The sequence below is a fragment of the Xenopus laevis genome, chromosome 9_10S, assembly GCF_017654675.1.
Source record: "Xenopus laevis strain J_2021 chromosome 9_10S, Xenopus_laevis_v10.1, whole genome shotgun sequence".
NCBI lineage: Eukaryota > Metazoa > Chordata > Amphibia > Anura > Pipidae > Xenopus > Xenopus laevis.
Window position 1 is genome coordinate 98,963,313 of NC_054388.1, and position 62,833 is coordinate 99,026,145.

Consider the following 62,833-nt stretch of genomic DNA (forward strand, 5'->3'; position numbering starts at 1 on the left):
TTATCATAGTACTCTGTAGCAAAGCAAAGTTAACAAGTGGTATTTCATCTGGTCATGCTTGACCCATCAGAACCTGGTTTGGGGGAGTTAGTTGTGCTGCCTCCACTGATATTCTCCTGTTTCTGCTTCTTATTACATTGCCCATCATCAATGAATCAATCTTATGTCCTCAAAGATGGGGTTCTACTTTTAGTGACATTGAATGTTTTTGGTATGTCTTGCAAGACTTGAATGTTTTTGGTATGTGGAAATAAACCCATACAGGCACAGGAAGAACATACCAACTCCTTCCACATTGTATCCAAGTAGAAGTGAAGGCATGATCTCTGCTCTGTAATGCAGCAATGCTACCAGGTCTGGACTGGGAGTCAAATAGGCCCTGGCATTCCAAGTACTCAAAGGCCCAAATAGTTCTCCAGCAGCCCACTAAATAGTGACTATCTATGGGACCTTACAGCAGCCCCTCTGGCATTTGCCAGAACCTACAGATTTTGCCACCTGTGCAGTTACATCCATCATGTTTTAGCTGTCAGCTTTACTATGTAACCTACAAAGACTGGCAAAACAAGTTTTTGAAGAGCTCAGTCACCAAACAACATTGCATTTGCTATACACTTTCCTACCTTGCTTTCTAATGCACAAGACACACACCCACACATACAACAACACAGACCCTTTTTTCTGGTCAATGAACAACCCAAGTACCGTATATACTCGAGTATTAGCCGTCCCGAGTATAAGCCGAGGTACCTAATTTTACCTCCAAAAACTGGTAAAGATTATTGACTCGAGTATAAGCCTAGGGTGAGAAATGCAGCAGCTTCTGGTAAGTTTCAATCAAAAAATTGAGGGTTTCTGCTCCCATTGGAGGTGCCGGCGTCTCGTTTTTGGATGCCGGCGAATATTCTTGGAGACTATTCTTGGACACCGGCGATTATTCTTAGAAGCCTGCGACTATTCTTGGAAGCCTGCGACTATTCTTGGAAGCCTGCGACTATTCTTAGGCGCCAGGCGACTATTCTTAGACGCCGGCAACCGTTTTTGTGCTTGACCCGAGTATAAGCCGAGTTTGAGTTTTTCAGCATATTTTGGGGGCTGAAAAACTCGGCTTATACTCGAGAATATACGGTAAACAATGCATCCATAAAAAAAAAACCCTGTGGTTCTCACCGGCTGAGAAGGAACTGATGAAAAAACATTATCTGCCCAATACCTGAGCATGGTCAAATGTTTGAAAAGCAGAGCATTGGAAGATTTTTGTTGCATAAAGCTGGCCATAGACACAGAGATCTGATTGTACGAATCAAGGATTCGTACGATTTTTCGGACTGTGTGTGGAGAGTCCCGACATTTTCCAAGGATCAATAACAAAAAAATCAGAGTTTTAGATAAATCTATAAGATGTTATTTTACTATTGATCAATATCTGTTGTTTCCTCTAAGTAGAAATACTGCAAGAATGCACAAAATTCTATCAGCAAACCAAACAGTTTTGTTCATTTTTCATTGTTTTCCTCGATGAGAGTTTATGCTTTGACTTTACATAAGAGTAAAATCACTTAACACACACACACACATAAAGGTATATTTATCAAGGAGTGAAGTTAGAGATCACCATAGTCCGCTAAAGTGAAATACCGCCTCTTTTCCATTCATTTGTATGGGCTTTTTAAAGGCGTATCTATCAAAGAGTGAAAGTGAAAGTTCGCCCATTGATAAATGCTCATTTCAAAATCCCATATAAATTAGTGGACAGAGGCGGTATTTCACTCTAGCGGACTATGGCAATCTCTAACTTCACTCTTTTATAAATATACCTCATTGTGTGCAAACAAAATGTCATCTTATTTACACTAGCCTTTCATTCCCTGTTATCTCTGCCAACAAGGTCCTCATCCCACGCTACCTTGCTAGAGAGGTGAGATGAGCAATATTTGCAGTAAGGGAGGCCATCTTTAGATTATGCTCTATACTTTGCCTTAATTTGCTTCATGCTATGTATAATTGCCTCTTGCTAATGCCATACATGGGCCATAAAATCTGCTCACTAGGTTGCTTCAGCAGCTAAAGGTAGCCATACACGCACAGATAATATTCGTTTCGTATATTCGGTGTGTGTATGGTGGGAAAAGAGCCGGCAGAAGACTTGGATATTGGTTTGCTCGTCGATCGGGCTTGACGGGAAATTTTGATTGGGTGCCTTTGAAGGCACCAAAACACCAGCCATTGTTAGTGCTGAATCGTCAGATACAGGCAGAACTCTATTGTTTCTATCTGTATATCTGACGATTCAGCTCTACACGTGTGTATTGAAAGGAACAAACTTTCTTGGAAAGATCTTTTGCAAGAAAGATTGTAATTGTTACATCAATGGCCCCCTTAACAGGTCCATGTATGGGGCCCACCACTGGGCCTACCCAACTATTGCCTGCCTGGGAATTGTCTAAATATCACTAGTTAGGTTTGAAAATGCCATTGTACGAGGAGCACATTGGTGCCTTGATGAGGTTCTCATCCTCCCTATACCCTAGTGTATGATCCGACCATAGGGTCCAGGGCCAACAGTTTAATCAATTTTTTTTGTCCCTATGCGTAGGTGGCCAAATTGGGCCCCAATCTGCTTATTTAGCAGTGGATCTGGCAGTGAGTGGCTACATTTAGTCTTTGTTTTCCTCAAGCCGTTACAGCTTGCCTACACCTCCCATTCTAGTGCCTAGGTACATACTTCTGCATCCTCTAACTCCGGCCTTGTACATCGAATAAGCAGCTATGTGGTGCCAGGGGGAAAAAAGAGACAGCTTGAGCAACACGTAGGAGAGAGAAGCAAGCAGAGAGAGGAGTCTGCAAATGTAGTTGGGGGCAGTTATTGTGAGTGAGGCAGGAGGTTGCCTTGAGTACCATATTGTGCTGGCTCAGCTCTGGTTTCATCATAATAAATGTCTCCTGTTTTCTGTCCTCTCTTAATGAGCTTGGAAAGTGAAGACTTTAGAAAGAGGCACAAACCCGCAGGACTGAATAACTTTTAATGTTCTTGGTGAGTGTATTTGTATATCCCTGGACGAAGGTCAAGTTGCACATTAGTTATTGCCATTCTCAAGGAGGTGCACTTTTAGGATTGTTAAGTGGTTCCTGACAGTATCCCTGCCTATAGTTACCACATAAACAGACCTGCCAGTAGGAAAATTGGCAGTCAACAGCTGCTCTTAACTTTGTGGTTTCATAGCAAACACTCTGTTATGTTATTGTATGCACTATTGTGTTGTTTCAGTTGAGAAGCAAGCTTCCTGGAAAATGATTTGGTTATAGGAATGTCTCATCAATACATATCAATTTTGTTTTGCCACCTTAAAAGATGCAGCTAGCAATGGCAAACCAAATTGGTGGCTTAAACAGCATGAAAGCCTCTATAGGGCTAGATAGTAGTACTCCATCTCTCCTGAGCTTTGCCAAGGACTAGCTATGAACCAGATCTTCCAAATACTCTCCATCCGTTACAGAGTTAAAGTTAACTGTCCATTACTTTTGGTACGTAGTTATGGTGCAACTGTAATCAATTAGCCCTGTATACTGTATATAATAGTTACTATACACTTGCATTTAGTAAGAATAAAGATTATAACTCATCTCACGATTTTCCAAAATGAAGCTTTGTGGCAGTGGTAAGGTTAGGCAGAAAACAACTATCTTTACTGTACAATATATCTGACATTCTCCACTGGGTATGTTGTATTTTCTTTGTATTTTCCCAAAACTGACCAATGTTTATAATAACTAATGAGCCATATCTGGAAGTGATGGATTTTACCCACTGATCTACAAATTTTGTTTGCTATTTGCCATATTGTCTAATTGTTCTACCAGAAACCATTTGTCCTTCTCGGGCATCCCTGCCAATGCCAAGCCAAGGGCAAGTCTATCCCACCACTCATTTCTATGCATTGACGCAAGCCAGAGTGGGCAAGTGGCACATATGAAGATCGCTGTACTAGATAAAAAAAATAGATCTGGCAATACCATTCTTTATCATTATAGTTTCTATCTTTTTAGCCTGGGTATGCCTTTTCTCCCCACAGCAACCAACAACCTGGCCTTCTACTGTGCAAAATAAATTCATAGGGATATTCAATGGGGTATGCCAATTGAATATTACCATCAAAGCAATGTGTCGCTTCGATCTTCCGAAGTCAACTGAATTTGCCTCAAGAGGAAGCTTTACAGGAGTCATCCTCAGAAGAGGAGGTTTGTAGCAGGTGATTAATCTCTTGGTGTGCCATTGCCCTCAAAAGGATACTTCAGGCAACTTCTTAAAGGTTGTGACACACGGGCAGATTCGGGGAGATTTAGTCACCTCTTCGTCTGGGCTACAATCTCCCCGAACTGCCTTTGCGTGTCTTCCCTTCCGCTATAATGAAAAGTCGCCTGCGCGAAAGCACATGCGGCGCTTCGTTTTCCTAAGTCGCCTGAAGTTTCCTTGTGACTAAATCCCCCCGAAACTGCCCGTGTGTCTCAACCCTAAGACTTAAACAACACATGGGTTTTACCAATTCACTCACAGGTGGGAAAGCATTTACAGGAGATTGGTCCCCTGCAGAAGAGGAGATTTGTAGCAGGCAATTAATCTACTTGTAAGGACAGAGACACATGCTCAGATTAGGGGAGATTAGTCGCCCAGCGACAAATCTCCTCTTCTTCGGGGCAACTAATCTCCCAAACTGCCTTCCCCTGAATTACCGGCTAGAATGTAAACTGCCGGCGTGATGGCACTCAGAGCTCGGCCTAAATTGCCTCACGAGGAAACTTTGGGCGGCTTTGGAAAACTAAGCACTCCTATTGGCATCCCACCGTCGATTTACATTCTAGCCGGCGAGAAGGCAGGGAAAGCCAGTTTGGGGAGATAAGTCGCCCCGAAGAAGAGGAGATTTTTTGATTTTTTTTCTGAGCGTCTGTCTCTGCCCTTAACCATTGAACTGCCATTGCTTTAAGACCCATCCTACCCACGTGGGGCTGCCACCAAACAATATCACCATATAACCACTGAAAGTTGTTTACCTGACGTTGGAGTTCCAAATGACCCACATGGGGTTGTATTATGAGAAATCATTAATAAGTCCTTCTAGATGTCTTGCATTTAACTATTTCACATATATAATATATATTGCTACCCATTTAAATACTTCTCAGTGTACAGGCTGTACATTGAAAAACAGGTTTCTAAGGGAAGGATCCCCAGGAATGTACTAATTATAGACCCATATCCTTGATCAATGTGGATCTAAAGATCTTTAGTAAGATATTGGCAAACAGACTGGTCCTTCTTATGCCCCGCCTCATAGATAGTGATCAGGTGGGATTTATAATGACCCGACAAGCAGGTGATAATACTAGAAGAACTATTGACTTAATTGATGTGATAAATGCCAACCCTCAACCTACGCTACTGTTAAGTCTAGACGCGGAGAAGGCTTTCGATCGCCTTGATTGGAATTATATGATGGCTCTGTTGGAATTAATGGGTTTTGGGGGGAATTTCGTTCGGGCAGTAGGAGCCTTATATAGTCGACCTACAGCGGCCGTCAAAATAAATAATAACCTCTTCACTGAGTTCCGAATCACCAACGGTACTAGACAGGGTTGCCCTTTATCGCCCCTTCTCTACGCCTTATGCATAGAACCACTGGCAGTAGCCATAAGACATAATCCAGATATCAAGGGGATCCAATTTCAGCACAAATCTTATAAACTGTCCCTGTTTGCGGACGACGTCCTTCTGACGCTTATCCAACCGTATACATCCCTTCCCAATTTACATAAAACTCTTCAGGAATATGGTTCCTTATCAGGTTATAAGATTAATGAACATAAGACTGAGGCCCTCCCGCTACATTTTCCACAACATATGCTGAAGACCTTGCAATTAAACTTCAATTATGCATGGAAATCTGACACGATCAAATATCTGGGAATCCATATATCTAAGAAATATGAAAATCTTTACGCTTGTAATTTTCCCCCTCTTTTGCATCAAATTAGAAAAGATCCGGAGAAGTGAAATAGGGGCACTTTGTCTTGGTTTGGGAGAATGGCTTCCATAAAAATGAACGTGTTACCACGCTTATTGTACCTTTTTGAAACGCTCCCCATTGAAGTACCCACTGGAACTTTGAAAAACATACAATCAGTGTTTACTAAATTTATATGGGCCTACCGTAAACCCAGAATTAATAAAGATGTGTTACTCAGGAGAATGTCGCATGGGGGTCTCTCTGTCCCAGACATTAAAAAATATTATTGGGCATGTCATCTCCGGCAACTGATTCACTGGACAGCATTGTGCCCTATCAATAAATGGTCAGAACTAGAAGGTGCAGCTGTTTATCCACTTCATCTGACCAACCTGGTATGGGGTTCGGGCGGGATACCGAAAGGGACAACCTACCCTCTGCATACTATTGACTTTACCAGAAAAATATGGAAGACAGCCCAATCCCAAAATACCTTACAATCCCAGTCCTCTCCCTTACATAGTATATTAGGGAACCCAGAGTTTTCTCCGGGTTGGGACCTAGATTTTGGACAGAACTGGGGCCATCCTAATGTATTTCATATCTGGGACCTGTGGGACTTTGCCAAGCAAACGCCCGTGGACTTAGCAACTTTGAAAACAAAATCAGGGGATGATAATATCCCCCTTTATCAGTACCAGCAAGACTCACATTATCTTAGAACTCAAATGAGAACGAGTACGAAGCAGGCACTTTCTTCCTTTGAACAACTATGTTACAAGGGCCCAGGTCAAAAACAGGTTATATCTAATATCTATGATGTACTGATACAGTTGCCCATTGATGACTTCCCGAAATATAAATATATGGTATATTGGGCAGAGATAAGTTATAAGAACTGGGAAGGTATATGGGATAACGCTAAGAAAAGTTCAATTTGTGTACAATATAAAGAAAATATTTATAAGATTCTGTTAAACTGGTACTATACCCCAGAGAAACTCCATAGAATTTACCCCCAGCCCCAGATAGATGTTGGCGGGATTGTGGGCACCGGGGGACTCTGTCACATATTTTATGGGACTGTCCCAAGATTGTACCCTACTGGGAAATGGTGAGAAAACTTTTGCAAACAGTATTACGAACCACCATACAAAGAGAGCCATGGACCCTTCTTTTGGGGAAACCTAAACTTAATCTCACTAAGGCAGCCAGGAAATTAATGAATCATATCCTATCGGCGGCCAGAAGGCTGATCTGTCAAAAATGGAAACAAAAGCTACCCCACAGGAAAGGGAGTTAAAGTATAAAATAGAGGAGGTGAAACGGATGGAATATCTTGCAGCCCTATGTAACTGATCGCTCCCTGAATTTGATGAGATATAGGGAAGCTGGAACTATTACTTCCCCTCCTGATCACTAAAATCAATGAATACCAAGAAACAATATATTTTTAGGTGACAACCTTGATAAAACTGAACCCTATTCTGAACACAATCTGCAATTCCTTGTTTTTCTGTCTTGTTTTTCTATTTTTTCCTTTCCCTTCCCTTTCTTTTTTATGATAATTACTATTATACGCGGAATTGATTTATGATGACTGTTTAAAATACGAACTGTATAACTGGAAGGTGATCATGTCGTCTATGTCAAATGTAATGATTGCATTTTGAAAATTCAAAAATAAAGTTTAAAAAAAAAAAAAAAACAGGTTTCTTGTCCTTATTTTTGGTTTTTCCTGAACAACCCCAACATTTTAGGGTTTTTCTTTGGTTACTATTAACAGTTTGTCATATTTCTTACTCACACATACACAGACTGACTTCCCAGTGTCCTCCAACTAATTCCCAAGGCAGCAAATATCTGAGCAGATCCTTCAATATAGCAATTACTGTAAACAACAAAACCTAACCCAACTTACTAAAGTCTATCAAAACCAGTAGGCTCTATAAGGTTTGCCTTTGAACTCTTAGTTGAAGACGGAGTCTCCCTGTGTATTGCTTCTCACTAGTATAGATGCACTTTAAATACCACCAAAGAGGATAATCAATTCCTTCCTGGAAAATAAATCAAATAGATGCAAGTGGCATAGAGTTTACTTGGACAAAGGAAATCAAAAGGCTTTGTAGGATCCACGAGTTGGGTGAATGTGTCAGATATTTCCATGAAACCAGAAACCCTGTGACTCTAATCCCTGAAATTCAAGGCTTACCTGCAGGGTTTCATTCATATCTACGATAACTGTAGTAAGTAACGCGAGTCTGCGTGCTATTCATTTATATAGCGCATGGTTTACAGACCATACAAATGCTTTTCATCTTCATTCCGTGCTGGCATTTGTGTTACTATGATGTAGTTTCTGTTTTAGCCAGTCTCTATGTCATATCATAATAATATAGTATTACAATACAAGATAAAGAAATACTATAAATAGAATAAAGGGTGGCAGGAATGACAACACTCAAGTTAGAGGACAATTATTATAGTATTTAGTTCTCTATTTTATTTTGTTTTAACAATCCGTTTTTCAAGACGTAATTTATCAGTTATTATTATGGGGCAAGGTGCAACAGGGCCTTGTTTTTTGAACTTTATACCAAGACCCTAAGCTGTTCGAATTTTGCACCAAAATGCACAACTTTGCTCTCACCCAACTGAGCACAAAAACTGCAATTTAGGAAGAGCCTAGACAGAAGTGCAGAGAGTGCAGAAGAAAAGGTGTTAATTACGCCAAACGGGCAGCTATGGATTACTGCCCAGTTACAAATTTGCCCAGTGTTAATACTCCAGCTTGTGAAGATGAGGGTCTTATTATGGGCAAGAGTTGCATTATCATCATCATTTATTTATATAGCACTGTCAAGATACGCAGTGCTTTACTGCAATTATAGCAAACAGAGAATAAATGGTGGATAACAAACAAGGATTACAGAGTACAATAGGGTTAGAAGGACCAAGAGATTAGAGTTTACAAACTAAAAGGTTAGGGTACAATTGAGACATTAGGATTATATAAACACTTTGTCATTTTTGATACAGCAATGATTAATTAAGGTACATTGAATAGGCCTCTTTAAACAGATGGGTCTTTAAGGAGCGCTTGAAAGTTTGGAAAGAAGGAGAAAGTCTGACAGCTTGTGGCAGAGAGTTCCAGAGAAAAGCAGAAGCCCGAGAGAAGTCTTGTAGACGAGAATGGGCAGAAGTGATGAGAGGAGAAGTGAGGCGAAGATCAGAAGCAGAGTGTAGGTTTCGTGAAGGAGAGTATTTGGAGATTAGAGATGAAATATAGGAAGGGGTTTCATTATTAAGGGCCTTGAATGTGTGTGTAAGTAATTTGAATTTGATTCTAGAAGAGATTGGGAGCCAGTGAAGGGACATACATATGGGAGCAGCTGATGTTGAGCGGTGAGATAGATGAATGAGTCTAGCGGCCGCGTTTAGAACAGATTGGAGTTGTGAAAGGTGACTTGTTGGAATACCTGTGAGGAGTAAGTTGCAGTAATCAAGGCGGGAGATGATGAGAGACTGAATCAGTGTTTTAGTTGATTCTGAACTGAGATAGGGTCGTATTCAAGCAATGCTGCGCAGTTGAATACGGCAAGATTTTGCAAGTGTTTGAATGTGTGGTGAAAAAGACAGATGAGAGTCTAAGATAACTCCTAGGCAGCGTGCCTGTGTGGTGGAAAGAAAGGTGGTGTTGTTTACGGTGAGTGATATCTGAGGGACTGGGGAAGATCTTGGAGGAAATATAATGAGTTCTGTTTTAGAAAGGTTCAGTTTCAGGTGGCGCTGTGACATCCAGGAGGAGACAGCAGAGAGACAGTCTGTGACTTGGGAAAGGACAGAATTAGAAAGATCACATAAAGGTGATACTGAAGTCCAAATGACTGAATAAGTTTTCCTAGTGAACTTGTATAGAGCGAGAACAGCAGGGGGCCAAGAACAGAGCCTTGAGGAACTCCAACAGAGAGAGGGAAAGTAGTAGAAGTAGAGTTAGAGAAGGAAACTTTAAAGGAACGGTCAGACAGATAAGATGTAAACCATGAAAGAGCAGTGTCCCGAATGCCAGCTGAGTGTAGAATGTCAAGGAGGAGTGTGTGGTCAACTGTGTCAAAGGCTGCAGAGAGATCTAGAAGGATTAGAATGGAATAATGACCTTTAGACTTTGCCAATAGAAGATCATTGGTTACTTTGGTGAGTGCAGTTTCAGTCGAGTGTGATGGGTGGAAGCCAGATTGCAAGGGGTCGAGGAGGGAGTTGTGAGTGAGATGCTGAATCAGGCGTTTGTATACAAGCCTTTCTAGTAATTTGTAATTTGTAACTTTCTAGTAATTCTAGTAATGATTTAATAACCTGATTCTAGCTCCCCTTAGCAACCCAGTGTTCTTCCTCTGGGAGGCCTTTGTTCAACATGAAAATGATAGTGTGGAAATAAAAAAAGAATTATAGAAATAACCCCCCTTGGGTTTAATAGCTTCCTAGATGGTTTCAGATGGTACTTTGTATCGTTCAATAACGTATGCATTGTGATAAGTAATAGTTAGCATTGGGTGTAATGTTTTCACTAAGGCCTGATATGTTTCTTATAGTCAACGCCCAGGCTCTTCAGCTCATGCCAACCAGATAGCTGCTATTTTTGTTGTTATATTATCGGTGTGAAATTCACACTTATCACAATGCATAAGTTGTTGAATAATACAAAGTACCATCTGAAACCATCTAGGAAGCTGTTAAACCCATGGGGGGGTATTTCTATACGGTGCATTTGTCAACAATCACTTTGGGAGGAGATCACAACAAGAGCATTATCTTCCAAAATAGCACGTAATAAGAACCTCTCTGTTTGTACTACGTCTCTAGAAACCAGAAGGCACGTATACTAGATTCCATTTCTTCCCTGATCTCATAGTTCAACTAAGCACTACAGGAAGGGAGAAACACAACTGTTTATACTGAACTGGGCCACTAAAAGCTTGTCCTGAAAGACAGTTGTACAACTGCAGAGATAAGGAGTGCCCAGAAGTGTAATATTTATAAGATGCCAGTTTCATTCCGAGTGGAGTGTGACAAGCTTGTGTAGTTAAGGGTTTCCATTGGAGAATGTGTTTTTATATAAAAAATATATAGTAGTTAGGCTCTTTGGGGAGACTAAGCCTCTGTAAATCTTCATTTTCCTTTACCCATGAGTTTCACACTGGTAATATAACAACACAAATAGCAGCTATCTGGTTGACATGAGCTGTTAACTATAAGAAACATATCAGGCCTAAGTGAAAACATTAAATCCAATGCTAGATATTATGTGATAAGCTACATTAAGGACAACATCTTGGACCAGCCAGGGCATTGAAGTCTCTGGTGAGGATTCAGGCAACTTCTCGGCAATGGTAATGCTGAAAACCTACTTGAAATTGCTTCTGTCTGACTGTTTGGCCACAGTGATCAATTGATTTGTTACAATTTCAGCATATGCAGGGGCATTTCCTCCAATAGGAAAGGTGAGTACTTATCCCTCAAGTGGCCCTAAAAAGAGCGGTGGCAAAAATCTGGGTACCTGGGCTCATTAATCAACTCCACAATGTGATTGACTTTATTTATTATGATTAAAATACTTATTTGACAGAGGCAATTGGTATCTGCTGTTACAAATATAGTTCCAACCACCAAGAGCCAGGCAGAAACCTACAGTCACTGATCATGTAAAAGGTCACCAACCAAAGAAAAGAGCTCACCAGGAAAACAAAGATGGAGACCTCTATAAACAATTATTAACAACATGCATTGTTAATGAGTGTTAAGCTACGGGAGCTACTTGATAAAGGGGTGTGGCCCGAAACGTTGCATCACTGCACTGAAATAAAGCAAGGTTTTCCTGCTAACTAAGTAACTAACTGGTAAATTTTCTCCTTGTACATTGAATAGGAAGCTGCCGAAACTTCCATTACCAAGCACCGGGCTGTGCTCCACTAACAGGTGGATTACAGTCCTGTCAATATGGTTGGAAGAGGAGCCAAACTGGCACTTATTTTTATGCCAGTGGAGACAACACATTATGTGTCAGTAGCCTTAGTACATTGTCTGATCATCGAAACCTTCCCTGAAGTTATCTTTCACCCATACTTTTTTTATCCCTTGTGGTGTATATTGCGATTTATACTCCAACAACATCAGGGTGGAGTGCACTGCAACTGAAGGTTTATGTCCCATTAACCTACCCCAATGCTCTATAGATGTCACATGTGTATTTACATAAAAAAGATTGTACAATAATAATCTTATAAACCTTAAAACTGAACAGTAATGGGCCATGGGACCAACAGTGAATTCCATGGGGAAAAAAACTGGAATAGGAAAAAGCTCTTCTCCTCAAACTGAATTATGTCCATAAGTTTTAGTGAAAGTTTATATCCAACAAACCTATATTTGCCCCTTTAAAATGTAAAAAAGAGTGCAATGATGGCATTATATTTGCAGTTCATTTCAGGACACATACTGGGGGCTGGGAGCCGGGTCTAAGGGGTTCAATGAGCAGAGTTATGTATCATCATTATCCAAACAAAGCCCAACGTTTCTATTTGCAACGTGTAGACCAATTCCCAGCTGTGTTTTAGCCTCCACACAGGTGTGTTATGGTGTATGGGAAGACATTATTGACTTCCTGACGAGAAATGAGAAATCCAGTTACCAGAAATAGATCCAAAACAACAAAAGCAGGAAACAATTAGAATAAAAGCTCACAACAAACTCTTAATGAAGGTGAGGCTTTGTATGTAGGAAAGCATGGCTTAGTTAAAGGATAAGTAAACCTTTAAAAAAAAGTGAATGTAGAATTGATGTGGGTGCTATTCTAAGCACTTTTGTAATTTACATTCATCATTTATTAGTTTTTCATTCCAAGATATTAAAGGGGAAGTAAAGTCTAAAATAGAATAAGGCTAAAAATGCTGTATTTTGTATACTAAACATAAACATGAATTTACTGCACCACAAGCCTTATCAAACAAATGATTTATGCTTTCAAAGTTGGCCACAGGGGGTCACCATCTTGTAATGTTGTTAAACATCTTTGCAAGACCAAGACTGTGCACATGCTCAGTGTGGTCTGGGCTGCTTAGGGATCGTCATAAATTATCAAAACAGCACAAGTCAAATAATATTTGCCAGAAGCCGATACAGCAAGACTGATTAATAATCAGAATATACAGACTGCACTGGGTCCTGTGTTGTCATGTAATCTAATGTGGATTTTATAGTTTTTGTATTGTTTAATACAAACTTTCTCCCACTCTGCAGAACCAGTGGCTGCAGCAAAATAATCCTCCAAATAGAATCCCAGTTTATCTGTTTAAATCTGGCTCCATGATCTTTGTCCCTGCAGCTGGAGTTGGAAACAGTTAAGGGGATGTAAAGGCAAAAATAAAATCCAATACAAATCTCTACACAGTCACCGACTGCTCTACATGGAAACAAACAAAGCTGTTTGAGTTCTGCATGGCTGGGAAGTAAGGCGGGGGCTCCCCCTGCTGTTCATAAGTGTGATTGTTTTCCCATCTGACAATTCCTACCCACAGCAGTAAATAAAGGGAGAATTTCACTGCATACAGTCAGGTTTCTTATAAAAACAGTACACATTTATTAATTAAAGTATATTGGAGATAGGTTTCTTTTTTATTAAAGAAAGTTAAAATGTGATTTTTTTTTTTTTTTTGCCTTTACATACCCTTTAAGGATATCACCAACTAGAGATTGTGTAAAACACCAGGAATGTCAGCACTACTACAAATTATACAACACTGGGATAGAAATAGTACACACAAACACCAGAGGGTGTAAATAAGAAGACCCTGTGTCTCTGAGTGTGTTTTTTTGTTTAGTGCATTTTTTGTAATCTGACAGCTAAACTGTTTACCTTTTTCCCTATAAAAAGATTGGCTATACAAAGCAGTCTTTCATGTCCATTCAATTATTTTGAAACTCGCTCTAGCAGGGCCACTGGGAAAGAAAGAAATATGGGCAGTTCATATGCCGGGAATGCAGTAATTGCATGCTTCTACTTCTGGACACAAGAAATGAGCATTTCCTTGCATTGCATTTCCTTCAAGCAGCAGAGTGGGCAAAACTATAAAATGAATCAAACATATCAGGCTGTGTCAAGTGGAATAAAGTGCAGCAGAACTAGAAACAAATAAGTGCTCATTTTTGACCCAGGAGCTTCAAGGTAGCTCTCGAGGTTCCCCTACTTCAACAGATGCACTTGTGCTCAGTTTGGAACCAACTGTACAGAAGTGCAAGGGCCACTTCTTTACTATGTAAATGATACAGTACAGGTATGGGACCTGTTATCCAGAATGCTCTGGATCTGGGTTTTCCGGATAATGGATCAATCCCTAATTTGGATCTTTATACCTTAAAGGAGAAGGAAAGCTACCAAAGCAGTTTATTCCCAATAGATTAGCCACAACAATGCAAGCTATAACACTATATTTTTTCTGCAGAATTCTTTACCATACCTGAGTAACAGCTATAGAAGCTTTTTTTGTCTGTTTAGGATAGCAGCTGCCATATTAGCTTGGTGTGACATCACTTCCTGCCTGAGTCTCTCCCTGCTCACTCATAGCTCTGGGCTCAGATTACAGCAAGGAGGAGAGGAGGGAGGGGGGAAAAGGGAGAGAGGAGCAAACTGAGCATGTTCAAGCCCTAGCCCTGGAGGTTTATGCTGAAAACAGGAAGTCTGATACAGAAGCCCATGAGTACACAATAGAAGGAAAGAAATGTGGTGTTTCTTTTGGCAGAGGACTCAGAGCAGCATTACTTTGAGGGTTTACTGGTGTATTTATATAGACCTTTCTGATAAAGCTTACTTAATTTTAGCCTTTCCTTCTCTTTTAAGCCTACTAGAAAATCATGTAAACATTACATAAACCCAATAGGCTGGTTTTGCTTCCAATAAGGATTAATTATATCTTAGTTGGGATCAAGTACAAGCTACTGTTTTATTATTACAGAGAAAAAAGAAATACATTTTTAAAAATCTGGAATTATTTGTCTTAAATGGAGTCGATTGGAGATGACCTATTCGTAATTCAGAGCTTTCTGGATAATAGGTTTCAGGATAACGGAAGGCGCTTGTGGTCTGTATTCTGCTTTACTTCTCCTTTAAAGGTTACCTGTATCTATCTACATGTATAAAAATATCCTGCTCATCAGTGATACATCTGACGTCTTTCTTACATAACGTAGGGAGATTGCTGTGCAGTTTTTACTAGTGCAAATTAAATTGTCTTTTATGACATTCTTTACATTTTCGGCTGAAAAGAGGTTGCTTGTCTAGTGATACCAATAGACGGCACTTACTGCCAATCACAACAGATAATAAAGTCAGCAGTTTAATGATATTTATTCACTTTATTTAGACCCAGACTTGCTCAACACATTAAGGCAAAACCCCATATTATACTGGACACGCCAATCTGTTAATTAAAACAAACACGGAGTGAAAATAGAAGCCTGTCCCTGAGACATACTGTTCTCCGTAGTCATATAGACTCATTTGATCCACATCAGGCTCCTTTGCCAAGATGATGACTATCATGGATCAACCGACCCAATCTGGTTTGGAGTGGTTCTCTATGCAAAGCTGTACTTTGTATTTTTAGCAAATGCCATTACTGCTGTCATTGGTTAGCCAATACTTCAAGTATTTATGGGACATTTGGGCTGCCTGCACCTCTCTAATTCCAGCCTAATACTTCTGTGTGTCATTATTATTATTATTATTATTATTATCATTATTATTACTATTATTAATAATAATAAAGACGTGTGCCATGGGGACATATATTCTGTTACAGAACTACCAATTTAATTTCATGAGTTGTATGCATTTCCCAACTTAAAATCTAAAGGAGAGTTTGAATTTACCTGTTGCCCAGTCCATCTATGGCTTAAAATATATCATATACATTTAAGAATGCAGTTTCCAAGCTTATTCAAATGTAACTCCAACAAACCACAATCTGCCTGATTGAGTTCCATGAATATTGTACACAGGTACGGGGTCTATTATTATTATCTATCTATATTATTGGGACCTGGGGTTTTCAGCATAAGGGCTTCCATAATTTGGATCATTACAATGGCCACAAAGACCAAGTGCATTGATGTCCCACATGAGGTGCCCTTTGTCAATGCCAACAAACGGGGGGTTCAAGGACATCTGGCCTGGCAGAGGGATAGCAATTTTATATCCATTTGTGGGTGGACCAGTGGGTGGGTACAATATAGAGGCAGTAGTAAGTGGGTACGATTCAGATGCAGGAATGAGTGGCTGGGTATAATACATATAAAAAATAATTTAAACATTACATAAACCTGGTCATCAGGTTAAGACCCCCTGCCACTACTATAAGCCTCATGCACAGTTTCCAAACCATTTCCATAGAGGGTTCTTTATGTTCTGTAGGTTTTTACAATATTTATACTTATTTGTTTATGCTGTGGCCTTAGTTTCAAAAACATGGATATTTTCCAAGGGGAATGGTGTTGGGAGTGCAAGATATGCAGGTGCACTAGACTGTATCCTTAAAGGGATACTGTCATGGGAAAATATTTTTTTTTCAAAATGAATCAGTTAATAGTGCTGCTCCAGCAGAATTCTGCACTGAAATCCGTTTCTCAAAAGAGCAAACAGATTTTTTTATATTCAATTTTGAAATCTGACATGGGGCTAGACATATTGTCAATTTCCCAGCTGCCCCAAGTCATGTGACTTGTGCTCTGATAAACTTCAGTCACTCTTTACTGCTGTACTGCAAGTTAGAGTATCACCCCCTCCCTTCCCCCCCCCCCAGCAGCCAAACAAAAGAACAATGGGAAGGTAACCAGATCCTCTACGATAGAAGCAGAGAACTATCAGACTTACTGTAGATAAAATCTTTAAAACTATGTGGTGGAACCAGGGCTTGGAGTGGATTGAGCTCATTAATGGGCATGACTGGGATCACATGACCATCAACTGGTGATGGCTGGTAAAGGTCAGTGGAAATGAATGAAAAGGACATGGTTCATTTATGTTCATTTCCAGGCTTCTATTTTTAGAAGAAAAAGTCGCCATTAGTGTAATAGTGAAATAATAAAGCCACTGTATGAGAAGATTAACGGATAAGAGGCTCAATATGTAATTACAGGGAAAATAATGGATTTCTGGTTCTCAGCTGGAGCCACCAATACCAAGATTTATGGGGGAACTACATTGACAATTAAGATGTCTGCTCTTATTTGTACTTTCAATCGGTAATTTAATACTCCCATAGACTTTGCTTTCAGGCACAATTAGACCCTCTAGAAAGAGCTGGCCCAAGGCCACATGGTACCACTATCAGAATCAAACCCAATAGTTCTACAGCTGGTTCTGAACACAAGTTCCCAGAACTTCTTGGCTGAGAGTGGAAGGTTTCTTTCTTTACATGATGCTTTCATACTTGGCTGATTTTTGCTTAATTCCCAATAATTAACCCTCCCACAGAGCTAAATTGCCTCAATTTATAATCCACTCTCATTGTTTATGCAATAAAATGAATGCTTTTACAGTGTCAGCGACTGGCTCTGAGACGGGGAGACGGGTAGGAGAGAATTCGATCAATTTTGCATCACATTAGAGTCTACGAGGCACCCGCAGGTCTGTCGGACCCCATGTAAATCCAGCCCTGCTAATGACCCTAGCAACCACGCATTGATTTGAATAAGAGACTGGAATAGGAATAGGATAGAGTCTAAATAGAAAGACCCTCATTTGAAAAGGAGGCGAAGTTGAAGTCCTGAAGACCAATTTGTGTTTTTTCATTTTTTTTAATCCCCTGGCCACCAAAGTATTATTTAATATTCTATAGGCCCCTCCCACCAATGTTTTTTTTTAAAAAAAATATTTTTTTGTAAGGGGGGCCCAGGCACCAATGTTTTTTTTTTTGTTAACTAATAGGGGGGCCTTAGTCACCAATTATTTTTTTTTAACTTGTAGGGGGGCCCTGACCACCAATTTTTTTAAAAAAAACTTTTAAGGGGGGTCCTGGCAGCACAGTTTTTTTTTAACTTATAAGGGGGCCTTGACCATCAATAGCTTTTTATAACGTGTGTAGGGGGGTTACCTTTTTTGCGCTGATGTCTGTGTGGTCTGTTAACTGTGATGTGGAGTGGGCAGGATCTGGGGTGGCCGGGATCTGGGGTGGGCGGGGCCCAGGGGGCCCCAATAATTTTGTTGTAGGGGCCCTGATTTCTGATGGCGGCCCTGGCTGCTGGGGGGAGGGGGGCTGATGGTATAAGGGTCCCAGTAGACTAATAAGCAGTTTCAGTATGTGTCTAGGAGAAATGCTTCCTTCCCAATGTTTAGAGGGGCCCCACAATTCTTTTGCACGGCCCATTGATTTCTAGGGCTGCCACTGAGGACTATGGGTAGTAGGGGTGGGAGAGCTACAAGGACTGAGAGCAGACAGAAAAGAAGGCAGGTGGGCGGGTCTGGGTACCTGGCACTGTACCTGGAATCTGTACTGTAGCAGCAGCAGCACAGGACAAGCGCAAAGCACCGGAGATCGCCGGCTCTCTCGTCTCAATAACCGCAGTGTACAGTGCGCAAAGCTGAGCCCAGCGCTTCTTGCGCGCGGCGGACTGGCGGCTGCGCTTCTGCTTCCGATTCGTGCGCTCGTATCTGTCTCCGGGATCCCGCGCCACCATGATACAGGTGAGTAGAACTCGGATCCACTTGTGTGTGTGACTGTATCTGCCATCGGCTTGTTCTGGCCACGGTTGTTACATTGTGACACTAAGGGAAGGATTCAGGGATCTGCCTTATAGAATCCTTCCTGCTAAATATATGTGATAGAAATCTGTTTATTTGCACCTATTTGTGGCCTCTCTCTCTCCATCCCTTGTGCTGCTGCTGACAGATTCTCACTCCATCAGTGCTCTACCCACAGTAAAGTCAAGACTTTTATATATATATATATATATATATATATATATATATATATATATATATATATATATATATATATATATATATATATAAAGCAACAAAAACCGCACACAAAGGACTTGTGAAGTGCAAAAAAATAACCAATTTATTGCAACGTTTCGGCTCCTGTACTCGAGCCTTCTTCAGGTGGTGTGAAGAAGGCTCGAGTACAGGAGCCGAAACGTTGCAATAAATTGGTTATTTTTTTGCACTTCACAAGTCCTTTGTGTGCGGTTTTTGTTGCTTTATGAATTTTTCATGATAACCTGCACCTGGGCAATTACCTAATTGATTTGAGTGCTCCAGCTACATACATGATTATATATATATTTATATATATATATATTCAAATTCTGCGAAGAACCAGCACTCCCATATGTAAAAAGTAGTTTTTTTATGTGCTGGTTCTTCGCAGAATTTGAATATATACATTTTAACCGTGCACCCCAGCAGAAGAAAACTCCATTGGAGTGCATTAGAGTGCGGATACTCATTGGAACTGATATATATATATATATATATATATATATATATATATATATATATATACACATACATACATACATACATACATACATACATACATATATATATATATATATATATATATATATATATATATATATATATACACATATATATATATATATATATATATATATACACATATATATATATATATATATATATATATATACACACATATATATATATATATATATATATATATATATATATATATATATATATATATATACACATATATATATATATATATATATATACATATATACATATATATATATATATATATATATATATATATATATATATATATATACACACATATATATATATATATATATATATATATATATATATATATACATTTTGCAATCATGTTATACAGATATGGGATCCGTTATCCAGAAACCCATTATCCAGAAAGCTCCAAATTATGGAAAGGCCGTCTCCCATAGACTACTGTTTTTCTCTAATAATAAAACAGCAGCTTGTACTTGATCCAAACCCCTACAGTACTTACAGTAAGGGGCAGATTTATCAAGGGTCGAATTTCAAAGTAGAAAAAACTTCGAAAATTCGACCATCAAATAGAATCCTCCGACATTCGAAGTCGGAGAATTTTATGCATCGTATGATCGTACTCCGATCGTACTTTGAATCGGCCGATTCCTACGATTTTCCCAAAAAATCCATTTTTAAAAAAACTTAGCAAAACACAAAGGAGGTCCCCCATAGGCTAAACAGCAATTCGGCATTTTGAAGTTGGCGAAGTATTGAAGTCAAAGTTTTTTTAAAGAGACAGTACTTCGATTATCGAATAGTCGAACGATTTTTACTTCGAATTTTTAATTCAAAGTCGTAGTATCCTATTCGATGGTCGAAGTATCCAAAAAATTACTTTGAATTTCAAATTTTTTTACTTAGAAAATTCCCTTGAATTCACTTCGAGTCTTCGACCCTTGATAAGTAGTGTTTCAGGCTGATCTGTTAAAGGAGAAGGAAAGTTAAAAAAAACAACCTCCCTCTTTCTCTTCAGCATTACCCCCCCTCCTGAAACGCTGCATTGAAAAGTGCAATGGTATTACTGTATTTGTGCACTTGCATTCCAAAGATTTTGCATAGTATAAGCTTTGGCGCCGCCATTTTCAAATCACCACATCACTTCCTCCCTGCGCTTCACCACTAGTGCGCATGCACCTCTTCTTGACCCTATGACATAACCAAATAAGCGCGTGTATGTATCTACAGAGTCAGCATAAACAGGGACCCATTTCCGTCACATTCATATTGCTTACAACAGTGCACATTTTTTGAATAAGCACAATATGTTCTACAACGATCGTTTCACTCCTCTGCTTCTCCGCTTGCTGCAAACTGTAAATCAAAACCAGCAAGCGCAGGAGCTTCAAAGCTTTCCCATTCTTACCCGACAGCAGGGAACATCAGTCATATTGACAGGTTTGTAAATGCAGGTGGCGGCAAAGACGTTAGGGATGACAAACGAACAAACTATTGGATCACGTGACCCGAACGTCGTCTGTTCAAAGGGAAGCCAGGAGGTCATAGTGCGCATGTGCAGGGCACTGCTGAGACTAATGGCGCATGCGTGTGCCCTGATTTGAGGGATTTATGGACTGCAGCAAAGATATCCGTTTCTGTGCAGCTTGCCATTTATATGAAAAAGGATTACAGCTCAAGAAATAATGAGAAACTGAATGAAGAAATGCCTGCTGGTAAAAGTATATACATCTTATGGCCAATAATTACAGCATTATTTTATTTTAGACTTTCCTTCTCCTTTAAATATTTCTGCAAAATACTTAATAGTCCCTCTCTTCTCTTCCACTTCCTGCTCCCTGAATTCTCTGGCTGTGCAGGGGAGCAGGTGGCACTCAGCACTGTAGGACAGGAACCAATCAGCAGCTAGGCTGACCTGATAGGGAACTGAAGCCTGTCTGCTTGTGTGACTGCAGCGCTGTGATTGGCTTTCCCCCTCCAATTGTGCTTCTGGCAGGGCCATTAGGTAGTGATGAGCCAGCCATGAATTTGCTGCAAAATTTAAAATTTTGCCATGTGCGAATTTTTTCATGAAAATTAGCCGCGGGAAAAATTCACAGAGAAAAAACGCCCATTAATTTTAATGCATTAGGACAAAAAAAGTCGCCATAAGAAAAAACGCAGATTGACATTAATGCATTAGGCCAAAAAAAGTCTCCATAAGAAAAAAACGCCCATTAACTTTAAGGGTCAGGGCGCACAGGCAGATGTGGGGAGATTAGTTTCCTGGTGACCAATCTCCTCTTCTTCGGGGCGACTAATCTCTCCGAAATGCCTCCCCTGCCTTCCCGCCGGCTAAATGCGATTCGTTTTCCGAAGTCAAAGTTTCCTTGTGAGGTGAGACTTTGGAAACTAATTGCTCCGAGTGCCAACCTGCCGGCGAGGTAGTTCAGGGAGATTAGCCGCCCGAAGAAGAGGAGAATCGTCGCCCGGCGTCAAATCTCCATGAATTTGTCCATTTTCTAATGGAGACAAAAAAGTCTCCATAGGAAAAAACTTTGACTTTAATCCATTTTGAGTAAGAAAAGTTGTGCATAAAAACGCCCGTTGACTTCAATGCGGTTCGCAAATTTTTCAAAATTTTCGACAAAGCGAAATGGGACAAATTTGCTCATCACTACCGTTAGGACAGTAAAACACAAATAGGGACCAGAGAACATCTACAGGGAGCTCCAATAAAATAAGGGCTGTTTCATTTATCCTAAATGTCTCCTTTAATTGATCGAGTTGTTATTTTGACCTGCTAGAGAGCAGCCTAATTACTGTAGAGCAGGCGGATATTCTGGTAATACCAGATGTTATAACCTGCTGGTGATTTATGTATTACTTTGGGCATGTGCGTGTCTTTAAATGACAAGACCTTCTACTGAAAATGAATCCACGGGGTGTAGAGTAGCGGAAAAACTTGTCCAACCTCTTACGTGAAGGCACATGTGGATCTTGGCTCCCACTTTTATCAGAATTGTTCCATTTACCCGATACATTTAGAGGAGCGAGCCAAGCTGTGAGAATAGTTTGGCTGTGGCAGTTCTCTCTGTTCTCTCCATTATCACACCCAGTGTTTATGAAAGCTGGTTTTTAAGTGTAATTATATATATATATTGTGATTATACACGTATGTTTCCTGATGGTCCAGGTTAAAAAAAAAACAATGAGAAAATACTAAGAATTATTATTATTATTGCTGTTCTCTAATTTTATTGTAGGATAGTAGTCTTAGATAGGGTCACATGGGCAACTCTGCCGCTCAACGAACAAATGGAAATTATAAGGCATATACCGAATCCACTACTTTGGATTCGGCTGAACCCCCAAATCCTTCGCGAAATATTCAGCCGAATACCGAACTGAATCCTAATTTGCATATGCAAATTAGTAGGGATGCACCGAATCCACTATTTGGTAATAATCCGAATCCCTGAATACTTTATGAAAGATTTCACTCCCATTTTGTGATGAAAAGTCATGTGAGTTTCCCTCCCCGCTCCTAATTTACATATGCAAATTAGGATTTGGATTTGGTTCGGCCAAACACAGGGATTCGACCTAATTACAAAATTACAAATTAGGAGTGGGAAGGGGAAAACATTTCTTACTTCCTTGTTTTGTGACTAAAAGTCACACAATGCCCCCCCCGACCCTAATTTGCATATGCAAATTAGGATTTGGATCGGCCGGGCAGAAGGATTCTGCCGAATTCTGCTGAAAATGGCAGAATTTTGGCCAAATCCTGGATTCGGTGCATCCCTAGAAAATATCCCAATCATAAATGAAAAACTGATAAAATCTTTGAGTGAACTTTTTATATGATGTAGATATTTCATTTCTAAAACAAATTGCAATTGGTCTTCATTTATTATTATTTGTGCTGTTTTTTTAAAATTATTTCATGTTTTGTTCAGCAGCTCTCCAGTCTGGAATTACCTTAGCAACCAGGGACTGGCTTGAATGAGAGGCTGGAATATTAAGGGCAGAGACACACGCTGCAATTCAGGGACATTAGTCATCCGGCGACAAATCTCCTCTTCTTCGAGGCGACTAATCCCCCCGAACTGCCTCCTCTGCCTTCCTGTCGGCTAGAATAAAAATTGCTGGCGGAATGGCACTCTGAGCGTTTCGATTGCCATCCCGACACCAATTTACATTCTTGCTGGCGGGAGGCAGTTTGGGGAGATTAGTCGCCCTGAAGAAAAGGAGATTTGTTGCCGGGCGACTAATCTCCCCGAATCACAGGGGCACATTTACTAAGCTCGAGTGAAGGATTAGAATGAAAAATACTTCGAATTTCGAAGTATTTTTTTTGGCTACTTCAACCATCGAATTGGCTACTTCGACCTTCGACTACGACTTTGACTTCGAATCGAACGATTCGAACTAAAAATCGTTCGACCATTCGATAGTCGAAGTACTGTCTCTTTAAAAAAACTTCGCCCCCCTACTTCGCCACCTAAAACCTACCGAGCACCAATGTTAGCCTATGGGGAAGGTCCCCATAGGCTTCCTAAGTAATTTCTGATCAAAGGAAAATCGTTCGATCGAAGGATTAAATTCCTTCGAATCGTTCGATTTGAAGGATTTAATTGTTCGATCGAACGATTTTTCCTTCGATCGAACGAAATGCGATATTCGAAGTCGAAGGATTTAACTTCGATGGTCGAATATCGAGGGTTAATTAACCCTCGATATTCGACCCATAGTAAATGTGCCCCTAAGTGTGTGCCCTGACCCTAATAGGAGAGAGTCTAATTAGAGAGATAAGTAATAATAACAATAAAATTGTGGCCTCAGAGAGCTTTAGGTTTTTGGCTGCAGGGGTCGGTGACCCCTTTTTGAAAGCTGGAAAGAGTAAGAACTCAGCAAATAAGTCAAAAACTATAATAAATAAAAAAACGAAGATCAATTAAAAAGTTGCTTAGAATGGACCAGTCCATAAAATACTAAAAGTTAACTTAAAGGCGCACAACCCCTTTTATATGCGCCATTAATATTTAACAAGTTATTCGTATGCGTTTGGGTATTACAGGGATAATAATATAAGCCACAAGGCAAGTTCTTTTGTACAAGCCATAGAAATCTAAGATGACTTCTAACATTCACTATATATAATACATTGGAAACTCTTCTTGTTTTTATGTAAATGTTTTGGAGTTCACGGCTTTGGTCTGTGGGAAGTGTTCAATAAATTGCCACTTGTCTTTATCTACAGCTTTTGTCAACAGAGCATAAAACATTCATTTTTACAGTTTATTGTTTAACAGAAAGCAAAATGTACATACCGGAAAGAACCTGCCGGCTTAATGTGTCCAAAGCAGAATTTACAAGATACATAATAAACTGTAGCTAAGAAAAGACACCAGAAAACTTTCTATAACAGAATTCCTATTCAAGTCAGTTCAACAAAATCATTTAAGGGGGAACGTCATTCCACTTCTGCTGGGAAATAAACATCGCTCTGTCTCTTTTATATTATTATATTATATTATTTATTAGTTTTTCATTCCAAGATATTAAGGGATACATGTACTGTTAATATGAATTAATTTTGTTACAACAGCGCCACCTGCTGGTCAGTTTCTGACCAGTCTGACCAACAAGTAGTCAAGGAAGTTGTCAGGAGGCTGCTCGGATGTTCTTCTGATTATGAAAAAAAATTAGAAACCTTTCTCAAATCTTTCCTAAGCAGAAGAACATCAGAGCAGCCTCTTTCTTTCTCCTGACAACTTCCTTGACTACTTGGTGGTCAGACTGGTCAGAAATTGACCAGCAGGTGGCACTGTTGTAACAAAATTCATTTAAATTAACAGTACATGTATCCTTTAATATCTTGGAATGAAAAAAGAATAAACAATGAATGTACATTGCAAAAGTGCTTAGAATAGTACTCTCATCAATTTTACATTCACTCATTTTAAAGGTTTACGTATCCTTTAAGAGACCTGGAAGAGACCTGACTTTTACTACATTGTACTGAGAGTCAGAACCAGGGATTTTAAAAAATCTATTACCTTTACAATTACAGTGACATTTTTTGATTCATGTACTTAAGGAAGTTGCTCGGAATTACATTTTCTTTGTTTATGCAAAAAAACCGAGACCCAATACATGAGGATTTTGAAGGGGATTTTTAAAAGGTCAAGGTTGAGTTTCTAAAGCAGAATCTCAGGCTAAAGCTTACGGTTTGATTCTAGTGTGAATCCTTTGCGACCCCAGAGAATAGTAATGAGCAGGGGCATACTTAACATATAGGCACTCCAGTGTCTGTGTCTAGCGTGGCAGTTTTAGCGGGCAGCCCTCGGGTGCTATATGGTAAATAAAACTTTTGCTAAATAAAAAAATATCTCCGTAGTCACCGCTGAATACTTTTCGACTAAATCCGGTGATTGGGTGGGGGGGTGAGGGGTACCTGTTGATAAGTGGCAGACAGTAGAGACCTTGCCCATGCTTGAATACCCGACCTGCCTCCCATGTATCTGCCACTTAACCTGGAAGTGACGTCAAGTAAACAGAAAGTGACTATCATTCGATAGGTGGTTTTTCTGGAGGAAGCATTATATTTACATTTTGTAACCTCCCAGATGGCCACCTGCTCATCCCAAGGTCCAGCTAAAGGGCCACACTCACAGTAGGGACATAAGAAATATTCACTCAAAGTCCCAGCCTATTTGCGGATATTCTGCGAGTACTCGACCTGCTGCAGGACGCTAGAGCAGGGATCCCCAACATTTTTTACCCATGAGCCACATTCAAATTTAAAAGGAGTTGGGGAGCAACATAAGCATGAAGAAAGTCAATTGGGGTACCAAATAAGGGCTTTGATTTGATATTTGGTAGCCCCTGTGTGGAATAGCAGCCTATAAGAGACTCTGCTTGGCACTATACTTAGTTTTTATGGAATGAAAACTTGCTTCCAAGCCTGGAATTCAAAAATAATCACTTGTTTTGAGCATCATCCAAGGGGTTGGAGAGCAACATGTTGCTCATGAGCTACTGGTTGGGGATCACTGCTCTAAAGGATGGAAGTGATGTAATATGGATGAGAATTGTGGTGTCATTTTCATACTTTGCAAGTGCCAATGGGCTATGCTAAGATTCAATGCCTGGCATGGCTTTGAACCAAATGACTCCACTGGTAATGAGCTGATTGACCAAAAACCACCGGTGGCAGGTCAAGCTTCAATAGTGACATAATTGTGCTGATACCACCCCTTTGATCTATGAGATCATCAGAAGGTGAAGAGCAGAGCATCAATTGCAGAGCACATTAGTAAACTGGAATATGTGTATAAAAAAAGCTGTATTGTGTATAAAAATACAGTGATTGGCTCCTATTTCTAAAGCATTAGGCACACGTACTTGTGCAAATCTCCATGAGTCAAATCATCATGGAACTTGCAATTACTTTGATCACTTCCAAGCAACACTTGGTAAATATGATTTCTGAACTATTTATATCTGTGTGGGCAAAGCTGGCATCTGGGAAATGTTGTCTTGCATTGTGGGCTGTGGATTCTGAAGGCCGAATACTGAATATTCTGGGAATACTGGAGTGGGAAGTGAAACGTGTGTGTGGGGGGAACCAGTTGACAACTGGTTGTGTCAACATTGTGCAAAGTAAGAATCTGCCCCCTTTTATAAAATATAGCAATGCGATAAGTCACTTTGTACTTGTATTAAAGCAGATGTCCTACGATCATAGTCCTTAGCGAGTCTGCAAACTGATCCAGTGTCCCAAAATAAAGCCCCTGCTTGAAACTAGGAACTAACCTGCAGAGCAGATGTTTCCCTTAGGTAGAAGTAGTGGGGGAGCTGAGGGTAGACAGATAGTGTTGCACATATTTACTGACTAATATCCCAGACATTATTCAATGAAGAGCAGTGGTCCAGATCATTGTCTTGCAACCCCAGCTTTCAAATGGAGGTCACTGACCCCATCAGCCAAAAAACAGTCTGAAATAATCAATCATCTATGAGCAAATAACTTAGTTACCCCGAGCTTTAAAGTCATGTGAATTTAAGGGCTGAGATTTGGTCGGCTGAATACAAAGTATATGCCAAGACAAAGATCCTGCACAAAGTGCTGGGATTTGGCAAAATCCTGAACCAATAATAGACACAGACACTTTCAATATATCAAGTAAATGTGGATACTGTTGGGGTTCCACACCCTATGCTTTTGTGTTGTGCCGATATGCAAGAATAATGGTGCACTAGGCACAAAGAGCTGAACCACTTTTTCCAATCTAATGAACATTGTACTATGTATGCTAGATGCATCACTGAAGGCCATAATATATGCATTAATGTAGATGAAATGTCTGTACCTTCTGTAGGGAAAGTTGAAGAGGCTGAAGCGATATTTCACAAGGGCTTTGCACCGTATCCAGAAGGGACCAGGATACACCTACAAGGAGCTGCTGGTCTGGTTTTGTGATAACACCAACACTCATGGCCCCAAACGGATCATTAAGGAAGGGCCTAAGAAGAGAGTCATGTGGTTTATTCTGACATTGGTCTTTGCAGGACTTGTGTTCTGGCAGTGGGGGCTTCTCATACTGACGTATCTCTCCTATGGAGTGAGTGTGTCTCTTTCGATTGGATTTAAGACCATGGAATTTCCTGCTGTGACAGTGTGTAACACCAACCCTTACAAGTGAGTACAGTCAGGGGTGTTGAAAATAATCAGAGGCCCTCTAAGTGTAATTGCACAAAGGGCGACTGCCGTCTATGCGATTTCCATTTCACAATTGCCCCTCTGTTCACCTGAACGGCAGTCACCTGGCACCTACTCATGGGTCAGTCAACTGATACTTGTAGAATGCAGTGTGCCTTTAATAATGGCATTAGTGTGTGGTTCACTAGAAAACCCTAGAAGTAAGCTCTCCAAAAGGGCTTGGGCTTTCTTTGGGCCCTGCAAATTGCATCTTGCACACTGTGTATCAAAGCAGACTGACCCGTGGTGTAAAATATAGTGGCCCAAGTATCTAAGTAAATGTGCACAAGCTTTTGTTTGTATTTAGCCCTTTCATTTAGTAAATAAGCCTCATTGGATACAAATAAGAGCCAAATGGATAGATTTTAGCATTTGTATTCAGCCATACAGGTATGGGATCTGTTATCTGGAAACCCATTATCCAGAAAGCTCCGAATTACGGAAAGGTCGCCTCCCATAGACTCCATTTTAACCAAATAATTCACATTTTTAAAAATGATTTCCTTTTTCTCTGTAATAATAAAACAGTCGCTTGTACTTGATCTGAACTAAGATAAAATGAATCCTCATTGGAAGCAAAACCAGCCTATTGGGTTTAGTTAATGTTTACACGATTTTCTAGTAGACATAAGGTATGAAGATCCAAATTAAGGAAAGATCCATTATCCGGAAAGCCCCAGGTCCCGAGCATTCTGGCTAACAAGTCCCATACCCGTAATTGGAAAATGACAGATGTTGTTGCTTTGTTTTTAGAGGGTGGCAGGATATATAGATGATAGGGCTGAAGCAGGGGTGCTTCGCCAATGAGGCAAAAATGCTGCTCCTGGTACTTTAAGAGCGAATTTCGGGGGGAGGGGGGCAGCAGCAACTGCAGCTGCCTCAGGCAGCGGAGGGGCCAGGATCACCCCTGGGCTGAAGAAAACACAATTCCCACCATTAGGATTATTATTATGCATATTCTTGTTGATGAAAGGTTCAGCTACTGTAATGGTTTAATTAACAGGCTTGTACCTTAAAGGACAAAGAAGGGGTAATACACAAGGTTCATACACAGAATAGGCAAATTTCCTTGTCCTTTAATAAATCCAATAAGAATAGTTTGCTGGAATAGATTTAACCTTATTCCTTATGTTACTTATGCTTTTTTTAGATACTCCCGGGTTAAGCCGCTCTTGAAGGATCTGGATGAGCTGGTGGCAACAGCTTTAGATCGCATTCAGTACTCTAGCCAAACCCAAGCCAACACATTCACTTACAACAATACGCGTCAGAATGTGACTCTTGACCCTGCTCTGTGGAACCACATTCCACTAGTGGTTATTGATGAAAATGACCCAAGTAACCCTGTGATTCATAACATCTTCGACAACAGTGTATTTTACTCAAAGAACAACTTGTTAAGGAATTCTTCAGAGGACCAGACATCCTATGCTCAGCGATACAAAGTGGCCATGAAACTGGTGAGCCCATCTGCTCATTTACAGCAGAAATTACTAGTCAGGGGTACCTCTGAGAGTTTAAAGGAGAATCAAACCCTAAACAAGAGTATGTGTTGTCTATGGCAGACACTTGAGGCTTAAACAACTCAGAAACCCCAAAGCGATCATTCTTGTGGGGCATTAGGGTGGTTAAGTTAGATCAGTGATCCCAACCAGTGGCTCATGAGCAACACGTTGTTTTCCAACCCCTTGGATGTTACTCCAAGTGGCCTCAAACCAGGTGCTTATTTTTGAATTCCAGACTTAGAGTTTTTTTGCATAAAAAACAGATGTATTGCCAAGTAGAGTCTACTGTAGGCTGCCAGTCCACATAGGGGCTACCAAAAAGCCAATCACAGCCCTTATTTGGGACTAACAGGAACTTTATCATGTTAGTGTTGCTCCCTAACTATTTTTACTTTTGAATGTGGCTCACAGGTAAAAAAAAGATTGGGGACCCCTGGGTTAGATGATTCACTATTGGTGGGCATGATGGTAATTTAGGGTGAAGCTAGGGGATAATGCTTATTACAGCAATGTTTTCCAATGGCTGTAAGCTTTTTTTATGAGCTAAAAGGAACCCAGAATAAAGGTCTTCTGCTATCATGCAATAGGGGCTTCTTCTTTAGAGGTTAATGCACTTTTAGTTTCTTGTACCCGACAAAGATTAAGTGAATAAATAAACAGTTTTTCCATGCGGGTTTCTACCTGACACAGGTGATTCGTTTGGCAGCCATCGATGCTTGGAATCTACCCAGAGGCATTTGTCAACATTCCTCCACATCTCTGAGGACATAGCGTTTTCTTTAGTAATTGCTAGTCTGTTAGTACTTGCCAAGTTTTCTTTCTACTAAAGTGGCTTTTTTTTTTGACTTGTGAAATCAGCTAACAGAGACATACAAATTGGCCACCAGGTGATGTAACACTGGGCTGAGCCCCACGAATACCAATTCTAGGCTGAAGGCCCCTTAGCACAGAGCAACCAAATTAGCTTGTATCTCAGGCAACAATAATGAAGTAGACCATACAGACAGCAATCCTCTTGGAAGGAGAGTCATATTTCATAGATTTACATTATCTTGGTGCTAATTTGGTACCTGAGGCACATTGAGATAAAGAGACATCTCAGGGGCCTCTAAACACGTTTTCTCCCCCATAGTCAGCATGCTCTTGTTCATAATGTCCTTTTTATGCCCCATATTATTATTCATGCCGCCGTTCAACTTATTGTAATGATAGTACAAGAAACCTTGCCCAAGGAAACATATAGTTGTCGGTAATGGTTGGGGTGGTTGGTTGGTGAAGTAGTTTCACACATATCCTATTTATAATGTCATATCTATAGGCATTTATTTATTTATTTACATTCCAATGTTTTGTTTTGCAGTGCACGAACAATAACACCCAGTGCGTCTATCGGAATTTCACTAGTGGAGTCCAGGCTTTAAGGGAGTGGTACCTTCTTCAGCTTTCCATCATCTTCTCCAATGTGCCTCTGTCTGATCGCGTAGATATGGGCTTCAAAGCAGAAGATTTAATTCTCACCTGCCTGTTTGGGGGGCAGCCGTGCAGCTACAGGTACATTATCAACATATTAAATGTTATTAAGCTCATTGATCAATGCCATGTAGTACCCTGCTTATACAATTTATAGGAGAACAAGAGGAACGCAGTTTGTATACAAAAATCCCAATGTAAAAAAGTAGATACACCCGACCCAAGCAATGTCCAAATCAAATGCTGTTGCACCTGTGCACTTGTACACTAAATAATGTTTAATATTGTGTTTGCTGGCAAGTCCCCTAGAAATAAATTGGGTGGTTCCAGCCAGCACCCACCTAAGGAGTTGAAAATTGCTCATGTGATTAAAGTAGCTACACATTCCCAAATCCAGAATGCCGTTTTTTCCAGATAACGTATATATTTCCGCAATTTGGATCTTCATACCTTAAATCTACTAGAAAACCATATAAACATTAAATAAGCCGAATAGGCTGGTTTTGCTTCCAATAATGATTAATTATATCTTAAGGTGGCCAAACACAGAGAGATCCGCTCGTTGGCAAGTGGCCCAACATTGGATCCTAACGATGGCTAACAGGCGGTCTGATCGCGGGACCTCAGCAACGTACAGATGCGGCCCCAATCCGACGGGATTTTTAGCACCGTCCGATCGACAATCTGCCCGACTTTCGGAGGGCCCCATACACGGGCCAATAAGCTGCCGACTTGGTCTGTTGGCAGCTTTTATTGGCCCCTGTATGGCCACCTTTAGTTGGGATCAAGTACAAGCTACTGTTTTATTATTACAGAGAAAATGGAAATCATTTTTTAAAATTTGGATTATTTGATTATAACGGAGTCTATGGAAGATGGCCGTTCTGGAACTTTCTGGATAACGGGTTTCTGGATAATGGTTCCCATACCTGTAGTTGTTGGTTAAATGTAGCAATTTAAATTCTCTCATGCATCAAACCTATATTTGAGTAATATTTTCAATGGAACAGAATACTAAGGCTTTTATGGATGTAGATCATAATGGGACAACATCACTAAGGGGCAGATCTATCAAGGGTTCAAATTTGAATTTAAAGAACGTTGAAATTTGAATTAAATAAAATGAATTAATAAAAGACCAAAAAAAAAGTTTTTTTTTGCGGGTGAATAGTCCGTATCCGTTCGAATTCGTACGAATTGGAATTGTACGAATTGAAGTAATAGCGCATTCGATCGAGTTCGAATCTAAGCTTTTCATAAAAAAAAAAAAGATTTTTCAAAGTCCTCCAAATGGGTTCTAGGAGGTTCCCCATAGGCTAAAACAGCGATTCGGCAGTTTTTAGATGGCGAATGGTCGAAGTTGAATTTTTAAAGAAAGAAGTACATGATAAATTTTGATGTTCGAATTTTGGGTGTTTTTCAAATTCGAATCGAATTTGGACTATTCCCTAGTGGTAGTACACAAAAATTAGCTAGAAATTCGAATTTTTTAAATTCGAATTTTCACTTTGACCCCTAGAAAATTCTGCCCCTAAAAGTAGACCTTGCATTCGTAAAGTTTGGGCACTTCATCTCTAATAAAGACATATATATATATATTGACCTAAGCGTAAGAGTAATAACAAAGTTTCGCTCGGTAGAAGTGAACGCCAGTGAAAGATCACTATGCAATGGTCATACTGATGAATTAACGCTAGCGAAACTTCGGCTGCTGCGACGCAACTTTGCATTTTAGTGAATTATCGTAGTGGTGTCTAATTTGCTCCAGGCGAACTGGCATGAAGTGTGGCGGATCGTTTGCTGGTCGAAAATCGGCCCTTTCGTGAATTTGCCCCATTGTGCCAGTAGCCAATAAGACAGGTGAGTAATACATGCAAGTCACTAACATAAGCTGAGCAAAGAAATGGTGTCATTTGGAAGTTGGTGCCAACCCATGTATTTCCTAAAAATATCCCTAGTTATGTGGTAGGTGAGAACAGGTCTAGGGAAAAAAAGAATACGTTTATAGAGTCATAATAAATATGGTACATGGTAATATGAGCCAGCAAAACTGCAGGGTGTGTGTTGGCAGGTGTGTTGCTGGCGTTATGCAATTTGTTCTGGGGACCCACAGATTTGTGTTACACCCTACACCTCGCTCTGATCTCGCTTTACAATCTCCTCTGCAATGAAAAGAGAAACAACTCCTCCTCCCTATGCTAACAATGATAATGGTGAGAGACCTCAGACCTCCAGCCTCGCCAGCAGAACAGCAAAGATTTGTGCCGCTGCTGTGCCAATGTGCCGAGGATTAATAAATAAATAAATTCACTTATGCCCCTGACGAAGCTGCCAAGCAGTGAAACGCGTTGGGTGGTGTAGGTGGAAGGTGGTGAGGCTAGTTCCCACGCTTCCCAACGTAGCTAGGCAGAAACTATAGCATTGGGAGGGAATGGTGGGGGGCTCAAAGGTGGCTCATTGGAAGGTGTGGAATACATTTAAGAGCGCTACTGGCATTAACGCTGTGTGAACAGTGAAGTGCATTTAAACATTTGGTTACCACTAGCCTACCTAATCCGCCTACACATTCAGTTTTTAATATGTGTTATTTTTAAGGACATTGTCCTGCACAGCTGTGATTGGAACATGCTGCGTGTGTTTATGTCGGTTTGAGCCTATTTGGTTTTTACTAAGCATAGTTACTATTAAAGGTTAAGTTTTAATATACTGTTGCGATCATAACCTGAACTGGCTGGCTTGCTACATAGTTGCTGGATGGATGTCTAACATTCAATTCAGAGCTTGTGTGCAGTAATTTGTGTTTCTAGGTATATGTTTCGTTGTTACCAGCTTGCAGGCTACAGGTCATTTAACTTCCCTATTAACCCCGATTAATGTGAGGATTAATAAATACTCAGATTGGTACCACACATATATCCAATAGTCAGCTTTAAAATGTTAGTTAATATCATGCCATTGTATCGAATATAACATATTCTCTCATTCTGATTTCATTTGTTTAATATGAAAATCAAATAAAATATTTTCAAAATAAATAAAATGTTAGTTTATGGGTTACGGCGCGATCCGACGCGCTGTGACGAAACGCAGGCGTTAAATCGGATGCGATGGAAATAAGGTAAGAGATAGAAATGTCGGATGAGGTTGCAGCGTTGATCCGACATGACAGCGTCTACATCCGACAGTTGTGTCGCGTTGGATCAACGCTGCGACACCATCCGACATTTCTATCTCTTACACGTTTGTGTATTTCTACCCTTATTAATTAGTTTTAAAATAGTGTAGGCAAACAATGGCAAATGCTGAAGATTGGAGGGTGGGCAGCGGAATTGCCCTGAGCCACAAATGCCTGACCCATGAGTGCACCCATGGCTTCAAGTGACTGGCATAGAAATGAATGGGTGGCAATCGAGAGCATCAGCCTACTCCGGAAATTCTCCCCATCTGCCATTAATCTTAACCATTGCCCAACTGATATACATGGGATCCGTTACCCGGAAACCGTTATCCAGAAAATTGAATTCAATTTGAGGCTTTTCACCCAAAAAAAAAGTTTTTTTTTTCAAAAGTCCACTAAATTACTCCAAATTGATTGTAGGAGGTCCCCCATTTGCTAAAACACCAATTTGACAGGTTTTAGATGGCGAATAGTCGAAATCGAATTCTTGAAAGGACAGTACGGGGCAGATTTATCAAGGGTCGAGGTGAATTTTCGAATGAAAAAAATTTGAATTTTGAACTATTTTTGTGTACTTCAACTAGGGAATAGTCCAAATTCGATTTGAATTTGAAAAAAATTCTAATATGAAAATTGATCATGTACTGTCTCATGTACTGTCTCTTTAAAAATTCGACTTTGACCATTTGCCATCTAAAACCTGCCAAATTGCTGTTTTAGCCTATGGGGGACCTCCTGGAACCTATTTATTTAATTAATTTCTGGAAAAACTTCTAATAGAATTCAATCTAATGTGCTTCGTACGATTCGAGTTCGACCGAATACCTATTCATTCAAAAACAGACCTATTTGAATTTCAACGTTTTTTCAATTCGAAATTCGACCCTTGATAAATATGCCCCTTAATGTTTACATTTTTTGCAGACAGAGGCACATTTATCAAGGGTCGACCATGAACTCAAAATTCAACCGATTGGAATTTATTAATAAAATCAAATTTTTAAAACTCGGATGAATAGAAACGTCCCGAAAACTCAAATCGAAATCAAATGGAATTTGGTTTGAATTTAAAAAATTCTCGACTCAAACAGCAATTCGGCAGGTTTTAGGTGGCGAATAGTCGAATTTGAGTTCTTAAAGGGCCAGAGTATCTCGAAAAAAATTTTTTTTAAAAAAAACTCAAATCAAACTTGAATGACTCCCTAGTTGAATTTGACAGTTTTAACCATAAAAAAAATTTCAATTCGACCCTTGATAAATCTGCCCCTTAATGTACGATGATCCAAATTATGGAAAGATGCCTTATCCAGAAAGCCCAAGCATTCCGACCAACAGGCAAAGATCATTGTGTTTGGGGACCTCTCTGTATGACCAGCTTTTAGCTTCTGCTTATAACATAAGGTTATAGATCATGATATGCAATGGCTGGTCTGCAGTCATCACAGGACTCTGAAGATTGTTAATATACATTGTAAAGGTAGTAGTGATAACATGCTCTGGTCCATCTTAAAAAAATTAACTTTTAGTATTTTATAGAATGACCAATTCTAAGCAACATTTCAATTGGTCTTCTTCATTTATTTATTTTATAGTTTTTCTTTTTCTTTGGATCCTTCTCAGCTTTCAACCAGGGGTCACTGACCCCATCTAAAAACAAATGCTCTGTAAAGCTAGACATTTTAATGTTGTTGCTACTTTTTATTACTCCTCTTTCTATTCAGGCCTCTCCTATTCATATTTTAGTCTCTTATTCAAATCAGTGCGTGGTTGCTAGGCTAAATTGGATCCTAGCAACCCAATTGCTTAAACCGCAAACTGCAGAGCTGCTGAATGAAAAGCTTAATAATTCAGAAACCACAAATAATAAATAATGAAAACCAATTGCAAATGGTCTCAGAATATCACTCTCTACATACTAAAAGTTAATTCGAAGGTGAACAACTATTGATATGGAATGGAATGACTACAGTAATCACTTGTTCTCTAGTAAGCCACGGACTGAAGATGCCTGATATACTGAATACAGTGTATACTGTAGGTAACCATGATCATAATCACTCCAGCAAACCTTGGGCTAAAGATTTTTGATATTCAGCATAATGATTGCAGTGATCACATTCTCTAGATTGAAGCTCTTTGACATGCAGTGTACCTTTAAAGGAGAATTCAACCCTTAACTTAAAAAAAACCTATTGCGTAAAATAACTTGTTGCCATGGCTTTCTATGATTATCAAAAAGATTTATGGAATAAAGTTTATGGGGGGTGAGGCTTGTATGTATGTGTTGGCGTTTAAAGAAAGAAGTTGGGTGTAGTTATACATTTATAGGATGGAAGGTTGTAAAAAAAAAAGTATTATTGAAGGAAGACTAACATATAAAAATAAATCAGCCCTAAACACTGAACTATCATGTGCTACTTGCAGAATTCTGTCACCTGATGTCATGCTCGTTCTTTGTGTGTTGAGAATAGCCTCATGTGAAACATATTCCGGTGAAATCCCTGCTGCCTATACCATGCAGTATTTAAAGGAGAAGGAAAGGGTAAAATTAAGTAAGCTTTATCAGAAAGGTCTATATAAATATACCAGTAAACCCTCAAAGTAATGCTGCTCTGAGCCCTCTGTCGAAAGAAACACCACATTTCTTTCCTTCTATTGTGTACTCATGGGCTTCTGTATCAGACTTCTTGTTTTCAGCTTAAACCTCCAGGGCTTGGGCTTGAGCATGCTCAGTTTGCTCCTCTCCTCCTCCCCTCCCTGCTGTAATCTGAGCCTAGTACTATGAGAGACTCAGGCAGGAAGTGATATCACGCCAAGCTATGTAGCAGCTGCTATCCTAAACGAAAAGAAAGAGTTTCTAGAGCTGTTAACTCAGTTATGATAAAGCATTCTACAGAATAATATAGCATTCTAGCTTGCACAATTATGGTTGATCTATTGGCAATTAACTGCCCCGGTAGCTTTCCTTCTCCTTTAAGGCAGGGACAGTGCAGGCCCAACTAGAAAGAGTAAATTGGACAGGGACAGGCTTGAAGTCAGATAACAGGGTAGGCAAGGATAAAACAAACAAAAGTTAGAAAGACTAGGCAAGTCATGGTTAGATCAGAGAATTGGCAAGGTCAAAACAGGAAGGTAAGACAATTGGCAAAACAAGTTTGGGGTGGGTGAGGGCCAGAAAATATGCAAGACAATATTGGAGCTGGTGAAGATCAGAGAGTATGAAAGACAAGGTTAGAACTGGTAAAACTCAAATAGTAGGTAAAACAAGGTTGGCACAGGAAGGTCAGAGAGTAGGCATGAGATGATGGGAGTGGATGAAGGTCAGAGAGTAGGTAAGGCAAGATCAGAGTGGGTGAAGGTCTGAGAGTAGGCAAGACAAGATCAGAGTGGACGAAGGTCAGAGATCAGAGTGATTGAAGGTCTGAGAGTAGGCAAGACAAGATCAGAGTGATCAAAGGTCAGAGATCAGAGTGGGTGAAGGTCAGAGAGTAGGCAAGACAAGATCAGAGTGGATGAAGGTCAGAGAGTAGGCAAGACAAGATCAGAGTGGAGGAAGGTCAGAGATCAGAGTGGTTGAAGGTCAGAGAGTAGGCAAGACAAGATCAGAGTGGGTGAAGGTCAGAGAGTAGGCAATACAAGATCAGAGTGGGTGAAGGTCAGAGAGTAGGCAAGACAAGATCAGAGTGGATGAAGATCAGAGAGTGGTCAAGACAAGATCAGAGTGGGTGATGGTCTGAGAGTAGGCAAGACAAGATCAGAGTGGATGAAGGTCAGAGAGTAGACAAGACAAGATCAGAGTGGGTGAAGGTTAGAGAGTAGGCAATACAAGATCAGAGTGGGTGAAGGTCAGAGAGTAGGCAAGCCAAGATCAGAGTGGATGAAGATCAGAGAGTGGTCAAGACAAGATCAGAGTGGGTGATGGTCTGAGAGAAGGCAAGACAAGATCAGAGTGGGTGAAGGTGAGAGAGAAGGCAAGACAAGATCAGAGTGGGTGAAGGTCAGAGAGTAGGCAAGACAAGATCAAAGTGGGTGAAGGTCAGAGAGTAGGCAAGATAAGGTCGGAGTGGGTCAAAGACAGAGGGGGTCATTTATAAAGTTCGCGCAGCGCATATTTTTTGCAAATGGTTGTATTGCGCATGTTTTTTGCTGAGCGCTAATATATTGCACTGCTCTGCCCGTCTTTCTGGTTTTTGCGAATTCGCAGTGTGAATAAATTTTCGCAAATGGCGCGCAAATGAGACATGAGTTTGCGCGAGCGCACCCAATGTGCGAGGTTGTTGTGCGCGAAAATAGCATTGACAGTAACTTAAATTCGCAGTTTGCAAAACTGTTTTGCAAATATTTTATCCGCCACCAAAGTTGTGGCGTAATTGAGTCGCAGAGTGTGCGCATAAAGATTCGCAATTTGCGAATTGTGACATATTTATAAAGCCCCTTTAGACATTCGCATTGTGAATAAAAAATTCGCAATTCTGTATGCACCCTCTTATTCAGCTTTATAAATATAACCATGCGCAGGGCAAATATATTCACTTTGCGAACCAATCTGCCCTGCGCGAAGTTTATAAATGACCCCCAGAGAGTAAGAAAGATAAGGTTATAGAAGAATTCTCTTGCATCAGTCAGAAGTTTCATTGTGCAGTGTTTCTTTAAAAAACTATATTTATGGTTGCTGGTCTACTGCTCCTCTCATGGTAACCCTGGATAATATGCCGAATGAATTGAGGTTGTTCAGCTGGATGGAACATCGCTGTTACAGAAGGTGTATGTCTCCTTTAAAAATTTCACATGGATTTCTAATATAGTAATTATTCACTATGTCATTGCCCATTTTTAGAGAAACGTGTGTTTATCTAAGAGTGCTGTGCTGCTGGAATTCCCACATTGGCTTTGCACATCTATGTTTAATTATTTTCTCGAAAAATGCATACTTTTAGAACGGAGGAAGTTAACATGAAAGATGTTTACTAAAACGTATTTGCAACTGTTTAAAAGGTGAATTTCCCAATTATAAACTACAGGGAATATATAATAAAATGTGTCGCCAGAATGTTGAGTGTTGGTTTAGAAGTAGGACACTTGTGCTAAAGCCACAAGGCAGAATATGTATAAAAGAAGCATTAATAAAATAGTGTGCATATATACTGGTACTGGATCTGTTATCCGGAAACCTGTTATCCAGAAAGCTTCGAATTCCTGAACGGTCGTCTCCCATAGAATCCATTTTATCCAAATGATCCGCATTTTTAAAACTGATTTCCTTTTTCTCTGTAATAATAAAACAGTAGCTTGTACTTGATCCAAACTAAGATATAATTAATCCTTATTGGAGACAAAGCCAAGACAAGGGCTGCAGTCCCTTCCTGTCTAAACTCTGTGGGGCAAATTCACTAAGCCGCGAAGCGCCGAACGCTAGCGTTAATTCGCTAGCGTTTGGCATTTTTCGCTACTGCGCAAATTCACTAACGAACGCTGGCGTAGTTTCGCTAGTGTTACTTCGCAACCTTACGCCAGGCGAATTTTCGCTAGCGACGAAACTACGCAAATTCACTAACTTGCGCAGTGTACTGAACGCTACCTTTTACGCTAGACTTCCTTCGCCACCTCAGACCTGGCGAAGCGCAATAGAGTAGATAGGGATTGTTTAAAAAAAAGTCCCAAAAAACGCTGGCGTGTTTTCTACATGATGGCTGATAGGCTGAAAAAGATCGAAAAATTTTTGAGGCTCCCCTTCCTCCCCCCTACATTTCCTGACTCATGGCAACTTACCTAGACAGTGGGCACATTTGTAGGGCAAAAAAAAAATTTTATTTGCTGATTTGAAGGTTTTCTAGGCATTTGTAGTGCAGATACGTGTTCCTCCATTGAAATTTGAATTTCGCGCCGTATGCAAATTAGCCTTCGCTAGCGCAACTTCGCTTTATATAGCGAATCAATGCTAGCGCAACTTCGCAACCTTACGCTACCCCTGTGCGCAACTTCGGATTTTAGTGAATTTGCGGAGCCCTGGCGAAACTACGCCTGGCGAAGTGCGGCGAAGTGCGGCGAATTTGTGCCTGGCGCAACTTCGCTTCTTAGTGAATTTGCCCCTGTGACTCTGTCCCCAAAATGTCACAACCCCGCCCCTGAAACAGCACAACTGTGCCCCTCTCTGGCCCGTCCCCACCTCAACGTCACTGGCCGGTAGGGCCAGATCTAATAGGTAGCAACCCTACTGAGACCGGAAGTGACATCTCCAAAAATGGTGGCACCAACATATACCACAGCACTCTCCATAGATAGTAATAATAGTTTATTCACATCAGTCCATGTCCCAAAGTTTATGTATAGTTGTTATATAATTGGTTATATTGTTTTTTTGTTCTAGAAATTTCACCCATATTTATGATGCTGATTATGGAAATTGTTACATCTTTAACTGGGGACAAGAAGGGGACGATACCATGTCATCTGCAAACCCAGGAGCTGATTTTGGTAAGTTTTTCTAAATGGAATGATCACGATAATAGAGTAGGTGGGAATTATTCCTTGTGTTCGACCCTGTGATATTACTAGTGTAGCTTTTATACCAGGCAGCCCTGGTAAAGAGGACCAGTTATTGCCCATTAATTTTGTACAGGATGGTTGGAAAGATGCAAGCCTGGTGGGTTAAAAATAATTCATCATAAAGTAACAGGTGTCAGACCTAACTCTGTCCTGGTCCTTCCCTGCTGGTTAATTGTAAAAAAACAGACTTACACTTGCACACCCTGGCCGTCCAGAAACAAACGAATCCCAGGTGCTCGATGATAGAGGAATTGGGCAACCTCAAAAGCAGCGTAGACACAGAACACACCGGCACAGCATGGGTATTACTAGCAGGTATAACCTTGCTCGTTTATTGTGGATGCAACGTTTCGGGGCGTAACCCCTTGCTTGAGAATGGGGTTACGCCCCGAAACGTTGCACCCGCAATAAACGAGCAAGGTTATACCTGCTAGTAATACCCATGCTGTGCCGGTGTGTTCTGTGCCTTCCCTGCTGGTGACATAAATCCCAGTCCAGGCCCTCCAGTGTTGCCCCATCTCTGTCTGCAGTTTTGATTTATTAGGTTGCACCTGCCTACCCATTCAATCACATTAGAGATAGGTGGGATAGGAGTGTAAATAATAAGAATACAGAAGTCATGGCAGGCCATGAAAGAGTATTAGGGGCGGCATGCCGCCCAGCTGCATTCAAGTAAGTTGCTCCCCTTCCGTGTCACCTCCGTGTCGTCCTCCCCGTCTCCTTGTGCCTGCACGTATATACACATGTGCACATAAGAGCAGGCACAAGGAGACGGGGAGGAGGATGCAGAAGGGGAGGGGAGGATGACGCGGGAGGGGAGGGAATAGAGACGCTGAAGTAGAAGGGGACACAGACAGAGAGGGGGATGCATACAGGTGGCGATGAGCAGAGACAGCCTAGGGGCACCCCATTTGTAAATCCTGGCCTGTATATACCCCTCCTCTTATTGTACAAGTGCTGCCTCTCTCTGCCAGTCCCTTCACTGGTGTCATGCACCAAATTCACATTAAAATTGTTTCACTCACAAAGCACTGAGCGATCTAGCACCAGCAGACATCACCTCGATAGTTATAAAGTGCACCACTAGGCATAACCTTCACTCTGCACTCTCCTTTTTAGTTGTTACCTCATAAAACTCTGCTGCTCTGGAATTCCCTTTCACCATCCCATTATACTATTCCAAAGACTCCAAACTCACCTCTTCAACTTGCCATCGTTCATTAACACCCATATTCTTCTCCAACACCTTGTAGGAATAAATTATTATGCCTTGTATTTGCATCCCCTTACTTGTAAAGTCTGCTGGGAATCGGTTTTGTATTGACATGTTCATTGGATTTCTCTGCCACTCACTTACAGGACAATATCTGAAGAACAAACTCATTTCCCTTTAAAGACTAAAGCTTTTGTTCTTAATTTTACTATTACAGCATTTCATTATCAGTGACACACAATGAAGCCATATAATTCTCTACAGTAGGAGGGCGTGACAAGGTACAATGATGAAAAGCCTCCAAAACATAATGAATTTAAATAATGATAGGCTGTGTGTCTGTTACTGGTAGGAAAATAATAAAGCATTGCTTCAGCTTGGCCTGTTCGGCAGTGCTACTCAGCAATGTATAGCAGTTCATGGTAAAACCAAGCCATGTGTAACTTGTATCTGCCTTCTTCACTGGCACACATATAGCTTGTCTGTGGGAGCTCCTGTTCTATGCTGGTTCAAGTGTAACACTCACAACTGCCCACAGTAACTTTACAGTCCAGGTTTAGTAAATGAGTTAAAGGAATATGAGCAGGAGTCATTATCAGCGTCTGATTGGGAGAAGGCCACCAGAAACCCTTAGGCCACTCTTGTAACGAATGGTGCTGGTGATTAATGGAACAGGAGCCGTTGCACTATGTAACAACAGCTTTAAAAACTAACTTGTAAACGCCTTTGCAGATAAGCACAAATAAGGGCAGGCAGAAAACAAGTCCTTAACCAGGCCAAAGGGTCAGGGGCTGGCAGCAAGAATCAAAGTCCATAGTCCTGTGGAGTCAGAAAACAGGCCAAGGTCGAGGGAATAAGACAATGGGGAACAAGGACAGGAGAAGGACTTACAAGGCCGGAGCAGGGAAAAGAGCAGGGTCAGGAACACAAGAACCAAATCAGGAACAGGGTCAGGAACACAAGAACCAAAACAAATCAAGATCAGGAACAGAAACATGACACAAGGCTATAATAAGGCAAATTGGCCAATGATCCAGCATGGGGGAGTCTGGGAAGCAGGCTTAAGTAGCCCTTCAAGGGACTGGCCACACGGGCAGATTCGGGGAGATTATTTGCCAGCGACTAATCTCCCCGATCTGCTTTCCCTTACCTTCTGCCGGCTAAAATGAAAATCACCTGGGGGCAGGTACACAGAGCGCTTCGTTTTCCGAAGTCGCCCGTAATTGCCTCACAAGGAAAATTCGGGCTACTTTGGAAAACGAAGCGCTCCGTGTGCCTGCCCCCAGGCGATTTACATTTTAGCCGGCAGATCGGAGAGATTAGTCGCCGAGAAGAAGGGGAGATTTGTCGCCTGGCAAATAATCTCCCCGTATCTCCCCGTGTGGCCAGACCCTACAGCGTGGATCCTGGAAGAAGTTAGGCTGACTCCATATTGCCACTGTATATCTTTCCCTGGTTATTTTCCCAATGTGAGAGTATTTGTCTTTCATGGTTCATGTACACTATATCATGTCCAATAATAATCAGCGGTTCAAGGTAATTATCACATACAGTGGTAAATGGACCAGAATAGCACCAGTTGTTATACATAGACCCAGTCAATTGGTTTATGGATAATTGATTGCACTAAATATACTGTATATCCTAAATTCAACTAAATCTCTGTTGCGTTAATGTCAAATATAAATATTTATTCACAGCAAGTTCAAAGCCAGCCTGGATTTTTAATATATCAAACTATTTGTGGCAGCTTGGCTCAGTTTAACTCCAGCTCATTTTACCATCAGTGAGAGGCATCCAGAATAAGATTTCTATAACAGAATCACTCTATCTCTGCCCCAGGAGTAGGTGCCCAGAATACAGTATCTCAATGTCCTCACTGTTTACTCAGCAATAAATTGAATATCAGGAATCCTGCACTTCTCTGTACGGTAACAATCCGTGTTTTTAAGCAGTGTTTCATACTGTAGCCGAAAAATAATGGTTATAATAAGAGTAAATGAAACGTGAAATAAGATATTGTGACCTACAAAGGCATTTACTGTATGTTTTCCTAAACTTAAAGGACCAGATGGTATATGGGGAAGGCGGAGCGCAAAAAAGAATTTGTATATACGTATATTAGGTAAAAGGGAACCTATAAGTGGAGAATTGTTTTCTTCCCGGAGCTGTGGTCTAATAGAGCTCTCTTCCTCTGGTAGGGGAAACAGTTTTCCACTGAGGAGAGACCTGAGGAGGGGCATATGTGGAGTTGATAATTAAAGGAGAACTAAACCCCCAAACTAATGAAACCCCTACCCCCTACCATCCATAGTCCCCCCTCCCCCGCACAGGTGTTAATATCTGTAAATGCCCCTAAGTCTTTAATTACCCCTTGATGCAGAGTCAGCACAGCGGAGCTCATGGGCGCCATCTTCACTGCTTTTGGGAATCTTCGGGTCCTTTAGGCAATTTCCGTGGCTGTCAGAACATGCGCAGATACGTTGCTTACTTACTGAAGACTCCCGAAGCGGTGAAGATGGTGCCCATGAGCTCCACTGCGCTGACTCTGCATCGAGGGGTAATTAAAGACTTAGAGGCATTTACAGGTATTAACACCTGTGCAGGGAGAAACAGGGAGGGGGAACTATGGAGGGTAGGGATTTTCATTAGTTTGGGGGTTTAGTTTTCCTTTAAGTGGCACTTCAAGAGATAAAAGGAAAGAAGAGACCGGTATATGGGGTGAGGGCATAGGGAGAGACTATAGAATGGAAGATGGAAAAGCTTGGGGGTTGCGAGAGACACGGTTAATGACAAATAGGGAGAGAAGACAGAGTAGAGAATAACACATGAAGGAGAAAAAGAACAGAGAGAAAGACAGAGAAGAACATTTAGAAAAGGAGGAAGTTAGATCAGCGCTGTCCAAGTTCTGTGGTACCGAGGGCCAAAATTTTACTGGCCTATGTGGCGGAGGGCCGATAATGGAAATCAGTGTTGGCCACTCCCCCTTTTAAACCACACCCACTGTAAACCACACCCATATTACCACAAGAACTTTTAAGATCATGTCCACATTAACGGTGGTAACACACCAAAAAACCAAATGGTTGGTGCTCACTGCAGGGAAATCTCATCACTAATATGTGAAAAATTGAAGTCATGTTAAAAACATAACCTTAAATCCATATGCCTCATCCTCCCCTGTGGATAATACAACAACCCCCCAACACATGATTAAACACCTTAGGGGCCCTTAACAACAATCTCCAAATGCTAACAAACCCCTAACAGGCTTACATTCCACAGGTAGGGTAGGGCAAGCAGCACTGGGCAAGCAGAGAATGGCACACACAAGCAGCACTGGGCAAGCAGAGAATGGCACACACAGGGAGGCAGGGCCGGCCAACGTATTTTTGCACCCTAGGCAAAGGCTTCAATCAGTGCCCCCCCACCCAGTCCTGCATTACCATTTCCCACCTTACCAGTCATATAGCCCCCTGTACCTGTGCCAGCACCTATCATATTGCCTCCATTTGTACCTATACCAATGGCAGTCAATACCTCAGATTGCCCCCAGGCCCCAATCTGTACCTGTGCCAGCATAAACCAAAACATCCATCATATTTTTACCCCCAATCTGTACCTATGCCAGCGGCAACCAAAAGAATCCATCATATTGCCCCAATTTGCATCTGTTCCAGCAGTAGCCAAAAATCTATCATATTGCCCTCAAACATCTGTGTACTGTGCCAGCAGCCACCATATTGCCCCATGTACCTGAGCCAGCAGCAGCCAATCCCGTATATTGCCCCCAATCTGTACCTGTGCCAGCATCAGCCAATAAATCCACACTATTGCCTCCATATATGTACTTGTGCCAGCAGCAGCCAAATATCCGTCATATCATCTGTTTACCTGTGCAAGTAGCAGCCAAGATATTGCCCACAAATATGTATCTGTGCCAGCAGCTGCCAAAAGGGAGCTGGGGAGTGATTCTGTCTGGAACAGGGGGTTTATAAAGTTGAAAAACTATTAAAGGCCAAGCAAATCAGGGTTTAAAAAAGAAAGAAAGGAAATTCCCCTTTAAAGTGTGCCCCCCCCCCATGATTGCGCGCTTGGTGGCGGCCTTCTCAGCCTGCCCCTAGTTCCAGCCCTGCAGGGAGGGAAGGCAGAATAGAGCAGGAGACACGTAAAGCTCTCAGTCTAATATATACTACATACAGTGACACAGTGCTGGTGCCCCATTAGCATTTTGTATAAAGTGTGAACAGGTGAACAATGTGGGCAGTTTCAGTCTGGGTCTCAGGTGTGAACAATACAGGATTTTAGGATATAAACAATAGAGGTGTCACAAGTGTGAACAATACAGGGGAATCACAGGTGTGACACATGGGATTAGAGTCTGAATTTGAGGTTTAAACAATGCAGGGTGCAGTTTATCTCTACAGTGATACCTTTTAAAGTTTACATATGGAAAGCAGACACAGCATCTAGGGGGCCAATGAAGGGGGGGTCGCGGGCTGCATACGGCCCGTGGGCCGACAGTTGGACAGCCCTGAGTTAGATATTGGTAGAAAAAAAGGAAAAGTATTGGAATGGAACTTTAATAATGTAAGGAGAAGGAGGAAAGGGGATCAAGGAGAATTAAGGGACAAAGATAAGAAAGACAGAGAGAGGAAAAGGTGATTATGGAGAACTTAAAATTGAACTGCACAAAACAAAATACAAAAACAAAGCAAAAAAGAGAAAATAGAGAAGAAGCAAGTCTGTAATTACCAACGCTGCGAGACGGATAAATCAATCATTTAAATCCTGGTCTCCTTTAGTTATTCTAAGGATTTAAAATCACTTTAAAGTCATAATTCGATTTGACTGTAGGATAATGAGTGCTGGGGTTTGTATATAAGACAAGACGGTGAAACTTGCCAGACACTGGCCATGATCCACTCATGTGTAGATTTTAAAAAAGAAAATGGTGTTTCCGGTGGCTGGGTCATTTACTAGGTTTCCCCATTATATTGCAAAATACTACAAGGAATGGCCGCCTCTCTCAATATGTTTAATTAAAGGGGAACTTGAGCTTATTTTATATACTGGGTTTCGTGATGCAAAGTATTTTGCGTGTAAATTGGTAATCACATGTCGTTCAGCCCCCAATCCATGGTCCCAGGTTGGCCCTCCGGCTCTCCCCCCAACTCACCAAATTTCTGCTGCATTGGCCCAATCAGTCCTGTGCCATGACTTCTATATCATTATTATATCATTATACCAACTCATAACTCTGTCCCTCGCTGTCCTACACCCTCTTCTATCACCTTGCCTGTATTTTGTCCTGATCCCTCTCCCCACCCCAGTCTTATACCCCTGTATCTTAAGATGAATGCCCACACATGTTATTTCCCAGGGTTAAAGTTGGTTCTGGACATCGAGCAGGACGAATATCTGCCGTTCCTCCAGACCACGGCTGCGGCAAGACTGATCCTGCACCAGCAGCGAAGCTTTCCCTTTGTCAAGGACCTGGGGATTTATGCCAAGCCGGGCACAGAGACCTCCATCGCTGTCCTCGTGGTAAGTCTATGGGAAAGTTCACTTCCAACAAAGCAATCAGATGGGATACCCGCCAGCACATGGTTTGGCTTAAACCGGGTAAATCCAAACCACGGACTCACAAAATCTTTCGGAACCTTTTTTATGGCTATGACTCTAACTAAGATCTGTTCTTTGAAGCCGATGTTATCTTTGTCCTTTAAATTGTCATGATTTATCCCCTTCCTGACGGAGAGGTAGTTGTGGTCACACATGTTTGCTTTACTATTAACAAAGTCATTTGTGTTTTTTTATTTTTATTTGTTGAAACCTTTCTGAGCAATGTTTGTGATCTGTTGAGAGCAGGGCCTGAAAGCGACAACTAGAAGTTCCTGGGTCTCGCAGCAACACCTTAGTCCAGCAGCCCGACTCCACAGCCCCCTATTGATGTTCCTCTGCAATGGTCAGAATCAGAATCACGGGTGGGGGCAATTGCTAGAGTTAAAAACAAAATCATTGACCTTAGGAATATGTTTCTCAAAGTTATATTGAAACTGGACATCAGTCAGGACACCACTGAGCTCTCAATCTTAAAGGGATACTGTCATGGGAAAACATGTTTTTTTTTCAAAATGAATCAGTTAATAGTGCTGCTCCAAGAGAATTCTGCACTGAAATTCATTTTTCAAAAAAGCAAACAGATTTTTTTTATATTCAATTTTGAAATCTGACATGGGGCTAGACATATTGCCAGTTTCCCAGCTGACCCCAGTCATGTGACTTGTGCTCTGATAAACTTCAGTCACTCTTTACTGCTGTACTGCAAGTTGGAGTGATATCACCCCCTCCCCCCCAGCAACCCAACAAAAGAACAATGGGAAGGTAACCAGATAACAGCTCCCTGATAGACAGTGGCGTAACGAGATGTTACTGGGCCCCACAGCAAAATAATTTTAGGGCTCCCAAAATATCCAGTGGTTGCCCTGTATTAACAATATATATTTAAATTCCTAATTAATTAGAGCCTTATGGGGCCCCCTATGCGTCTTGGGCCCCCCTGCAGCCGCAGGGTTTGCTTCCTCTGTAGTTACGCCCCTGCTGATAGATCTAAAAACAACACTCAATAGTAAAAGCCAAGTCCCACTGAAACACATTCAGTTACATTAAGTAGGAGAAATAACAGCCTGCCAGAAAGTAGTTCCATCCTAAAGTGCAGGCACAAGTCACATGACTGGGGCAGCTGGGAAACTGACAACATGTCTAGCCCCATGTCAGATTTTAAAATTGAATGTAAAAAAATCTGTTTGCTCTTTTAAGAATTGGATTTCAATGCAGAATTCTGCTGGAGTAGCACTATTAACTGATGCTTTTTGAAAAAAAAACATGTTTTCCCATGACCGTATCCCTTTAAGCTCACCATAGGGGGTAGATTCACTAATGGGCGAATTTTCACCAGCATCAGTTTCGCACAGCTCGCACCAGTTCACCAGGCGCAAATGCACTATGCCAATTCACTGTCGACTTTTCGCTAGCGTTACTTTGACAGTGTGAGCATTTCTTAGCAAATGATGCGTTAGCGTTCGTTTGTGCCTAGCGAAAATTCGCTAGTGATCTTGTGCTTAGGTCAATTTGCATATGTGGGTAATTTGTATGGACGTCTTTATTATAAATGTTGGTGCAAATGTTTGAAGTTACCTCTTTTTATTACACATGTCCAGAAAACCTTAATAAAGACAAGAGAGTTAATATAAAGCCCTACACATGAGCCCACTGTAAAATGAATGTTCCATATGTCATGAAATGTCTGGAGAAAACCGGTTACCCAAAAAAAAGTTTAAGTCAGGACTTTTGCAGCCAATCCTGCTTCAAAAAAGGAAATGTCGCCTGTGTTTTTTGAACTTTAATGCATTTTTGGCAGACAGGATGTGATGTCAGTGACAGATGATTGATGAAGATGTAGCTTATTATAAGCTCTTCGCCTCTACTGAGGTGGCAAAGTCAAATCTGGCAAAGAAGGTAAAGTTCAGTGAAATCCGCACTTTACAGAATTTGCAGAGTAACAACATTTTGCCAGAGAGATAAATTCCCCTGGCTATAGAGTGAGAACGAACGCTAGCCATGATCTCTTTCGCTAACGAATTGACGCCTGCACCTGTTAGTGAATAAGTGATGTCCCGGCGGATGGTAACGCGGGCAAATTGTCGCTAGCGTTAACCACTTTAGTCCTTTAGTGAATCTGCCCCTAAGATTTTTCTCTCCTAAACGACTGATTTTGTGGCAATTTGAAAAATCTGTCAAATTATCATGAGGTTAGTGGGCATGGAATGATCGTGCATCTAATGATTTTCTGACTGATGAACGACGGAAAATCGTTAGATGCACGATCATTCCATGCCCACTAACCTCATGATAATTTGACAGATTTTTCAAATAGCGCTTAAATCGGTCATTTAGGAGAGAAAAATCTTAGGGGCAGATTCACTAAGGACTAAAGTGGTTAACGCTAGCGACAATTCGCCCGCGTTACCATCCGCCGGGACATCACTTATTCACTAACAGGCGCAGGCGTCAATTCACTAGCGAAAGAGATCATGGCTAGCGATCGTTCTCACTCTATAGCCAGGCCACTTTTCGGGCAGGTTAGAAGATTTTCATCATTTACAGTGAAATTTATCCATTTTCCAATTGTTTGCAGGGCCAAGCAGGCAGCGACCCTCAGTTTTCCTGGCTTCAACTAGACAATATTGCTTGAAATGGTCTTTTCAGTTGATGGACAAATCGTACATTTAAACAGTCATTTTAAGATAAGCTTGGTCTTACAATAACGAAAAGATCTAAAAATCTTAACTTATCTATGGCCACCTTTACTGGCCCCCATCAGTTGCTTGATCTGCTTGCCCTATTGTCATTCCACTAGCTAGTGTTACTCAACCCATGTGCTCTCCCTTTATAACTAAAGTCCTGTTGCCTCTCTCCTCTTCAGGATCAGCTGCAACAGATGGAGGCCCCATATTCTTCTTGCACAGTTAACGGCTCTGATATCCCAGTGCAGAACTTGTATGAAGAGTTCAACAGCTCCTACTCCATCCAGGTACCGCCGAGAGTGAATATTACCATTTCATTCGTGAGCCTGTTACATTTTTTTGGAAGTTAAAAAAAAAATGTAAATTATTCAATTGATCAATTCTTCAAAAACTAAAATAAGAAGTTAGAAGATCTCAATCTGTACACTTTCAACTTCTTCGCATGCTCTACCGTGACAGAGGTATGGGGATGATATTATTCATATTTCTACCTGTTTGTTGGCATTACCAGACAATATCTGGACTCATTATTTAAGTTCTACCACAGTGTGCTGAAAAGTGATTTAAGGGAGGCATTAGAAGACAACGATGGAGGAGGCCATCATGCCTGAGGTGTTGGAGATACCTACATCTAAAATGTGGTATAGAGCTGCTCTTATCAGTATTTAGGTTGAAAAAAAGATACACGTCCATCAAGTTCAACCTTTTAACTCTATATATAACCTAACTAACTGCTAGTTGATCCAATCTCTGGCATTACACCCGTCAGACACCTTCCTGATTTAAATTGCCCAAAGCCAATCAACTTCAAGAACGTTTTGTGTCCTCAGATAAACTGGCACAATGTACTAAAAAGATGTTTCAACCTTTGGAGTTGAATGTAACTGTCATAATAAAGACACCATAATGAGCATAAAACGTTTAGAGGCACTTTAAAGCCACCAGGATAGGAACCAATGGCATCAATTTTGTAGGTTGCCAATAACTAGTCGAGGAGAAGTGTGGACAAAGAGCCACACGCAACTTTCTATTATAAGGCCTATGGAACACCAGTATTTTTGCAGGAGAAACTGCAGCTCTCAAAATGCCCTACCCACATTCATCATGGAGATAGGAAGGGTGTTTTGACCCCTTCAGTTCAGCTCCCTTGGAGCAACACGACTTTCAAACCTTCTGTGTGCTCTCAAAATTTCATAGTGAGATATGAGAGTTAGAACCCCTAATCTTTCTTCTCATTCCATTAGTTTGTTGAGTGTAGGGTAGGTTTCTCCTCCTTGACAGAGGACAGTCTTTGGCTTCTTATACAGTAACTCAAAGTTCAGTTCAAATAGTGGTGCAAAGACCATTTCTGCACATCCTCACCATAATATTTATTCCTATCTGTTCTTGGAGGGCTGTCTGATGCTGTCTCATTATAGGCTAGACTGATACTTGCTGGTGGTTTAGAGTTGCTTGCCCTTTGCCTCTCAAAACAAGTCAGTGGAGGCACCTCATTTAAGGACTAAATGGCTACAGACATGACGTGATGAAGTCTTTCTTTAGATTATGTTTCCCGACGTTCTTCAGAAAGCTAAGCAGTTCTCGTCACGTTAGCTCCAGCCAGATATGCCCTCAAGTTAGCCCTTTCTTAGAGTCCCTGAGTCCTCAAACCATGACAGTCCAAGCACAGGGCAAAAGCCAATTTTTACCTAAATACTAAGGATTTTCAGGTTTTAATTGCTTCATTAACTCAGAAGCCACTCTTGCTTGAAAACATTGACTCTAAGTATACTTTGTACTCCTCATTTACTGTTTCCTATGGCAGGTATCTGTAATTAAATTCATTTCTGCCATGGGTTGAACTCCTTTAAGGGCCGATGTCTTCTTTTGAACTGAAAGTTCAATTCCGATTACTACAGGAAGAGCAATAGACTCTTTCAAGCCCCAGGACCACTGAACACTCAACAGATGTTTACCGACTGGGTCCATGGCACCAAACGCAGGTGGGACGCAGCATGTTGCATTCCTCCTGCGTTCGGCACTTACATGCGTCTGTGTGAGTACAGCCTCCTTCACAATAACCGAGTGCGTCTACCCATGCGGCTGAACGGAAGAAAGCACAACGCAGGAGAGAGCACAAAAAAAGTCCACGTGTAAGAGCCCTTAAAGAGGGACCTGTTATCCAGAATGCTCGGGGCCTGGGGTTTTCCGGATAATGGATCTTTCCGTAATTTGGGTCTTCATGCCTTAAGTCTACTAGAAATTCATTTAACCATTAAATAAACCCAATAGGCTGGTTTTGCTCCCAATAAGGATTAATTATATCGTAGTTGGGATCAAGTACAAGCTACTGTTTTATTATTACAGAGAAGAAGGAAATCATTTTTAAAAATTTGGATAAAATGGAGTCCATGAGAGACAGCCATTCCGTAATTCGGAGCTTTCTGGATATTGTGTTTTTTTGGATAAGGGATCCTATACCTGTTCATCTAGTTAGTATTTTAAAACTCTTTATTTCACAAATACTATCATTCATAGAGGAAAACATCAGAACAAAATTAAAAACATTTAAAACCAGGGAAACGCTCCCATTGAAGTACATTATAAATTGGTGGGACCACAAATAAAAAATGTAAAATGCGTGAAAACTTAAAATCAGGGGACTTTAAATAGAGGTTTCACTGTAACAATCTCTCACTGTCCCGTCTCATTGTCAGTCCTGCCTGCGTTCCTGCTACCAAGAGGAGATGGTGAAAACGTGCAAATGCGCTCACTACCAGTATCCCCTGCCCAATGGATCGGAATACTGCACTAACAACAAGCATCCCGACTGGGGTAGGTCATACTCAGCTTCCCTTGTTTAGCAACTATAGAACCTATATATTACAAAAGCATGGAGTTTTAATACATGGTCCAAAGAACTATTAGAACTACAATTTACAGCCGTGACAGTCACAGGCTATGGAACTGAAGCCGAAATGCGACACGTTAGGCAGCCCACGATATTAAAGATAATGTCACAATTGTGCATTACGAGGGGAGATTTCTAGTCTTTCCATAATGAAACAGCTGATGTAGTGCTGTTTAGGGGTTCAGAATGACCCAGCTCTTATATAGCAATGTCGCTTCTGATCGTAATCATGTGAAAGCCTTAGGGTCAGGGCACACACTCGGATTCGGGGAGATTAGTCGCCCAGCGACAAATCTCCTTCTTCAGGGCGACTAATCTCCCCGAACTGCCTCCCGCCGGCTAGAATGTAAATCGCCAGCCCGATGGCACTAGGAGCGCCCAAGGTTTCCTCAGGAGGCAACTTCGGAAAACGAAGAGCTCCGAGTGCCATCCCGCTGGCGATTTACAGCAGCAGGGGGGCAGTTTGGGGAGATTACTCGCCCCGAAGAGGAGGAGATTTCTCAGCGGGCGACTAATCTCCCCGAATCTGAGCGTGTGCCCTGACCCTTAGAAATACCTGTGTGGGGTCATGGCCTCTCTATTTAAGAATTCAGAACCATTAGTGCAGTTGATGCTAAAAGATAGATCTTCTCCTGGGACCCATTTTTTTACTCTGCCCCCCTTCTTCCCACCTTGCTGTACCCCCTTCTCTTTTTTTTATCTTATTTTCCCCTTTTCCTCCTCATTCCCTTTCCACTTCTATTTTCTATTTCATGCCTGTATCTGCCTTTCTCTTCCACTTCATTACTTTCTGCCTGATCATTAGGGTTAATCACCTTGCACAGATTATGGTATCAGCATAAAGGTACCACCACAGTGCCGGGACAGTCCATTCTACATTAATGGGGTTTCTCTTTGATCTTATTTACCTGCGGCAAGCAGCCTGCCAAGATCAAAGAGCCGCACAACTAAAAGGGCTGAGAGAACACAGAATTCCTAGTAACGTTTATGATTTCTGCTTTATTTCCCCCCCCCCCAGTTCCCTGTTATTATGGTCTGCGGGATTCGGTAGCCATCAGGGAAAACTGTATCAGCTTGTGCCAGCAGCCGTGCAAGTAAGTGGTGTTTCCAACATTTTATTCCAGGGGTGGTTCACTTTAGTGTAAACTTTTAGTATGTTATAGAATGGCTTATTCTAAGCAACTTTTCAGTTGGTCTTCATCATTTATTCTTTATAGTTTTTGAATGAATTGCCTTTATCTTCTGACTCTTTCCAGCTTTCAAATGGGGGTCACTGACCCCATCTAAAAAAAGGCGTTGTAAGGCTACAAATTTATTGTTATTACTATTTTTATTATGTTATTACTATTTCTGTTCAGGCCTCTCCTATACATATTCAGGTCTATTATTCAAATCAGTGCGTGGTTGCTAGGGTAATTTTGACCCTTGCAACCAGATTGCTGAAATTACTAACTGGAGAGCTGCTGAATATAACTCAAAAACCACAAATAATAAAAAATGAAAACCAATTGCAAATTGTCTCAGAATATCCCTCTCTACATCGTACTGAAAATTAACCCAAAAGCATTAATTAATTGCCTGTTCCACAAATATGAACTAGGTAGAAGGCAAAAACCTTTTTTAAATTTGGCCTAAAAAGGGATCATTAGCATTAAAACTGCCACCGTTACAGCATATGCCATAGATCCACTCTGGATTCCATCTGTTACAAATAAACAGTGGGCACGGCCTATTGGTCCTCCCTTAGATATGAGTAGCCAATCAGTGCTCTGCTCTCACAGTGGGAAAGTTAAACTGTCAGGTCAGCCTACCTGCTGTCTGTCTGTTAGTCCAGATCATCTGATGGTGATTGCCTGGGTTGGCATCTCTGCACACAACACATTTATCTCTAAAAAAATAATTTATTATCAAAGCTCCACCCACATAATTATGCAAAACAGAATTTATGGGAAACAGGCCACCATTATCCTCCAGATTAGTCCATATCAGCTGATGCTGATCCACTGTGTTTTAGAAGCAAAAGCCGATGATCATCTGATTGCTACTGCTGTAACCAATGAGGAGCGATGATTTCAATAGCCAAAGTATATACTGGACTCTCACATCATTGGACCTGCAGAAGGACCTCAGGCTTTATATAATGGCGGGGCAGTAGGAAATCTCTTGTGTAAAGCTGTCTCTCTTGCCTCTCGCAGTGACACGCATTACAAGATGGTCATCTCAATGGCAGACTGGCCTTCAGCTGGGGCAGAGGTGAGTGTAGGGGCACAACGGGGTCCCTGGAGTACTGAGTAGCCTGGGCACTGCATTTAATTAATGACTAGACAACTTGTGTATTGTGGTAGCACTTATAGTAACTTATGCAGCTCCCTTCAATTCCTCTTGTGCCTGGATTAAGACGAGGAGAGTCACTAGAAACCTCGAACCCTAATAATCAAATTCACAGTAAAAGAAAAGATTGAAAATGTGTCTGTTAAAGTTATCATAGGGAGTACCAGCTTCAGTAATCAAGGGGGTCCCATAATATTAAGCAGAGCCCATCCCTCGGCAGGCCCCAATTATTAGCCCATCTGTCAAGTGGCCCCCTAGGCGATGGGGCCCCATTAAAAATGCCCTGGCACAAATGGTCACGTCCCTAATCTTCCTCAGCCATCATGGAAAAACCCCAGCCATGCTTCATACAAACTTCTCTCACTCAACGTTGGACTTGGCTGTCGGGACACCGGGAAAAAACCTGGTGGGCCCCGGCCCAGACCTGTTCCCCCGCTGCCCTATAAATAAATAATCCTGCATGGCCCGACCGCAAATGTGTGCACATCACACAGAGTCTGCAGATGCGCACGTAACACGCGCCAGGCCAGGGAGTCGGAGGTCTGGAGGTGGTCCCTGGGGAGGGCCCTTCCTTTGCAGCCCCGGTGGGCCCCCAAGGCTCCAGTCCGACCCTGCACTAGCCCCAATTCCTTTGTGATCCATGACTTCCACCTTTCTGCCTCCTGTGTCCCCTCAGCCATAGGGCCCCTGGCTGGAGAACCCCCTGTACCCCCCACTGATGGCAGGCCAGTTTAAGACCATGTGGAGACACATGGTGCAGGTATTTTTATACTTGAACACAAATTAAATAAAAGTTAATATAATGATCCCCTTACTCAACATAGAGAACCTAAAAGTTACCTTAAAGGTGACCCCCCCCCCCTTTTAAAGGAACAGTTCAGTATAAAAATAAACACTGGGTAAATAGATAGGCTGTGCAAAAAAAAAAAAAGTTTCTAATATCGTTAGCCGAAAATGTAATGTATAAAGGCTGGAGTGACTGGATGTCTAACATAATAGCCAGAACACTACTTCCTGCTTTTCAGCTCTCTAACTCTGAGTTAGTCAGCGACTTGAAGGGGGGCCACATGGGACATAACTGTTCAGTGCAGGAAGTAATGTTCTGTTCTTTATGTTACACATCCAGTCACTCCAGCCTTTATACATTGCATTTTCGGCTAACTAAACTATATAAGAAACATTTTGCACAGCCTATCTATTTACCCAGTTTTTATTTTTATACTGAACAATTCCTTTGAGGGAGCCATAAACCCTTCACATAGCATTTGCTGTCCTAAGTAAAAAGCCCAAAATGAAATAAAGACCAAAGGGCAATCCACATGGCAACAACAGATAAGAAGATTTCTAAGGCTCATTGTGTAAAATAATCCACGCAGATATCTATACTGAGCACTTATGCACATTCAGATTAACATACAGCTGTTTTCAGAATAATATGACTATGAAGATTTTCATTCATCCAGGTCATGGTATATCTAGTATAGCTAAATTTTATTATTTCAGAATAACAGCAGTGAGTTTAAAAAAAAAGTGAATAAAGCTCAAAATCCTTATACTAGCTTTTATTTCCATACACACAAATGCATTGGAACTCTGCACATTCTATTCCAAATCAAAACATGGAGAAAAATGGATCAAATTTGTGTTATTCCTTTACAGAAAATGAAGAAAATGTTAGGCTGTTCCAAAAGATAGCAGTGTCTGCATTCTTCTTTACACACCCAAACATTCACTGTAAAAACTAAACTGAAACATGTTTCAAGACATTGCTTTCCTTTGAATGACTGAACTAATATTTAGTTGTATAATGAGTGTTTCTGAGAACTGCTGCACATCTGTGTTACATGGAGTCCACCAACTTCCAACAACCTGTTACATTCCACAATTCTTCTGCATTTCTTGCTTTTGCCTCACAAACACCATTTTTGATGTCACTCCACAAGTTTTCTATTGGATTAAGCTCCGGGGATTGGACATAATGTCAATCTTTTTGGTCTGGAACCAAGGGGTTGTTGTATTGTTGAAACTCCCATTTCAAGGGCATTTCCTCTTCATGTATTTAATGTATTGAAACTGATCCATGATCCCTGGTATGAGATAAATAGACCCAACACCATCATGATGCTTGTGCCACCAAGCTTCTCACTTTAGGCTAGTCAATGTGTTCTTTGGCAAATTGTAAGCTCTTCAGCACGTCTTTTTTTCAACAATGGGACTTTGCAGGGGCTTCTTGCCGATAGTTTGGCTTCACATAGGCGACTTCTAACAGTATCACATGTAACTTTACAATTTCTTTGATCTTCCTGGAGCTGATCATTGACTGAGTCTTTGCCATTTTAGTTATTCTTCTATCCATTCCAATAGTAGTTTTCTGTTTTCTTCCACATCTTTCAGGTTTTGGTTGCCATTTTAAAGCATTTGAGATCATTTTAGCTGAGCAGCCTATCATTTCCTGCACTTCTCTATATGTTTTCCCCTCTCCAAGTACGCAGCTCCTCTGAACAATGTCTGGAATGAACCATTTTACTCAGATTTCAGAGAGAAATACACTATAACCAGCAGCACAACATTTGCTCCTTCCTTCCTTAAATAAGGGCCGGAATTGACACCTGTTATTTCACAGAATGAATGAGCTCCCTAATTGAACTCCACACTGCTATTAATTGGAACAAGCTATTATTATTTGGAACACTGCTATTATTTGGAACAAGCTATTATTATTTGGAACACTGCTATTATTTGGAACAAGCCTCAATTAATGATTCAACGACAGAATGAGCAGCATGTCATGACTATTGGGTCTGTTGGTTTTCTATTACTCTACTACGCCTACTAGTAAATTATTTGCCATGTAGAAATATAATTTGTACCAAAAACAGAGATTGATCAGGTTAGTGATGTCAGGCTATTATTCTGAACACAACTGGAACTATAGTTGATCATTGGTTATATGTTCCCTTTAACAAAATATTTGTTTTCTTGCTTATTTAGGACTGGATTTTTCATGTCCTTTCTTATGAGAAGGATTCCAGCTACGACATCACTGTAAACAGGTAGAAATATGGACATATTGTGTGTTCTGTTGTCCTCTGGCACATTTATTCTGCATCGCTATTAAGAAATGACTCAGGAACTATTTGTAGGTGGTGTGGGGTTTTCTGGATGTTCAGAATCCAAGAAACACCATTAAGCATTGGTCTGGGTTTGGCAGATGCCAGGAGAACGTTAGTTCGGAGAAGCAGGAATAATGGCCTGGGGCTGATTTTCATGGTTCCATTGAACATTGATCATACAATGACAATTCTGTGCTTCATACATTGTGCTAGCACAATCATGCCTCGATGCACAAAGCCAGGTCCACACAGCAAGGGTTTGCTGAAATGGGAAGAACCTGATTGGCCTGCACAGAGCCTTGACATCAACCCAACTGAACCCCTTTGGGATGAATTAGAAATTAAAACTGTGATCCAGGCTAATCTCCAAGATGAGTGCCCAACTCAAAGGAATGCTGTAGTAGCTGAACGAAAGCAAATCCCACCAACAATCTAGTGAAAAGTCTTCCCAGAAAACAGAAGTTGATATTGCAGTAAATAATCTGTAGTACTGCCAAGATATTCTGATGTTTGCTCATTTATCTGTGAGTTTATGGCATTTGATCACCAATACATAATCCTACAGGTGTCGCTACGTAGTCTGAGAATTTATATAAAAATATAGAGATGGCTTAGCAGTTTAATAATAATAATAATAATAATAGTTTAATGATAATAGCAGTTTAAGCAGGGAGAGTTTAATAGAGATCTCCTCCTCTTGTTCTCCAGGAATGGAATTATCCGGCTAAACATCTACTTTCAAGAGTTTAACTACCGGAGCATTTCAGAATCTGAAGCAACCAACGTGAGTACTCTGGAATTCAAATTAGCTGCCAAAGTCATATTGGGCACACAGCCTCATGGCCAAATCTCAGAGCTTGTTGTAACAATTAAAAAGTGTCAACACTAGAATTTTTATTTGACAACAAAGACTTCCAGCCTCTAAAACTGTTCTCATTTCAGGTGGTCTGGTTACTGTCCAACTTGGGTGGTCAGTTTGGATTCTGGATGGGCGGCTCTGTCCTGTGTATCATTGAGTTTGGCGAGATAATCATAGACTGCATGTGGATCACCATCCTCAAGCTTCTCGCGTGGATCAGGAACCGCATACAAAGAAGGCAACGGCCTCAATACGCAGATCCACCACCTACTGTATCTGAGCTGGTGGAGGCTCACACCAACCCAGGCTTTCAGCATGACAATGGAAACCATGTGACCGAGGACATACCTGGAACTCCTCCTCCAAATTATGATTCCCTACGAGTGAATACCATTGAACCCGTTTCCAGCGATGAAGAGAATTAAACACTACAAATGTCTACAGCTAAATAAATGTCATTATGACCATTAGATTTGCATTTCAATATGTTACAATTAAACACTATATTACAGGAGAAATAACTTCATGTTAACAAGCACAACTCTGTACTAATACTGGTAAAGGGTGGCCTTTATAAGGGTTGGCCAAAATCTCATAGAAAGATAAGAGAGGCTCTGTGCTATTAGCACAAACAATGACTATAGCTCAACCTTCTCCAAAACTGCTGCAATTCTGGAACATCAGTCATATATTTTTAAAGAGTCACCAGTTTATTGGTGAGCATAAAAGGGCAAAATTATGGCTTTCCCAATGTGTTTATGGTTCGGGCTTAAGCAGATATGAATCAGGATATGAATCAGAAAGTCTTGATAACTGCCTCTCCTAAAGGCCGGAGTAGGTGAGAATAGATAAGAATGTCTATTTGTGCTCTTAATTACTTCTGAATACCCAGGTAGAAGCTTGGGTGAAATTTTTCTGCTTCCTATCTATTCCTGGACCACATTTCAATGGCTAAGCATATGATTAAGTGTCCTAGTGTCAGGCGAGAGATGACTATATAATAAAGCTTTCAATTTTTTAACTTACTATTTTTTTTGGTCTGATCAATACGTACATTTGCCAGTGTGCCCTGCACCAACATTTACGCTTCTATATGCGGATTGTCCGCTCTCCTGAGCTCAGGGCCTGGGGCTGGAGCACCTGGGCCATGTTTCTATTTTGCTGAGTGACTCCACAATATTTGCTTTATGCTTAAAATGCTATTGGTTCAAACTACACATTTCAATGGCTGCCATGGCTATGTTTTCATGGACCAACAGAGGGCCCAGAACAAATGTAAGGTCTCAAAGGAAGGCATCAACTTTAAAAAGTTGCCTTTATATGATCCACGATTAACATGCAACCAGGCTCCTTGTCTATAGGTGCAAAACAGTGACCAAAACCCTGACTTTTCTGTAAGCAAAACAGCAAGCATTCTGTTAATGAAATCATTTAAACGGCCTGGTGAAAGAATACCCTCATTTTGAGTGGCTGCTTCACAAATTTTTTGGTTTATCCACTCCCCTTGCTGAGGGTTCAGGGCGGTGCACCTGGGCCCCTTGCTTTATTCCTTTTATTCTGGGAATTAAGTCAGGTTATGATTACAACTGTTCTTCCGAGCCTAATGAAATCAGTAAAATATATTCATTTATTCTTCATGATTGTGCAAAGAGAATTTTCCCTATGAGGGCTATGTCGTTCATATTACTGTTGCCTGAGCGCTGATTAGGAATTGGGAAGTGGCGATGACAATGGCAGGAAAGGGTCACATGTACCCATGGCAGACAGGAGTTTGTCTCACTCCATTTGAGCTCTCTAGAGCAGTGATTCCAGAAATAATTACATATGCATGTAAATTGTCCAATCACAAACATACCCAATAGCACAGTGTTTTTCGTTTTGTTCTAATCGAAGGTAATGGGTTAGTCACTCCATTGGAAGGTAGGAAAAATATAGTGGTATAGAAGTACTCTCGGGATTCTTGGGGATTAGAACTCTGGCATGAGATTTCCTTGGATTCTGCACTTTCCATAGCTGCTCCTGACCAGTCCTCCTACTATTTATATTCATTGTATTTTCTGTCTGCTCCCTTGTCTCCTCCCACCTCATTAGTCCCATGCGTTCTCCATCCCGTAATCAGGACCCTTTATTAACCTGCCCCTGACCATTGCTCCTTGCTTGATTATCTGAGCTCCTGACCCGATCCAGTCTTTGACTTCTGTGATTGCTCATTCCTGATCCCGTGTCCGCTGCATGTTTCCCTTGCTCCTGTCCTGTTCCCACCTGGTTCTTGATACCCGTCTTCTGTGGATTCCCTGGTTTGACCTTTGGCCTGTTACTTGACCCTGCTTGACCACTGCCTGCCATTCAGACATTCTTCTGCCAGCCCTGATCTTATCAGCCCCTTACTGGACTTTGTTCAATCTTCTGTCTGTATCCAGGCCTGTATCTGGACTCTGCTTTTTCAGTTTGCACTCCTGTGTGTTGTTGCTTACATTCTAACCAGAGGCTTGAGAAAGGGTCCTGCGAGGCCCGAAACGTTGCCACATGTCTGCTCATATTTGAGCCAAATAAAGTACACCTTCAAATTTTACACAAGTTATAGTGTGCTGCAGTATATTGGATTTCTACATTCTAACCATTAAACCTCCTTCACTTTACCATGGCTTCTGTTGTTAATCCTGCAGTAAATGGGTTTTATCTGGGTTACCCAAGCACATAGGCTTCAACCTGCTGGACATTCACCAGCATTCAGACATGATACCATTTGCCAATCATACCAAGTAATGTTCTGGGCCAGCAAACAGGAGTTAGGGGAGTCCTGCAGTGGGTCGGTACCTGCAAAAACCTGCGGTACCCTGCAGGTTGCGTGTAGAAGTTCCGGGTGCGGGTATAGACGCAGGTCGGAAGTTCTGCGGGTGGCGCGTCGGGCCGCGGGTCTTCTCAATAGCGATTTTTACTCCTTTTTTATGATCACGTCTACTTCCGATGATGTCACCTCCAGTTTACAATGGTAGCACTTCCTGTTTTAGTCCTTTTTTTCTGATCACGCCTACTTCCAATGATCTCACTTCCGGTTTACAATAACAGCACTTCCTGATTGGCTATGATTTACTTAAATTTACTAGAATATCATTTAA

At 41.1% G+C, this 62,833-nt stretch overlaps 1 protein-coding gene across 1 annotated transcript; it reads left to right on the forward strand.

Annotated features, from left to right (window-relative positions):
- Nucleotides 1-18,609: 18,609 nt before the first annotated feature.
- scnn1b.S (sodium channel, non voltage gated 1 beta subunit S homeolog) lies at nt 18,610-60,739 on the forward strand (the record flags this gene model as incomplete). The annotated part of the gene is given in 13 exon segments (NM_001088056.1): nt 18,610-18,735; nt 27,921-28,240; nt 29,451-29,760; nt 31,166-31,356; nt 40,821-40,927; nt 47,596-47,759; nt 50,701-50,808; nt 53,218-53,335; nt 54,430-54,505; nt 55,607-55,664; nt 58,734-58,795; nt 59,564-59,639; nt 59,798-60,739. Coding segments are annotated over 13 exon segments (1,941 nt in total). The 3' UTR covers nt 60,140-60,739.
- Between the last annotated feature and the right edge of the window lie 2,094 nt (nt 60,740-62,833).